A 72,089-nucleotide genomic window follows, 5' to 3' on the forward strand; every position below is an offset into this window, starting at 1 on the left:
ACAAGGTGAACAGCATGGGAGCCAGAATACAGCCCTGCAGCACCCCCCTTCCGGACTTAAAACTAGCCGTACATTTCCCCTCTTGCGTCATCCTTATAGAGGCATTCAGATCTTTATGTAACTCGGCCAGAAAATACACGAGGGGCCGGTCAAGGCCCATTTCCAGTAGCATAGTCCACAGCCTAGACCTATTAACTAGGTCAAAGGCCGTGGACAAATCCATAAAGCCCAAGAAAATGGAGTAATACAATATTAGTAGACAACATCAAGCCACAAAATCATGTACAAATGGCAGAGACTATGCAAAAGTGAAACACAAACAAGAAGGCCAGAGTCCATGGCAGGGGAGACAGCAAGTACATGAGAGGCTGCACAGGGGAGAGTACAGCACATTAGAGCAACAGGCCCATAGTCCATGGCAGGGGAGAGTGCAGCACATCAGAGCAACAGGCCCTGAGTCCATGGCAGGTGAGAGTACAGCACATCGGAGCAACAGGCCCAGAGTCCATGGCAGGGGAGACAGCAAGTACATGAGAGGCTGCACAGGGGAGAGTACAGCACATCAGAGCAACAGGCCCAGAGTCCATGGCAGGGGAGAATACATCACATCAGAGCAACTGGCCCAGAGTCCATGGCAGGTGAGAGTACAGCAAATCAGAGCAACAGGCCCAGAGTCCATGGCAGGGGAGACAGCAAGTACATGAGAGGCTGCACAAGGGAGAGTACAGCACATCAGAGCAACAGGCCCAGGGTCCATGGCAGGGGAGAGTACAGCACATCAGAGCAACAGGCCCAGAGTCCATGGCAGGGGAGAGTACAGCACATCAGAGCAACAGGCCCAGAGTCCATGGCAGGTGAGAGTACAGCACATCAGAGCAACAGGCCCAGAGTCCATGGCAGGGGAGACAGCAAGTACATGAGAGGCTGTACTTGGGAGAGTACAGCACATCAGAACAACAGGCCCAGAGTTCATGGCAGGGGAGAGTACAGCACATCATAGCAACAGGCCCAGAGTCTATGGCAGGTGAGAGTACAGCACATCAGAGCAACAGGGTCAGCAACTCACACAGGTCGCAAACAATGGTCTTCACTAGCACACTTGCACATGAGTGTGTTGACAACTCACTCCTGGCTGTCATGCGGACTGGGACCTGGCTGTGTTTTGTAGACAGCAGGCCCACTTGACTGGGCTGAAAGAGGCCCATGTGATGTGGTAATAACAGAGGGCCTGCAAGGTGGAGGGCTGTGTGGACCAGGTGGCACAGTGGCACGTGGAGGTGGAGTCATGCACACCCTGACACAGTGTGGGTGGGAGAGGTTGGAGGGGTGCCCTTCCACTTTTTTGGTACATGAAATGGCTTCCCTGTCTTGGGGTTGATAGGAAGTGGTGATGGCACAATAGGCACTCACACCAACTGTCCCACATCAGGGGCAAACACTGGCACTCCCTCTAGTGATGTGCTTGATCCTGCAGAACGCTTTGGCTGGCTACGCCTCCGGACCACCTTACCCTCTCCAGAAAGTGTACCCCCTATAGTGCCCACCTTCCCATTTCCCCCAGGGGTGGTGTCTACAGTGCCCTCCTGTCCCTTCTTGCCAGGGCTGGTCACAACACTGCCCTCCTTTCCATTGATCACTGACCTGGACCCAACACTGGCCTCCTTTCCCTTAATCACTGGGCTGGTCACAACAGGGCTCCCCTCTGCCTCAATGACTGGGCTGGTCACAACAGGGCTCTCCTCTGCCTCAATGACTGGACTGGTCACAACAGGGCTCTCCTCCACCTTCCTCGATGTACTGTGTTTTGGGGTTGATGTGGCGGGTGGTTGTGTCCCTCTGCTCCCCCCAGGTGTACTCATAACATGCCACACATCCTCTGTGGGCATAGGACAGTCAATTACTGTAAAGGCCTCTGCATCAAATGAGCCTGATGTCTGCCACAATGATCTTCTCTATTACTGGGGGGGGGTTTTGTCCAATGGTGTGGCCGGGTAGGACAAGCTTCAATTGAAAGAAAAAAGAGGAAGACCCGGTCACTCGTTTTTTTGTTCTGCTCACTTTTTATTTAGGGCAGAATCATACACTAAGGTATTTAATCCTTAAGTGTAACCATTATGTTTTAGAAATTAGGAAAAGAGAATTGCAACAATTTTTACAAATTATGTGACAGTCCGAAGAATTACTTACTGCCCTGCACAAGAACACATGTATTTACAATAACTACAAATGTACATTACTTAGAGAGACAAAAAGAATTACACATTCATACAATTCTACACAGAAAACATTTAAACATAAATAGCTCATTAAGGTTAAGAGTACCCTGTCCACGTTTTCTATGTCAGGCCACTGGGATGATTATTTTTCTCTTTCTTTTGGCCTGATTGCGCATGGGGCAACTAACACAATAAACATTCGATTTAATTGTAAAAAATCAAAGCCTTATGCGCAGTAAGAAGACATTCGGATTTAAGATGAATGAGGGGTCATAAGCCTGTAAACCGACGCGTTTCTGAGCCTGTCTATCTACTTGTTCAGGCTCGTCTTCAGGGCTTCGGGGCTGGGTACCTATATGAATACAAATAAAGGGCATGATAAGTTTTTGTCCCTCTTTTGTGTGTCACTAAGACGGTTCGGCTTGCATTATTGTTACCTTTTTGCTTTGCAGTGTAACTTATATCTGTTCATATGATCGATTTCTTTTGGGGGACTCCTTGGGTTCTGCAATGGAAACAGTGACAAGGTATATGTTTCCAGACAATCTTTTCTTGCGTTATTTATTTGCAATCATCGTGTGTTTCACTCACGTGTTTTGCAGACAGAACGTTTTCTAGCAGGTTGTAGATCTCCTTTTTAAAGGGTGATTATCGCTGGCGCTACAAAGTCAACAAGCATGTATTTAGCAATATGTGATTGTTTAAAAATAAGTGCATAAATTTAGCGGTGTTACACAGGCAGCTGATCCTATCGACACTTACTTTTAAATGTTCAGTGGGCGCGGTGCGCCTGGCTTGTCTAATGTGGGACGCCACCTCTTATTAGTTGGAAGTGGTCGGCGCTGAAAGTTTAAAAGGGTGTTGTGTTTTAGTAAATCGTATTTCAAAGGTCTACCACTATTTTAGACGTTTTTGTTAAAAAATGGATAAAACACCTACTTGCACGGTATTTCCGGGGGTGCCAGACGCCGAGCCTTTGTTACAAAAGGCGTTGCTCGCTTTCGGGTTTATTTTCAATGGGTGCCGGTAGTGCTGCAATCAATTAGCCGAGCAAAGGGTAGTTAGTATTTAGGTGCTTAGGAGTTGTTAAAGCGTTTGCTCATTTTAAGCGCGTATAGTCATTTACCTGTGAGTTACTCGCTAGACGCTGCTGTTTGCTTCAGAGTTCCTCGGATGAGTGAAATGCTGAAATCACGCGAGGGTTTGAAGCTATAACATGTGACTTGGTGCTTCTGGGACATGTAGTCCAAAAATTCCAGAGTGATTATTATAAGGTGGTCTGTACCACCTGCGGCCCAGTTATTGGTTTTGGCTTTCAGTATGTTCGTTCAGTCCAGCATTCACGCAGTCATATTTCAAAATTAAGTATGCCTCCCTTTTTGACAATAGTGTTTCTACACTACCTCCTCTTGCAGGGACTTTGATTTTTGATAGCACTGACCACTTCAGTTCTTTTTCCGTATGGCCTGAATCAATGCAATGTTGGACCATTGGGGCATTCAGGACTTTTTGTTTGATCCTAGATCTGTGCTGAGTCAGTCTTTGTGACACCGTTTGTGTAGTTTTCCCAATGTAAAGTTTGTCGCACGGACAAATGATTACATAGACTACATTTTTACTCTTACAGTTTGTGAATTCCACGTGGGTCCATCTAATGTTGTGGTGTTCAAATATAGTAGTTTCAATAGTATTTGTGCAAGAAATACAGTTACCACACTTATGATGTCCTTTAACCGGGTCTAATTTCCACAGTGTGGGTAAGTCGCTTTTAAATTGGCATTTGTTATCCAATTTGGACATACCATTTCCAAAACCTTTGTTCGCCCTGAAAAAGAATAAAAACATCGGGCAACAAATAATTCGAGCAGATCTAGGTACTCAGCGACCTAAAAGCGACTTACCCACACTGTGGAAATTAGACCCGGTTAAAGGACATCATAAGTGTGGTAACTGTATTTCTTGCACAAATACTATTGAAGGAACTATATTTGAACACCACAACATTAGATGGACCCACGTGGAATTCACAAACTGTAAGAGTAAAAATGTAGTCTATGTAATCATTTGTCCGTGCGACAAACTTTACATTGGGAAAACTACACAAACGGTGTCACAAAGACTGACTCAGCACAGATCTAGGATCAAACAAAAAGTCCTGAATGCCCCAATGGTCCAACATTGCATTGATTCAGGCCATACGGAAAAAGAACTGAAGTGGTCAGTGCTATCAAAAATCAAAGTCCCTGCAAGAGGAGGTAGTGTAGAAACACTATTGTCAAAAAGGTAGGCATACTTAATTTTGAAATATGACTGCGTGAATGCTGGACTGAACGAACATACTGAAAGCCAAAACCAATAACTGGGCCGCAGGTGGTACAGACCACCTTATAATAATCACTCTGGAATTTTTGGACTACATGTCCCAGAAGCACCAAGTCACATGTTATAGCTTCAAACCCTCGCGTGATTTCAGCATTTCACTCATCCGAGGAACTCTGAAGCAAACAGCAGCGTCTAGCGAGTAACTCACAGGTAAATGACTATACGCGCTTAAAATGAGCAAACGCTTTAACAACTCCTAAGCACCTAAATACTAACTACCCTTTGCTCGGCTAATTGATTGCAGCACTACCGGCACCCATTGAAAATAAACCCGAAAGCGAGCAACGCCTTTTGTAACAAAGGCTCGGCGTCTGGCACCCCCGGAAACACCGTGCAAGTAGGTGTTTTATCCATTTTTTAACAAAAACGTCTAAAATAGTGGTAGACCTTTGAAATACGATTTACTAAAACACAACACCCTTTTAAACTTTCAGCGCCGACCACTTCCAACTAATAAGAGGTGGCGTCCCACATTAGACAAGCCAGGCGCTCCGCGCCCACTGAACATTTAAAAGTAAGTGTCAATAGGATCAGCTGCCTGTGTAACACCGCTAAATTTATGCACTTATTTTTAAACAATCACATATTGCTAAATACATGCTTGTTGACTTTGTAGCGCCAGCGATAATCACCCTTTAAAAAGGAGATCTACAACCTGCTAGAAAACGTTCTGTCTGCAAAACACGTGAGTGAAACACACGATGATTGCAAATAAATAACGCAAGAAAAGATTGTCTGGAAACATATACCTTGTCACTGTTTCCATTGCAGAACCCAAGGAGTCCCCCAAAAGAAATCGATCATATGAACAGATATAAGTTACACTGCAAAGCAAAAAGGTAGCAATAATGCAAGCCGAACCGTCTTAGTGACACACAAAAGAGGGACAAAAACTTATCATGCCCTTTATTTGTATTCATATAGGTACCCAGCCCCGAAGCCCTGAAGACGAGCCTGAACAAGTAGATAGACAGGCTCAGAAACGCGTCGGCTTACAGGCTTATGACCCCTCATTCGTCTTAAATCCGAATGTCTTTTACTGCGCATAAGGCTTTGGTTTTTTACAATTAAATCGAATGTTTATTGTATTAGTTGCCCCATGCGCAATCAGGCCAAAAGAAAGAGAAAAATAATCATCCCAGTGGCCTGACATAGAAAACGTGGACAGGGTACTCTTAACCTTAATGAGCTATTTATGTTTAAATGTTTTCTGTGTAGAATTGTATGAATGTGTCATTCTTTTTGTCTCTCTAAGTAATGTACATTTGTAGTTATTGTAAATACATGTGTTCTTGTGCAGGGCAGTAAGTAATTCTTCGGACTGTCACAGAATTTGTAAAAATTGTTGCAATTCTCTTTTCCTAATTTCTAAAACATAATGGTTACACTTAAGGATTAAATACCTTAGTGTATGATTCTGCCCTAAATAAAAAGTGAGCAGAACAATGATCTTCTGGCATTGCTCTTCTGTGACTTTTCCTTGTCTGTGCATATTGGGGGGGCCCTGCTCTTCTTCGGGGATGGAGTCTGTGGACGTGATTGTTTTGTTTGGGACTGACTTGTGCTCCTAGTGTTGTATCTTGTAGGTGATGTAGTTGCCAAGTGGTGAATGTGATCTGATGTGGCCACTGAATGGCTGGTTGTCACAGGCACATGAGCTTCAATGGGAGCATGTGCCTGTTGGAGGGCTGACGTGACTGTGGCTGACAATTCCTGGTCTGTACGGTGCAGTCCACCCACGTCAGAGTGTATGCCCTCCATGAATGCAATCACCTGGCCTAATTTGTTATTGTGTGCACTGGAGGCATTGAGCAGGGCGGTCTGGCCCACGCAAAATTGGCGCAGGACCTCGACGCACTCTGCACTGAGGGCAGCTGGGGGGACAGGTGCAGGGGCAGCAGTGCCATGTGTGAATGTCACTCTTCCCCTCTTAGTAACACGGACACGGCCAGCATCAGAGGAAGTGGATGGGAGGCTGGGCACTGGCCGCAGGTTGTCAGCCGCAGCAGCAGACTCCCCATCCCCTGTGCCTGCTAACAGGGATGCATCACCGCTGGCATCAGATGAAGTGGTACTCCGTCTCTCAGCCACGGATTCCTCCTGCATACTCCTGTCACCCTCAGAAGCGCTGTTTTGCTCACTGTCACTTGGCTCAGTCTCACTAGGCTCCCCTGCCGCTGTCGTGCTGGTCTCGCCACCACTTGTCTCTGGATCATGTTCCGCCGTGATGTCTTGCGATTCGGTATTAGTGAGAGAAACAGGGTCGTGTAAGTGTCATCATCTGGTCACACAATTACAGATCAATGCAGCACTGTACAGGCCTTGGGCTACATGGTAATCATCACACCCTGCAATCACTATGCAGCTACACACCATATATTCCACAACAGTGCCTGTCATGCCAACAAACTGCCTGGAGTGAGGCAAGTCGATGCCAAACAGCACAACACCCTGCCAGTGGATGGAGTGCCCCCACCCCACATAGACCTGCCCCATTGACATGATGTTGCCACAACACTCATCACCACTGACAGCCATACATTGAACCAGATGGGACCACACACACCTGTACTCACTTCACATGCCATGATGCCAACCAGCCCACAGCAAGCACCATGTGCCAATCTGTGTTCACATTGTCGTCGGATGTGTGGTCCTCAAACATAATGGTGCATGCAAAGTAGACAGACATGGAGTCACACTCATGAAGTGGACACTGCAGTTCGGCACAATATGGACTCCCCACACCATCCCAATGAAGAGTGACCATGTGGCCACAATAAATCTGTCACGGATTGAGGACTGCAGGCAGGAGAAGCGCAGTGAGGCAATGGTGGGACAATGCCTCATACAGGCACACATCGCAGTCGCCACTTACATCACACATCACAGCATGGCAACACACGCACATCACATGTGTCACCGCTGCCACAGGCCCTATACACATGCATCCACTCCCAGACACACTATCCCTCCCCAGATACTCACCATCTCTGTCTTGCAGCTGATGCCCCTTCAGACGTGCAGCCAGGTCTGGATTGGTCACTGCCAGTATGCGTCCCATCTGCGGAGTCATGGTTCACCGTGCCAAATGCCCTGTGCGTGGTAGCATCCCCAAGGTCATCTCTGCCACTTGCTTAGCCAGCCGGCTGATGTCATCCCAACTCTTGTGACAGTGTGTGTGTCGTCTGTTTGATACCCCCAGGGCTTGCACCTTTGCTGCTATGGCCCTCCACACGGCCTTACATTGGTGAGCCTTGAGCTGCAGGTATGAGAGTTAAGAAGGGCAAAAGAAAATTTATGAAATGTGAAAAGTCAGCATCTATCAGTACAGCAGCCAGACACTGACTCAGGACTCACAGCAACCTCCCTCCCTCCATAACTGGGGGTACCCTCACGAAGGCACTCAGCTTGACATAAACATTAGTGATTGCATGCACACATTGTGGTTCCTAGTCTCAATGACATTCACACAAATGCATGATGCCTCAACACAAATGCATCGGCAGCAGTGTGTAAATCAGCAATTGTAGAGGGCACTGATGGGGCATATCTAATATTCAGTGTGCAGCTACTGTAGCAGGTGAGTCTGTTGATGTACATCATTTGGCAGTGCTGCCACTAAACCTACTCTGTGGGTCACACTGACTCTGACTACAGGGGCACCCACAAATGTCCTCACTGTCCTTCCATCTAAAAGGACAACAACCGTTGGTTCTGTATGGGCGACAGTGTAACACACCCCACTGACACATACAAGTACAGGGCTAGAAAAGAGTTACATAGCAACACACACACTCCCTCGAGGTGGATACAGCTTGTCTGTCAGTGTCTGTCATCACCCCATATCCCCAATCATATAATGCAGCATCACCACTACACGTCTCACACCACCCTGCCCTACAGCTCCCTTCATGGTGACTTACCACAACATTGGGCCCACCGAACAGCCGTGGGTACTGTGCCAGCACCTCGTCCACAAGGACATCAAGCTCCTCCCTCGTGAATGGACTGACACGTATCTTATCTGTTCTTGACATCCCTGTAGATATGGCAGACCTGTGGTGGAAGTGAGTTGTGATGGCTCCGCCTAGAAAACAGGCTCATGGGGCAGCAGCAGGACAGGGTCCCAGGCAGCAGGCTCTTGGTGCAGCAGCAGGACAGGGTCCCAGGCAGCAGGCTCTTGGTGCAGCAGCAGGACAGGGTCCCAGGCAGCAGGCTCTTGGTGCAGCAGCAGGACATGGTCCCAGGAAGCAGGCTCTGTGAGCAGTGGAAATGTGAGGCTCACACCCACAGATTTATAGCCCCCTGGGGTCGTTTGGAAGGTCAAAAGCTGCTACAATTGGTTGTCTGGGTCTGCATTGTTCAAAACCAACCAATGACCGCCTCCGGGGTAGCGGAGGACACCTTCCGCGATTTTCAAATATGCATCATGCCACCGCCATCATCGCTGCCATTGGCTGCATGCAATGCTCCAAGGCTGTGATGCACCGCGGGTGCCCGGGGTGCGCTACCGCGATGGTGCATCATTCAAAAGCATCCAATGACCGCCTCCGCGGTAACGGAGCACACCTTCCGAGATTTTCAAATATGCACCATGCCACCGCCATCATCGCTGCCATTGGCCGCATGCAATGCTCCAAGGCTGTGACGCACCGCGGGTGCCCGGGAAGCCGTACCGCGATGGTGCATCATTCAAAAGCATCCAATGACCGCCTCCGCGGTTGCGGAGCACACCTTCCGCGATTTTCAAATATGCATCATGCCACCGCCACCATCGCTGCCATTGGCTGCATGCAATGCCTCATGGCGGTGATGCACCACCGGGGCCTGGCAGTAGGTACCGTGACTCATGCTGCGGAGCATACCCACCGCCATATACACATGTCCTCATGCCAATGGCTACCTTGTCTGGGGAGATGGTGGTGCTGGGGTTACACCGCCGGGGCCCGGCGGTAGCTACTCCCATTTTCGTACCCATTGGTGTGTATGTCAATCAAGGACACTGTATCAGCACCCTGCCGCAACATGGAGAAGGGGACATCATTGTACACACGATGCCACACAGCCAGATCATCCACAGGTGGACGCACGTTCAGTGTGAGTCACTTTGGCCTGTGGTTCAGACATTTTAGTGACACATTTGATGGCTGATGATGATTGACAGACTTCAGCTGTTGTAAATCATGTCATTACGTAGAATGAGTTGATGGTCAATGCAGACCTTGACCTGGCTGGTGGCACCGCATTGTATCGGACCAGACTTCTGCTATCACAACTGCTCATGCACACAACCGGAAGTGTTCCTGCTACTGTGATCATTGTGTTGATGAATGTGTACTGACCTTACATGATGCCTTGAGGTGTGGCAGGTGCAGCAGATGTGTATGATAGACATTGTAAGTCACAATACCTTGGCAAGTCTTGCTGCACCTTGTCTGCACATGTGAATTGTGCATCCATTATATCCGCATTCACAGTCCCAGATGTGTGTGTGGCACTTGGGTATTGTCACTGGAGAGGCGTGCCATCTCTGTGTAGCTATTGGCCAGCCATGTAACCTGAAGTCTCATGCATCTCTCTGGCATTTCGTTGTTTTCCCATGACATCATTGGTGTTTTGTGCTATGCCCATCTCATGATGCTTTTCACTGACATTTTCATTTCACTCCTCAACTAGGAGGAGGCCAGATCTCCTACGTCAACTAACAGTGCTGGAAGACATGGAGAATGAGGCAATCATCAGGAAATTCATGCTGGACACACCAACATTGAAGATCTTGTGTGATCTATTGGAGCCCCACCTGCTGCCTCGCCGTCACTATCCTACGGCATTTACACCCACCTACAAGGTGATGGCAGCACTCCACTTTTTTGCAACTGATTCCTTCCAGGAGACCGTGGCTAACGCTGGGGGAATGTCGCAGCCCATGTTCAGCATGGTGCTGCGGGATGTTCTTGCGGCCATGATGCTATATCGCAATCGCTACATACATTTCCCCAGGGGACGTGAATTGGCTGCCTTGAAGGGTGACTTCTATCCCCTAGGGCGCATCCCACATGCAGTTGGTACAATCCGTTGCACCCATGTGAGTCTGTTGCCACCGATGGCGACGGAGCACATTTATTGGAACCGCAAACACTACCACTCCATGAATATGCAGGTGGTGTGCCTTGCGGACATGACCATATCACATGTGTGTGCAAAGTATCCAGGTTCGGCACATGATTCGTACATCATGAGGAACAACATGGTGCCACGGATGATAGAGAATCTGCATCCCAAACGTGCCTGGATTGTGGGTTAGTATCACTACTGCTATGGCGTGCTGTGTGTCACTTGCTGCACTTTGGTTGTACAACATTGCAATGTGTGATTGTCATTCACAGGTGACTCAGCATATCCCAGTCGCCCATGGCTGTTGAGCCCACTCCGGAATCCCCAGACACCAGCAGACATCCGCTACAATGAGGCACATGGCAGGACACGATGGGTGATCGAGCGGACTTTCGGCCTGCTGAAGTCAAGGTTCAGGTGCCTTGACAGGACCGGAGGCGCACTGGTATACTCGCCTGGGAAGGTGTGCAAGATCTTTGTGGCATGCTGTATGCTGCACAACCTGGCCATCCACAGGGGTGGCCCCCTGCTCCTGGACGATGGTGATGAACTAGGGCCACCACCTGCTCAGGGACCTCAATCCAGTGCTGAGGACAGTGGAGAGGAGGAAGGAGTTGACCTGCGCCAACAGCTCATTGAACGCTACTTCACTTGAAAGAGACTGACGAGGTACAACGTGTACATTGTCTGGTGTTGTTGCTCTTGTTATGAATGGCTATGCACGGATGTAACCGATAGGCACATGTTCTGTCACCCATGTGTGTTATTTGTGAAATTGACGTTCAGTGCCGAGATGTATATTGGACTGTATTTGTGCACATTTGCTAGACATTGTGTAATATGCCTGTGATGCCTTGGATATTTGTAGTGCTGTGATCTGTGTGTTGCCACAATGAGACCAGTGACTATTGTTCTGTTGTGTCTCCCTAGGTGCTACAGAGGGTTCCTGCCCTGCATACTGTACATCATTTGTACACATCATGGACATTATCAACAATGTAAATACTGGACTAGATAAATCACTACACAAAATCTTGTGCTTCAGGTATTTTATTTTGTGAGTGGACATGTGATTGGTGCGGTAATATTTACAAGAAGGTGTGGAATGAGCAGTGAGTTGACAGTTAAGCATGGGCGAATTTTGCGAATCTGGCGTTCGCGAATTTTGCGAATTTGCAAACTCGCAATCCGCAAAATCCGCGAATTCTCGCGAATTTGCGGTGTTTTTTTTTTTGTGTTCGCAAGGATTTCTGCCAGTTCGCAAGGATTTCTGCCAGTTCGCGAGGGTTTTGTACCAGTTCGCAATTGCGAACTTACATGTCGGCTCGCAACGGTCATGATTATGTTGTTTCTACGTCTGGTTCATCATCACAGGTTCCCAGAACCCTCTGTTTCACCCATGCCATCCTCTGGTACATCAATGCCACCCTCTGGTTCATCATCACTGTAGATTATGGGGGGAAAAAGCAAGCACACCTGCCTGCTTCAACTGACATGAATTAATTTGGGGTTGATTTATTAATGTGTCACTGTTTTAAAATTCCAGTCTGGCACCTGCTTCCTTATCTGTAAGTTGCTTTCTGTTGCAGTGCAATTTTTTTTCTCCAGGACCTTTGTGGCCTACTTGTAGCTATTCTATGAGCCTGCTGTGAGGGTCAGAGCTGGGTCATATAATTGTTGCAACTAGCAACTGAACTCTGGAGGGGCCCTTGTCAGGAAGCACTACAGGGAATGGTTACTAATGATGAGTTTGAACTTTTGAACCTGCTGAATGCTTTTTTTGTGTTTGCAAGGATTTCTGCCAGTTAGCAAGGATTTCTGCCAGTACGCGAGGGTTTTGTACCAGTTCGCAATTGCGAACTTACACCGCATGCAGCAAAATTGTATCACCAAGAAAAAAAATCCGCTGCGTGCGAATTTGCTGATTTTGCGGGAAATTCGCGGATCTCGCGGATTGCGAATTTATCGAAAATCTGCAAAATCCGCGAGCGTCACGGATTTTCCACCCATGCTTATTGACAGTCCTATTCAATGAGATGCTAGAGTAGACACCACATGGATGTGGTGACCCAGTCCAACAGAGAGGTGCCTTTGCCAGGGCAATGTGGGAAAAGATAGTCCAAACAGTGAATGCAGTTGGGAAGATGGTTGTCTTCACGGCTGGCTCCGTGACTGGCGTGTGGTAGGTGCTTTGCCTCCAGAGACTCCCAGGCTTTTCTTCGGACGCCCCCTAGATCTTTTAGGCGGTGGGGGGCCTGCTGAATGGCCAGCGGCGTCAGGGGACTAGTCCCTCTCTGTTGGCGCAGGGGAGGATGGTGCACTGTCATCCTGCGGTGCAACAGAAGGGGACGGAGGTGGTGGTTGGGACACAGGCCTGTCCCTCTGCAACGCCACTTGCTGGCCCATGAGGTCCAACATCTGTCCCAGGCGGTTATCGATGGACCTCATTAGCAGGATGAGCTCCCTCAAAAGTTCATCTGACCGGACACTTTGTCCCTGGACCTCTTGGTAGGCCTCCACAACTCTGGTGAAGTGGTCCAGGGATGGTGTCCACCCCTTCCGAGGTCTGGTGGTGACCCTGGCCCTCCCACATGCTCTGCTGCCACGGACCTCTTCACTCGCCACTGGGGGGCCACGCACTCTATCCCTGCCCTCCACAGCTGTTGGTGTGGGATGGTCATCCCTAGGGACAGGGAGGGTGCTGCTGGTGGTACTGGTGGTCCTGGTGATGTTGGTGGCAGTGGCGGTGGTGGCTGTGGTGTTTGCGGTGGTAGAGGCCGTGCCTGCAGGGGTCTGCTGCGTTGTAGTGGCAGCAGAGGTGGTGGTGGTGAGAATGGGGGCCTGGGACCTCTGGGTCTGTGGCACACCAGATGTGCCGGGCTGGAGCTCATCATCCAAACTGTCCTGGGAGTCCACATCTGAGAGTCCATGTGCCGGGGGTGGAGACTGGCTCTGCTGGTCGTTGGTGTTATCCTCAGCAGTGAGTTCTTCGTCACCTGTGGAGTAGATGGGGAGTGGTCAGTGTTTGTGTCATCTGCGTATCATCATCTGTCTGTACACTACTTACATATGCATTCATCAGTAGTACTAATCATGACAACACCGTGTAACATTTCATAGTGCTGAGGGACATCATGGAGTCACACATGTTGATTGTCAATGCTTTGGGTTCTATTGTTGTAGGTTTTCTGGATGCAGGTCACACACACACACTTCATGCGGATTTACTGTAGATACGTGCCTGTTAGTTGACTGTGCAGGATGCAATGGCTGAGACATGCTCCTGGGTGGGGGAGGCCTCCATGCTGCTGGGGTGTGGGACATGGGAATGGTAGGAGTAGTGATACAGGCCTCCCACCCCACAAAAAAGCTCCAATACAAGATGGCTACCAACCTGTAAATCTGTTTGTTAAACTGTGCAATGGCTGAGACATGCTCCTGGGTGGGTGAGGCCTCCATGCTGCTGGGGTGTGGGACAGGGAGAATGGTGGGAGTTGTAGTGCAGGCCTCCCTCCCTCCCGCCCTCCCTCCCACACCTTCTCAGTGAAGATGGCTACCAACCTGTAAGTCTGTTTGTTAAACTGTGCAATGGCTGAGACATGCTCCTGGGTGGGGGAGGCCTCCATGCTGCTGGGGTGGGGGACAGGGGGAATGGTGGGAGTAGTGGTACAGGCCTCCCACCCCACAAAAAAGCTCCAATACAAGATGGCTACCAACCTGTAAGTCTGTTTATTAAACTGTGCAATGGCTGACAAATGCTCCTGGGTGGGGGAGGCCTCCATGCTGCTGGGGTGTGGGACAGGGAGAAGGTGGGAGTTGTAGTGCAGGCCTCCCTCCCTCCCTCCCTCCCACAGCCTCTCAGTGAAGATGGCTACCAACCTGTAAGTCTGTTTGTTAAACTGTGCAATGGCTGAGACATGCTCCTAGGTGGGGGAGGCCTCCATGCTGCTAGGGTGTGGGACAGGGGGAATGGTGGGAGTAGTGATACAGGCCTCCCACCCCACAAAAAAGCTCCAATACAAAGATGGCTACCAACCTTTAAGTCTGTTTGTTAAACTGTGCAATGGCTGACACATGCTCCTGGGTGGGGGAGGCCTCCATGCTGCTGGGGTGTGGGACAGGGGCTATGGTGTGAGTTGTTGTACAGACCTCCCTCCCCCATACAGGACTCCTCAGCAGGATGGCTGGCTACATGTTGGGTGGGGATGGACAGTGTAAAGGTGCTTGTGTATTGCAATGTAGTAATTGGCATTGTGGTGGTTGTCATTTGTCTGTACTTACCAGCCTCCGCTCCCCCGGCTACTCCTGTGAGACTCTCAGGTAGCAGTATGGCAAGTACCTTCTCCTCCCATGGTGTGAAGGTCCTCGGTGGGATGGGAGGGCCACTGCCAGTCTGGTTAGCCAGCGTCCAGTTCTTGCTCCTCCTCTCCTTGACAACCCTCTTCAGACCATGCCACCACTTTTGGATCTCCTTCTTGGATCTTGCATTCACCCTTTGGACTATCCTTTCCCACATTTGTGTCGTGGTGGCTAATGGTGTCTGTTGGACCAGGCTACCAAATAGTTGTGGGTCTACTCTCACAATCTCGTTGACCATGACTGTCAACTCACTCTCGGTGAACTTGGGCACTTTCGGTGCTGTCATGGTGTGTGGGGGTTGAGGTGTTTGTGGGTGCAGGGGTGTGTGGGTGCAGGGGTGTGGTGGGGATGTTTGAGATGGGTTGTGTGATGGGGGTTTGTTTGTGATGGTGTGATGGTAGTGTTGATGGTGGTGGTGGGTGGGTGTGTGTGCTTTGCTCTATAGTCTCTCCTGTCAGGTGTGGTGTATGGCCTTCTCTTCTGGAGTGATGCAAAGGATTGTGGTCAGTGAAGGGGGTGGCTTTGTGCTCAGCTGTGTGGGTGTGTCCAATTGGATTTAGGTTGTCAGGTGTGTTGTGGGAGTGGTTCTGTGGTTTTGTCTTTGATTTTACTAATTTATATTTATGTGTGTTGTATATTTTGGGGGTAGTGCTACTTTGTTCATGGGATTTTGGCATCACTGAGGTGTTTTCACATCGACCGCCATATTTTTCATGTTTGTCCGCTGCGTGGCTTTACTGCTGCTTGAGCGCCATTTCTCCCTTTCACTCTTGGGTGCGACCGCGCCGGTCGGTGTCGGCGTTTCCGACCGCGACACCCTCGGGGATATCGTAATTTACCGTGCGGTGTGTCCGCTTTCCATGCAGTGGGATGTGCCTTTTCCGATGCTTATCCGTCCGCCACGGTCAATTTTTTGCCGTCTCCGCCCACGTCGGGCGGATTTGCTTGGCCCGCTACCGCCGCGGTCGGTCTTTTGTGGCGGTTTATCCTAATTTGGAGGACGGTATTTCCTCTGTCCTGTCGGGCGGCTGTTTTCCGCCTCCATGGCGGTCAGGGTGGTTTTCCGCCCGCTATCCTAATGGGCCCCTAAACATTCATATATTATAATTTACTATTCCCACTCCACCAATTACAAACTCAAAGAAGGTGCTGGACACAAAACCCATATAATTTACTATTCCCACACCACCAAGTATAAAGTCAGGGAAGGTGCTGGACACAAAACCCATATAATTTAATATTCCCACTCCACCAAGTACAAAGTAAGGAAAGGTGCTGGACACAAAACCCATATAATTTAATATTCCCACTCCACCAAGTACAAAGTAAGGAAAGGTGCTGGACACAAAACCCATATAATTTACTATTCCCAATCCACCAAGTAGAAAATCAGTGAAGGTGCTGGACACCAAACTCATATAATTTACTATTCCCACTCCACCAAGTACAACTCAAAGAAGGTGCTGGACACAAAACCCATATTATTTACTATTCCCACTCCACCAAGTACAAAGTCAGGGAAGGTGCTGGATACAAAACCCATATCACTTACTATTCCAACTCCACCAACTATAACCTCAGGGAAGGTGCTAGATAACAAACCGATATAATGTACTATTCCCAATCCACCAAGTACAAAGTCAGGGAAGGTGCTGGACACAAAACCCATATAATTTCCTATTCCCACACCACCAAGTACAAAGTCAGGGAAGGTGCTGGACAAAAATCCCATATCATTTACTATTCCCACTCCACCAAGTACAAACTCAGGGAAGGTGCTGGACCCAAAACCCATATAATTTACTATTCCAGCTCCACCAAGTACAAAGTCAGGGAAGATGCTGGACACAAAACCCATACAATTTACTATTCCCACTCCACCAAGTACAAAGTCAGGGAAGATGCTGGATACAAAACCCATATAACTTACTATTCCTACTCCACCAACTATAACCTCAGAGAAGGTGCTGGACACTCAAACAATGTAATTTACTATTCCCACTCCACCAAGTAGTAACTCAGCGAAGGTTCTGGATAACAAACCCATATAATTTACTATTCCCACTCCACCAAGTACAAAGTCAGGGAAGTTGCTGGATACAAAACCCATATAACTTACTATTCCAACTACACCAACTATAACCTCAGGGAAGGAGCTGGAGAGTCAAACAATGTAATTTACTATTCCCACTCCACCAAGTAGTAACTCAGAAAAGGTTATGGATAACAAACCCATATAATTTACTATTCCCACTCCACCAAGTACAAACTCAGGGAAGGTGCTGGACCCAAAACCCATATAATTTCCTATTCCCACACCACCAAGTACAAAGTCAGGGAAGGTGCTGGACAAAAATCACATATCATTTACTATTCCCACTCCACCAAGTACAAAGTCAGGGAAGGTGCTGGACACAAAACCCATATAATTTACCATTCCCACTCCACCAAGTACAAAGTCAGGGAAGGTGCTGGATACAAAATCCATATTACTTACGATTCCAACTACACCAACTATAACCTCAGGGAAGGAGCTGGAGACTCAAACAATGTAATTTACTATTCCCACTCCACCAAGTAGTAACTCAGAGAAGGTTCTGGATAACAAACCCATATAATTTACTATTCCCACTCCACCAAGTACAAAGTCAGGGAAGGTGCTGGACACAAAACCCATATGATTTACTATTCCCACTCCACCAAGTACAAAGTCAGGGAGGGTGCTGGACACTAAACCCATAAAATGTACTATTCCCACTCCACAAACTCAAATAAGGTGCTGGACACAAAACCCATATGATTTACTATTCCCACTCCACAAAGTACAAAGTCAGGGAAGGTGCTGGATACAAAACCCATATAACTTACTATTTCAACTCCACCAACTATAACCTCAGTGAAGGTGCTGGACACTAAAACAATGTAATTTACTATTTCACTCCAACAAGTAGTAACTCAGGGAAGGTGCTAGATAACAAACTCATATAATTTAATATTCACACTCCACCAAATACAAAGTCAGGAAAGGTGCTGGACACAAAACCCATATAATGTACTATTCCCACTACACCAAGTACAACGCCAGGGAAGTTGCTGGATACAAAACCCATATAACTTACTATTCCAACTACACCAACTATAACCTCGGGGAAGGAGCTGGAGACTCAAACAATGTAATTTACTATTCCCACTCCACCAAGTAGTAACTCAGAAAAGGTTATGGATAACAAACCCATATAATTTACTATTCCCACTCCACCAAGTACAAACTCAGGGAAGGTGCTGGACCCAAAACCCATATAATTTACTATTCCAGCTCCACCAAGTACAAAGTCAGGGAAGATGCTGGACACAAAACCCATACAATTTACTATTCCCACTCCACCAAGTACAAAGTCAGGGAAGATGCTGGATACAAAACCCATATAACTTACTATTCCTACTCCACCAACTATAATCTCAGAGAAGGTGCTGGACACTCAAACAATGTAATTTACTATTCCCACTCCACCAAGTAGTAACTCAGCGAAGGTTCTGGATAACAAACCCATATAATTTACTATTCCCACTCCACCAAGTACAAAGTCAGGGAAGTTGCTGGATACAAAACCCATATAACTTACTATTCCAACTACACCAACTATAACCTCAGGGAAGGAGCTGGAGAGTCAAACAATGTAATTTACTATTCCCACTCCACCAAGTAGTAACTCAGAAAAGGTTATGGATAACAAACCCATATAATTTACTATTCCCACTCCACCAAGTACAAACTCAGGGAAGGTGCTGGACCCAAAACCCATATAATTTACTATTCCAGCTCCACCAAGTACAAAGTCAGGGAAGATGCTGGACACAAAACCCATACAATTTACTATTCCCACTCCACCAAATACAAAGTCAGGGAAGATGCTGGATACAAAACCCATATAACTTACTATTCCTACTCCACCAACTATAACCTCAGAGAAGGTGCTGGACACTCAAACAATGTAATTTACTATCCCCACTCCACCAAGTAGTAACTCAGAGAAGGTTCTGGATAACAAAACCATATAATTTACTATTCCCACTCCATCAAGTACAAACTCAGGGAAGGTGCTGGACCCACAACTCATATAATTTACTATTCCCGCTCCACCAAGTACAAAGTCAGGGAAGGTGCTGGACACAAAACCCATATAATTTACTATTCCCACTCCACAAGTACAAAGTCAGGGAAGGTGCTGGATACAAAACCCATATAACTTACTATTCAAACTCCACCAACTATAACCTCCGAGAAGGTGCTGGACACTCAAACAATGTAATTTACAATTCCCACTCCACCAAGTACTAACTCAGAGAAGGTGCTGGATAACAAACCCATATAATTTACTATTCCCACTCCACCAAGTACAAAGTCAGGGAAGGTGCTGGACACAATACCCATATAATTTACTATTCCCACTCCACCAAGTACAAAGTCAGGGAAGGTCCTGGACACAAAAACCATATAATTTACTATTACCACTCCATCAGGGGGCCCCCAGAGTGAACACCGCCTGCCTTTTCGTGGCGGCATTGCCGCCACTGAAAGGCATGGCACTCGTGCCATTGTAATATGGCTGGCGGTGTCTCATAGACACCGCCACCATATTAATAATTTTCCACCCCGGCCGCAATGTGACCGGGGCGGAAGAGTGGCGGGCGGTGTTTCCCTACGTTGCTGTCCCCCGCCATTGTAATGTGGCGGGGAGGAAAAGGGTGGCGGGCGGGCATTACTGTAGGGCGGATCGCCACCGCCACCATGGCGGTGGCGATCCGCCCGACATCATAATGGAGCCCTTAGTTGGGGGATGCAGGGGGAGACCCATGCTGGGTCCTGGTGGAAGCTAGCACATTTCCTTTGCTTCTGCCTGGGCGGGAGCAGCATTTTTTTACTGCTCCAACGAGGCAGGAGCAAAATGCAATCCCCTGCCTGGAACAGTGCTACAGGGAAGGGAACCACAATTTCCCTGGGGTAGGCTCCCTGTGATAATGTGAAATACCACAGCGCAGGGGGACACCATCATGTGGAGGGGGTGCACGCGCCCTCCCCTTTTTGGAAAGTATTTGGCCCTGGGACATGCGGTCACCAGGGCCCAACGGAGGCTCAAGGGATGGGGGTCACGCACTCCCTCCCATTTTGTTATCACACATCGGCCTCAGGAGATGGTGTTCTTGGGTCCCATTAGTGACTGGGGGAGAGGATGATGGTGTAGGGCTCAGTAGTCTCTGATGCTGTTTGGATACATTCTGGGGACTCACAATCCTAACAAGTGAAGTAGGAGGAACAATGCTGGTTAGATGTGGGGTGGCCTTCAGTTTTTTTGGTTTTGGGTCCACAATGCCCTTCTCTTCAAACTTGGCCTCCTGCTCATCTTCATCTTCCTCTTGTTCTTGAGCAGTGCTGGCCATGGTTATTATTGATTAGAGGAGTATCAGATTCTCTCGTTGGACTGACTGCCGACTGACTGCCGCCTTCTGCTTGTAGATGGCTCCTACTACCTGAAAGAAGAAGAGTGTAGTAGATGAAGTATATAAAACAAGCATTGGAAATGCAATAGGTCTCGCATTAGAAAAGTTGGAGCTATTGGTCTTGTAAATGACAAATATTTTATTTATTTGTTGGTTTTTAAAATAGCTAAATTGATAGCTTTGTCATTTACAATGCCAATAGTTATAACTTTTGCGAATGTGACACCTATAGCATTTGGAATGCAACATTGCTAGCCATAAGTGAAGGACTCTAAAGGAGTGCAGGAGTAAGGGACCGTGAGAGAGGCTTACCGATGGAATGAAGCTGAGAGGAGTTCAGCGCTGTATGCAAAGTATAACAAGTGTCTAAGGGGAAAGGAATTAGACAGTTAATTACGGTCATATTGCCCAAAAAAGGGGCTGCCATTATTGCGGAAAAAACTTACCACGAGGTGGGGCCAAGGGGAGTATTGAAGACGTCTGTGGGGAGAGAGGGGAAAGTGAACTGGGGTATCAATTACCGAGTGTGCAGTGAAAAAAGGGTGCTCTAATAAACAAGCTTACCAGCGGGAACAGTGCCCTTGATGGATAATCTGCGGGAAGGGAAAGTGCACATAAACAATTGACACATAAAAATTGAAGGCGGGTTCAAATAAATAAAGCATGTCTGGAGCCTCGAATATGTCGCGCATCTATAAGGGCTTACCCCACAGGAAGAATTGGAGGTCCGCAATGGGGGTCCTTGCTAGGCGTGAGAGATCTTCACGATACGCCCTCAGCAATGTGTTGTCATAATAAGAAAGCCGCTCGCGGTCACATGGAAGCAAATGACCAATGGGCGCGCGGCAGAAAGTGTCGGCCATTTTGGGTTGGGAGTGTAGTGAAACAATATATGGACAGACCAAAGGTGCATGCAGAGCGTCTGCGGCGGCCCTCTTGAGGGAACTGGAGCCAAGGGGTCCACAATATGGATTGAGGGCATACGAGGTCCAGTCTTCGGTACAATTCAGGCCAGTGTGCAGGGGGCGGAGCGGGGAGAGGGGAGAGGTGCGACACGGCAGGCAGAGTAGGAGGAGGAGGGGGGAGGAGAGTAGGGGAGGCACGGCCTAGCGGCCGTGCAATCAAGAAGTGAGGGGGCGGAGCTGGGGAGGGGAGCTGGGGAGGAGAAATGCGACGTGCGGATGAGGGAACTGATGTGCACGCGCTTTTAAGCTCAATGCACATGCGCATTGAGCTTAAAAGTCACGGGCACTGCAAGGAATCGCCACGATTCCTTGCAAGTTGGTTCAAGAGTGGATAAGCCCCCATAGTCTCGCAAGCTCGATGCGCATGCGCATCGACAGGCGAGACCTAATAAAAATGTAAAGGGTAAAATACAACAGATAAATGGAATTCATCTTCAGCTGTGTTTGAAGTTAAATTTAATATTGGATTCGTGAAAATCAACAAATGACAGCTGAGAGATTAGCAGAGATGAGATAAAAAACATGTGAAATGCAAACTCAAACTCACCAACTCCAGTCACACATCTGTGTGGTATGGATATTCCTGTGAGATCGACTGCTGAACCCGGGTCCTTGATGTTGGAATGGGCAAAGACTTCAATGCTCCAACAGCTACAAAATCAATCAAGTTGAAGGTTTATTATGTTTCTGAATTATTCATAAGTCAACATGAAAACAAAAGTAGAGACATATCACAAGTATTGATGGAAATTACACACCACCTTACCATGCTTCGAAACATTTGCATGCACTTGAAAGTATTTCTACAAGAGTTATTTATTTATTTAAATATTTCTATTAAAGCAAACATTATTCCCCCATAATTTAATCCAGACCCTGAGCCCTCCCCCAAACCCACCCTTCCCCACACTTAAATACATCACAAGAAATTCATAGGATATAAAGATAATCAACAATAAATCACTGTGAGTTCGTCTTACATAGCAACAAAAAGAAGCTTACAGAAAAAGCACCTCTGAAAAATCCATTTGTCGTTTAGCAGCAGATTCAAAATACAATACTGCAAAATGCAGCAGATGTAATGCAAACAAGACTGAAACCCGCACCAACTCAATCTTCCGGTTTTCTACTCCAATTGAATAGCAGCAAATTAATCCCATAAAATGCTAGTGCATTTAGCTAACTGATTGTTTAACCCAAATAGCTAAGCATTTCCAAATTCTTATCCCCTTCTTCCTGACCCTGTGTCCCTTTCAAGTGTTATAGCATTCTCAAGTTTATATGTCACTAATAATCGGGCCAGCCACTGTTGAAACGAGGGAGGGACTGGATCCAGCCAAGCTGAGGCGATGCACAATCTATACACAGCCAATGCTATGCTTAACAAGGCACCTCCATCTTCTACCCCCAGATTGGATATACCCAATAACATTAACGGAGGGTTAAATCAATATACAGCTGCAGTTTGCTTCTTAAAAATTCATTAATTTACTTAATTAGTGACCCACGAATATTAAGTGTAGAAAGCATATGAACCTAGCCTGCTTTGTGCAGAGCACAGAGTGGCCTCCCCCCTTTTGACTAATCGATATGGGGTGTAATATAGCTTGAAGCAGGTCTTATAATAATGTGTTTGAAGGTTGGCAGGCATTAGAACCAATTGGGAGCTTATAAAATCACTTTCAAATGCTGTGTCAGTTATGTCTAGCTAAGCTTGCCACTTATTAGAAAACTTATCAAAATTGTCTTTCATGTGTTCATTAAGCAACTGTACATACTCCCAATACGTGCGTAGTGGGGTAGGCTGCATTAGTTTGTCCACATATTCGCTCTTCCCATATGTCTCTCCAACCCCCCCCCCCCCTCTTCTGTACATATTCTCTAATCTGAATATATTTAAAAGTCTCTCTATGGGTAAAACAAAATTTAAATCTTAATTCATCGTATGATATACCACAAATTGGGTAAAAACAGCCTATTTTGTTTTATTCCAGCGTTTAACCAATTCTTAAAATAAAGGTCATTTGGGGGCGTGGCTTGCGCCCGACGAGGATGGCGGCTCTCGTGTGAGCGCTCCAGGTCGCCGAGGGGGTTCGCTGCTTTCTACCTTCTCCCGACGCCTGCAGATATCATACTCCCTCATTGGAAGCTGGGGACAACATCGCGCTTGCAAATGCGCTGACAATTCAGTGGCGGAACGTCCGCTTTTCTTCATTTCTCGGCGGACGCGGTCTCCTGTCAGCCGCGCCCGCCATTTTGAATGCCGGTGACGAGCGCTACGGAGCAGCTGACTGAACGACGTGACTCTCAAGCGCAGAGCTTTCCCTCATGGCGATTATTTATAATGAGCATCTCTCATCAGGTCAGCAACCTAATTGAAAGTGTTTGAGAAACGCTGCTATTTTACCATATTTCATCGCATTTTTCTCTGCACAATTCAGCTTCTCTTACACAACTCAAGTATGAGCGCAATTTTGGCACACTCTCCACTCTCAGCGCTGTAATTTCCTCCAATTCCCTGCCTTTATTTATCTACAATTGTTGGCGCTCCCATACAACAAGCTGGCGCATTCAACTCTATGCCTGCTGCTTTCGCCTGAAGAAACTTTTATGCTTCTTGCTGTCTCAATTATCAACATCTCACTTTCATGTTGATTTTTTGCCCCATCCATTTATGGGATATTCCTTCCAATTAAATACTTGAAGGCTGCTCTATGTATCTTCTGGCTCTCTGGCTCTTCTGAATTCCTCAAGGCAGTATCTCCTCCTTTCCCTTTTTATTTTTCTTGGAGCCTGTATACCTTGCCTCATTCGAGTATTCCGGATCAGTCTTTGAGACATCCACAGCTGCGCAGTGAGTACTACTGGACTTTCTTCCCTGTCAACAATATTTCTTCTGTATGGAAAAAAAGGTCACCCCTCGAACTCTCAAGACTCCACGTCGTGTTTTTATTAAAAACTCGAAAGTCTTTTCAGCGTTGGCGCACCTTGAGGCCTCTCAAGCGCTCGCTACCCAGATGTCACAGTCTAGCACAGAGCAACCCACCCAACCTTCAGGGAAAGTGACCACAAAACGCCAAAAACAAGACCCCCCATCACCAACTGGGTCCACTTCGGCTGTCTCCATGGAGCTATTACTAGAAGAGATCCGCGCTCTCAAGCCATTTATGGAAGAGACTAATTCCAAACTGCAAGTTCTTACTGATAATTGGTCTCAGATGGAGGCTAGAGTGACCAATGTAGAACATTCTCTCACATCTCTCCAGGAGTCGTCATCCAAAGTGACACACATGCAATCTCAGATTTCCTCCCTCCAAAAGCAAGTTGAAGAATTGGAGAACCGGAACAGACGCAATAACCTTCGACTCTACGGCCTGGCGGAGAATTGTGAAGGGACTGATCCCATTGCCTTTTTCAAATCATTTCTACCCAAGCTTCTTCATTTGCCTGAAGGCACAACGCTCAACATCCAGCGTGCACACAGGCTGGGTCGTCTACCATCTACTCCCTCCTCCTCTTCACGGCCAAGAGGTGTCATCATGTACTTTTTAGAATATACTGACCTCCTCAAAGTCATCTCAGCGGCCCGTGCCTCACCTCGTCTACAATGGTCAGGTTCCAATCTCTTCTTCGCGCAGGATTACGCCAAAGCCACAGCCAGTCGCCGCAAGGCCTTCCTGGATATGCGACCAGAACTTCGTGCCATTGGAGCCAGATATGGCCTCTTCCATCCTTGTCTGTTTCGAGTAACTTACAACAACAAGACGACGACTTACGAGGATCCTGTTCGTCTCCGAAGCTTCTTAAATACAACACAAGCATCTGATATGGACTTCTCCAGTTCCTCTTCGGCATTTCCTCCATGATTTATGCCTGATCTAGCTTTGATGCTTTATTTCATCTATGTGTTATCTGCTTGTTGTAGACTGCGTTCATGTTTCTCTTCGTTGCGTTCCTAGCACCTTCAATTTCTATGTTCCTTTCTTCGCTCTTCCCTTTCTCTCATGCATCCTGTTTGGATGATTACGCCATGATTCTTGCGTGGCGCACTATTGCAGTTTCCATTAATTTGCATGCTTCCCGTGCATAGTTCAATGTATCACTGTTTGTTTTCCCCATGTTTTTACTGATTCTAGTTTTCCTGGTCTCCCCTTTATTCTTCGTCATTTTTATGGTACTCTTGTTCGTTACGTGATATTGCTCGCTACTATTTCTTTACACACCTTTTTTGTTAGTTACCATTGTTCTGTTGTCACTTTCTTTCCTTCCTTTCATTCATTAATGTCCTCCCTCCCTTTTCCTTGCAGGTTTCACAATATGTACGGCGTCCTCCCCCCGACCTGTTGGCTCGCTTGCATTGGACGCCTGCTTCCTCTGCTGGCGCTCCCCCCTCATCCACTTCCTCACGTATCCTCCCCCTGGTGATCGACCCTCCCCACCTTTACCCCTCGTAAGTATGTTTTCCCTCTCTTCCCAATTGTACGTCTCCCAATTTTCTCTGTTTTACAGGTGTCTCTTCTTCTTGGTTCCCGAATACTCTTCTGTTGCTGTCTTCTATCTATTATTATGCCTACTTCTTGGACTACCTTATCCTCTCCTCTACACAACTCGCTTCTACTTTTCTTTTCCTTACCCTATTTCTTCTTCCCTCATCCTTTTCCTCTCTATTATACTGCACTGCTTTTTATTGACTCTCTTATTCTTCCTGGCTCTTCAATTCTTTTGGTCTCCTTTGCACCCCTTTCTCTCTCTTTGGTTTTCTTCTCTTTCTTCGACACGATATGTCCCTGGACTACCTTCTCATTTTTTCCGCATCTTCTTTTTTCAGTACTTTTTTATTATCTTCTTCTGTTTTTCTTTTTTTTTCTTCTTCTTTGATATGATATGTCTCTTAAAATAATCACTTGGAATGTTAAGGGCGTCAACTTACCCATCAAACGCCAAAGAATCTTGTCTCATCTTTCGAGTTTAAATGTGGACATTGCTTTTTTACAAGAAACCCATTTGTCTGCTGAAGAATCTGTTAAGCTGAAAAGAAGCTGGGTGGGTGATGTTTATTTTTCCCCTGGAGATGGTAAACGCAATGGAGTTGCTATTCTTTGTCACAAAGCTCTTTCTCCTTCTATGATTGCACAAGAGTCGGATACTGAGGGCCGTTGTACCTATGTTAAACTCTCTATTAAGAATGTTCCAATTTCTCTCCTAAATGTATATGCCCCTACCACTGGTGATCCCACTTTCTGGCATTCCTTTTCCCAACATGTCACCAGATTCATTGATGATAATTTTATTTTAGCGGGAGACTGCAATCAGCCCTTAGATCCCTTTTTAGACAGGAACTCCAACGCACATTTCATTCCTAACAAACCTCACAAATCCTTCTCCCACACCATCTCCCAACACAAACTCACCGATGCTTGGCGTCTTTGTAATCCGAATCTGCGAGAATTTACGTTCTACTCCCCATGTCATCATTCCCAATCTCGAATCGATTACATTTTTGTTACCCACAATATTGCCCAAACTCTCTCTTATGCAGAAATAGGTCCAATTTTACTTTCTGACCATGCCCCTACATTAGTTCAATTGGATCTCTTACCCAAATCAACAGGCCCTAAACGTTGGCGTTTCAATAATTCTCTTCTTCTAGACCCCAAATTTACTAACGCCTTCACCTCCTTTTCCCATGAATTCTTTGCCCTAAACGATAATTCTCCTGTTCCCAAACATACTATTTGGGATGCTTTTAAAGCGGCTGCGAGGGACTTTATCAATAGCTTTGTTGCTAAAAAACGTAGAGCTGCTCGAGAAGCTACTAAAACCATCCTTCTAGATATTAAGAAATTGGAGCATTCTTATTTTACCTCCCACTCACAGCAAACTCTAACCGCCCTTATCAGCGCTAAGATGAAATTTAACAAAAAATCTACTGATGATGCATCATTATATTTATTAAAATCTAGTGCCAAGTTCTATGGGGGCAAAAATAAGGCTGGCAAGATCTTAGCCAATTATTTAAAGGTGATACATAACAAACTAAACATTGAATCTATCTACGACACTGACATGAACCTTAAACACACAGATGCAGACATTCTCACTGCATTCTCTACTTTCTACAAGACCTTATATTCCTCTGAAACTCAACCATCTTCCCATTTACTAGACACATTTTTCTCCACCATACAAAAACCATCACATTTTCCACTTGACCTTTCTCAATTAGAACAAGATATATCCCAACAGGAACTACTCAAAGCACTTCAAACCCTCCAAAAAGACAAAGCCCCTGGGCCCGACGGCTTCACAGTGGAATTCTTTCTCCACTTTTCAAAGCTTCTTATACCCAGACTCCATTCCCTTATTGGCACCTTCCTTTCCTTGGGTTCCTCCTCCGGCTCTTTTTCAGACGCTCATATCTGCCTCATACCCAAGGAGGGGAAGGATCCTCAATACTGCAAAAATTACAGGCCGATTTCTTTGGTCAATATCGATTACAAAATTTTTGCAAAATCCCTTGCAGCTCGACTCGACCTTCTTCTTCCAGACTTGTTGGGTGAAGAACAGTCCGGCTTTGTCAAAGGCCGATTTATTACTGATAACACCAGACTTCTATTTAACATTCTTTCTAAATCCCGCCCTTTACCTCACCCTCTTGCGGCCATTGCTTTGGACGCTGAAAAAGCGTTTGATAGAGTTGAGTGGATTTATTTGTTTCATACCCTCCAATGGTTCGGTTTTGGCCCTATTTTTATGTCTTTAATTTCACTGCTTTATTCTAACCCACGCGCAGCGGTTTGTGCCAATGGTCAAATTTCTTCATTTTTTGATTTAAAAAGGGGTGTTCGTCAAGGTTGTCCCCTTTCCCCCTTTCTTTTCAACTTGGCTTTAGAACCCTTCCTCTCCAAGCTTCGTCAAAACTCCTCCATTCATGGTTACCAACTATCAGATTCCCACATCAAGCTAGCTGCTTATGCGGATGACATTCTATTATTTGTCTCCAACCCCTCTGTTTCCATTCCTGCTTTTCTTACCGAAGTCCATGCTTATTCCCAAATCTCTGGTTACAAACTTAATAATGACAAATGCGAGATCCTTCCTTTAACCAAATTTACATTCAAGCCAGATTTTGCTGCTTCCAACTTCACATGGAACCCTTCCCATATCAAGTACCTTGGAATGCATGTTGCCCCCACCATCCCAGATACTGTTTCCTTGTGTATGTCCAAATGTGTTCAAAAATTGACAGATCTCACGTCCAAATGGCACCCTCTTTACCTCTCCTGGTGGGGCCGTCTAGACACGATAAAAATGATGCTCTCTCCCATTGTTTTATACACACTCTCTAATATTCCGGTCTCTATACCATCCAAATTTTTCAAACAGATCAACTCCATTCTAACCTCCTTTCTCTGGAACAAAAAGAAACCACGAATGTCCTTGGCACGCTTGATTCGTCCTAAATCTGAGGGTGGGGTTAACTTCCCTGATTTCCCAGCCTATCACAAGGCATTCCAACTGAGACAAGCCTCTTTTTGGCTCCAAGATCCAGACACCCCATGTCCATTATGGGCCAAACTTGAACGCCTTTTTCTATCTCCCTTCTCTTTTTCCGAATACCTCTCCTTCTCTCGCAAACCTGCATCTGTTTCTACCCCGATTCATAAGTTTACCACAAAAATACTCCTCTCCTTCTCCCATTCACCCCCTACCACTATTGCCGATTTCCTATCCTCCCCCATATGGCATAACACCTCCTTACTCATCCGAGACAGACCCCTTTTCTGGAAATCTTGGCACACTAGGGGTCTCCAATGGATTTCCCAACTTTTCTCCGACTCCTCTTTTTTACCTTTTCATGAACTCCGCATCCTTTATGATTTACGCACCTCCTTCGCACGCAAATATCACTCGCTTAAAAATGCAGTTTTATTGAAATATGATCTCCTCACTCAGCCCAACCCTTCTCCTTCCTCATCCACACCCACTATCTCGCTCCACTCCTTCTTGCGCACTGCACCAAAGGCAACTGCTATTTATAAATACCTTCACGCTACTGAGTCTCCAAGACCTAAATCCAAAGTCGAGGAATCCTGGGAGCACGACTTGTCTGTCTCTTGGTCAGTTCCCCTCTGGGACAAAATCTGGACCAAACTCCGCAAATCTTCAAGAGCAGCAACACTCACTCAGACTTTATTCTTTATTTACAACAGACTCCTCTTCACACCCTCTGACCTACACAAACGCTTCCCTAACACGCCTCACACCTGCTGGTCTTGCTCATCTCCACAAGCTGACTTATTCCACATGCTATTTTTATGTACTCATGTTCGTAGTTTTTGGTTACAGGTATGGGCTCAACTTAATGTGATTTTTCATACTTCTATCCCTTTCTCCCACACGCATATTTTTCTGGGTAGCCTTTCCTCTTGCTGGGATGTTGTTGACTTAAAACCCCAGATTGTTGACCTTTTACTTGCTGCCGCCTTCCAACAAATAACAGTTAACTGGAAGGATTTCTCCAAAACCTCTTTCACAGCATGGTGGTTTAATGTCTGCCATAACCACAGGCTCGATACCACTCATGTTTTCCCGGCATGTTTGGCTGTCAAGCGCATGGACTTATGGACTCCAGTTACACTTTATTTGGACTCTTGCAGTAAACGTTTGTTTCATCCACTACCCCCACAACAAGAAGTTCCCAAACCCCCCTAAACGCTCGATACATTCCATTTATCCTTCACTGTATCACTCTCTTAAATTTTCCCAATGTTTTTATGATTGCCATATTTTACGCTCATGCATTTTTCCTGTCTTCCTTCCTTATTTTTCGCTTTGTACCCAAATTTCTTTTTTATTGCAAACGCATTTGTACATTTATGCCCTTTTAAGAGTCTTTAACTTTGTATTCCATTGTATTCTGTTTTGACACCTGTCTTTATCTTTTTATTATTATCAAATAAAATTCTTTTGAACTTAAAAAAAATAAAGGTCATTTAAAATCTCTGGCAAGTTCTTAATACATCATAAGGTGGTATAATAGTTCAACCTCCAGAGCCCTAGTAGGTAACGTACCGGGGTCCATACATTAAAAGCAGTGAGCAGTGTCTTCAAAACGCACCCTTTTATAGAAACTAGGTATGGGCGGAAAATCCGTTTCGCTCGCGGATTTTGCGGATTTTCGGGAAATTCGCAATCCGCGAGATTCGCGAATCTCCCGCAAAATCCGCAAATCCGCGAGCAGCGGATTTTGCTCGCACTGCTCGCACTGTTCGCGTGAGTTCGCGGCTTCCCAGTACAACTTCGCGCCCCGCGAATAAGTGCTAAATTGCAGAAATACGATCTTAGCAAAACTGAAACTACTTACCAGGTTCAAAAGTTCAGGCTCATCATTAGTAGCCATTTCCTGTAGTGCTTCCTGAGGGGCCCCTCCAGAGTTCAGTTGGCAGTTGCAACTATTATGTGACCCTGCTCTGAACCTCAGAATAGTTACACATATGCCACAAAGGTCCTGAATTACAGCTAAGGGAGACAAGCAGGAGCCAGGCTGGAAGTTAAAATCCATTAATCAGCCCCTAATTCATTATTGTCAGTTGGGGCAGGGCAGGTGTTGTAACTAATTTTGCAACAATGAAAGCACTTAGCAAGTGCAAAAGATCACTAATCAGGGCGCACTAAGGAAGCAGGTGCCAGCTAAAAAAATATTCTGTGACACATTAATCAGCCCCAAATTAATTCAGGTCACTTGAGGCAGGGAAGGTGTGCTTTGCTTTGCCGAAAATAATGTACACTGGACAACCAGAGGGTGTGGTGATGAAACAGAGGGTGGCATGGGTGGGCCAGAGGGTGGCATGAGTAGTCAGAGAGTGACAGTGGTGACAGAGAGTGGCAGTGATGAAGAAGAGTGTCCCAAACAGGCTGGACACGTAGAAACAACAAGTTCGCAAAACTTGCGACCCGACAGGTAAGTTCGCAAATTGCGAAATTGTAAAAACCCTCGCGAACTGGCAGAAACACGGGCGAACACAAAAAAAATAAATCCGCAAATTCGCGGGAATTCGCGGATTTTGCGGATTGCGAGTTCACAAATCCGCAAAATTCGCGAACGCGAGATTCGCAAAATTCGCCCATGCTTAATAGAAACCATAATCCAGCTGGTGCCATAAACATCCCTAGGCTTCAGTGCCAATCAGTAATTTAAACGGGGAGGGATACCTTGAACTCCTGCCGTTAGTGACAACCCTCTAAAGTGCTCTATAGTGTACCAATGAAGCCACCCACCAATATATCTTAAGGTTAGGAAGGGCCAATCCACCACGTTCCCTGGGTAGTGATAGAAATTTGTACGATCTTATTGGTCTCGAGTATGCCCAGATAAATTGTGTAAATATGCTTTTAAGTTTCTTCAACCAGCAGTTCAGAAAGGCGAGGGGATTGCTCTAAACAATACAGTAATTTAGGAAAAAATACCATCTTAATTAAGTTACTTCCACCAATTATTGTTAAATGTAAATTATCAGCCCTTTTCAATGCCTTGCTGGTTTCTTCTGTGCACGGCCCGGCCCAGGTTCTCATTTACCACCTCATCTAGATCAGAACGTATCATTAAAGGATGTAAATTCATTAGTGACAATCTGTCTTTATCCGTTTTCAGGGCATATCCTGATAAAATATCATATCTCCAGGCTTCTTCTTCTATTGCCCCAGTAGCCTTTTCGGGATGTGAGGTGACTAAAGCTATATCATTGGCAAAAGCCAACACCTCACTCTCATGCTCACACATAACTATAGGGGGAATATCCAGAGCTAATTCCAGGTGCTTGAAAAAAGGGCTGATGTACAATGCAAAAAAGAACGGTGAGCAGGCACCCCTTTGTCGGGTCCCTCTTATGATTTTGAAGGGCTCCATCATCTCCCCAGTTATAAAAATACTAGCCACAGAGTCCTTATATAAAGCTTTAACTGCTGCAATAAATTTCATCCCTATCCCTTTCCTTCACATCACAGTCCAGAGAAACTGCTAGGAAACCCTATTGAATGCTTTTTCAGCATCAAAAAGAATTGCCGCCATAGGGTCTACTGACACTTGTTTCACATCAAACAAGGTAATGATCCTTCTAATATGCTCTATTGTTTCCCTGCAGGGATGAAACCATCCTGCCCCATGGATACAAGCCTATGAATCAGCTGTGATAAATGTGAAGCTAATATTTTTTAATATATTTTAATATTTAAATATCCCCAATAATTGATGTTATTGGACGGTAGGAGCCAGGCTCCTCTACAGGTTTATTTTTCTTCAGGAAAACAATAATCTTTGCAATAGCCCAGGAGTTCGGCGGGGTAGCTCCTTCAAAACTCTGTAAAAAGAGTTTTCATGACTTCTTTTAAGGGTCAAATCTTTTTTTATTTCACCCCCGAAACCGGGAGTAAGCAAGAAACTGACTGTTACACAGCGTTAAGCCTACAACCCACTCGGGGCCAGCCGCGTCAGAAAGTAATGCAATAAATAACATTTATAGTTCTCGCACTCAACAACATTATACACAGCGTTTCGCCTACAACCCAACAGGGCCGGCCGCAACATATGTTACCCAATGTATACCGGGCAGTCATTGCCTGAGAAGGCCCGGCCTCTAGGACCGAATGTAACCAGTAAACCAAGAAGGTTAGAACAATTAGACCACTGGGGTCCGAACGTTAACAGAGTATCAAATAAGGTGAAAGCAGATCAGACTAGACTGTAGGAATAAGTAAAGAGATGAGATCAGAGAAGAAAGAGAGCGCAGAGAGTGTCAAGGAGGGTGGGGGGGAGAGGGGATCAGCGCGCGGGACAGCGGACCGTCTTGTAGCGCCTGCATTGCTCTAGGCATTGCGTGCTGGAGCTTCTATGGTAGCAGCCTGCCCGGTTCTGGGGGGGCCACAGCGTCTTCTACAAGCTGTAGCGTCCGAAGCTTGAGAGGCATGTGTTGCGCTTGTTCTACTGCGCATAAATATTTCACCAAGGTTTGCCATATCGCCTTAAAGCGTGTGTCGCGAGCCTACAAGCTAGCTGTGAAAAGCTCCATTGTTATGACATGCCACAGTCGCACAAACCAAGCAGAAATGGGCGGCGCTTCCGTCTTTTTCCAATATTAAGCAATGAGCTGCTTAGCTGCCCCTAGCATTTGAAGCACCAGTGTCAAGTCGCTCCGAGTCAGAGCCTTCAGGCCAGCAGGTTTGACACCGAATAGTAGCGTGCTAGAGACTTCAGGCAGAGGAAATCCCAGTACCCCTCTGATGTGGCTTAAGACCTCCTTCCAGAAGAGGGTCAGTGAGGAACAGGTTCACCATATGTGAAGGAAGTCTCCAGTTGCAGACCAACACCTCCAGCACTCAGGGGAAGAGGCAGGGAACATTTTATGTAGACGCTGGGGCGTGTAGTACCACTGGGTCATTATTTTATATGCATTCTCCTGCTGTGAAATGCTATGATATATTTTGGGAATGTCTCGCCACAGACGGCACCACTGCGCCTGGGTGATGTCTGTGTCTGAGGTGGCTTGCCATCGCTGCTGGTACGGATGGGAGGGCAGCGTGTGTGGGTGCTGTAGGATCTGATAGATTTTTGAGATCAGGCCCTTCGAGTCAGTAAAGGAGCGGGCTAGAATCTCGAACGGAGTGAAAGCACAGGTGGCCGCCTGATATGTGTCGTCTGCCAACACCCAATGCCTCAGCTGGGCATATTGCATCCCAGCCTCAAGCGGTACCTTGAATTCCTCCCTGCATTGGGCGAAGGTCTTGAGAGAGCCCCCATCAAACAAATCCGTAAGCACTCTACAGTTGCCCTGTGTCCACTTATGGAAGGCCCTAGTGTGATGGGCTGGCGGGAAGCACGGATTCCCCTCAATTGGGGTGTGTGGCGAGGGGAAGATCGTGAGGCCCCTACGTACTGCTACCTTGTCCCAGATCTCCAGCACCGTTTTCGTGGGCACCGCCAGGTATGCACTCGGGGAACGCCTTAGATTTCCACGCCATATCCCAGATGGTGCGCCCAGTCACTGCTCTGTCCATGTGCAACCATCCCTTCTCGCTCTCAGTGACACCCCATTCCACTATAAAACGAAGGTGCGCTGCCCAATAGTACTCCACCAGGTTAGGACAGGCCAGTCCCCCCCCTGTCTCGTGGCGCCAGCAGAAGAGCCTGGGAGAAGCGGGGCCTCCTCCCCCCCCAGATGAAGTTAGTAAGGTCACGCTGCAAACCTCTTATGTTTTGCAGCGGTATGGGAGTGGACCCTGGACAGTGGAATAAATATAAGACTTTGGGGAGAATAGACATCTTAATGGCATTGATCCTGCCTAGCCAAGACGGCACCAGCGGCTTCCACCGCCGCAGATCTTCAAGGACCGATCGCCAACATTCCCTCCAGTTGACTTGCGTCCAGTCGTCCAGCGAGGGGGTCAGCTGGAGGCCAAGATATCAGATATGCTGAGTGTCATCCGGTAGGGGGCATTCTGCTCCAGATGGGGGATTTCCGCCTTTGGAATGGTAAGGTTGAGGGCCCAAGACTTATTGTGGTTCATTCTCAGGCCAGATACTCGCTCCAAAGGCACAGCACTGAGTGCACTGCCGGCGGGATTCTCGGGGCTTCGTGAGCGTAAGGATAAGGTCATCCGCAAAGAGCGCTACTTTGTTGTCTTGACCGCCTAGGGGAATACCATGGATGCCAGATCCGCTAGAGGCTCTATTGCCAGGGCAAATAATAGAGGCGAGAGCGGGCAGCCCTGTCTGGTTCCCCTACCGATGTCAAACGGCTCCGTGAGCTGCCCGTTAACTCAGATCCTGGTCCGTGGTGCAAGGTACGGCGCCATGATCCCAGTGATCATCTTCTGGCCTAGCCCTATCTTGTGTAGCACCGCTTTTAGGAAGAACCAGTCTACCCGATCGAATGCCTTTTAGGCCACGAAAGGAGGCAGGCTGGGATCTCCCAGTGGTGTGCCTTCCTCACAAGGTGTGCAACCCTGCGCACGTTGTCTGCCCCCTGTCAGTTGCGGATGGAACCCACCTGGTCTGGGTCTATCAAGCCCGGCATATGATGGTCCAATCGCTTCGCCAGCAACTTGGTGTATATTTTGAAGTCGGTGTTTAGTAAAGCAATCGGGCGGTACGACGCGCACATTGTAGGGTCTTTCCCAGGCTTCAAGAGTAAAGCGATTTCCGCCAACCCCATATCAGGGGACGGTCCCTCCTCATCCGTAAAGGAGTTATAGAGCCGGAGAAGGTAGGGTCCGAGCTGCACCTGGAACATGCGATGGAAGGATAGAGGGAGCCCATCTGGCCCCAGAGTTTTCCCCAAAGGGAGCTCTGGGATGGCTGTTGCTATCTCCTCCTGTGTTATCGGTTCCTCCATTTGCCTCACATAATGAGGATGTAGTGTGGTCCCCTCATACTGCCCTAGTACTTCCTCCACCAAATCCGGGGGCGGTTTCTCCTCCCTATACAGTGCCGCATAATAGTCCCTACAAGCCTTACATTTGTCCTTCTCTGTCATGACTCTAGTCTAATCCGGCAGTTGGATATTGGCTATATGCGTTTTAGAGGCACGGACTCTCAGCCTCCTCGCCAGTAGTCTTCCCGCCGTGTCCCCTCCCTCAAAGTACCTCTGCTTCAATGTCAAGAGGGATTTCTCTGCTCTATTTGTGCGCAACATCCGGAGCTGTCCTCTAAGATTAGCCAGCTGTCGTCTTGACCGTAGGGTGGAGCAGCCCTGATCCTGCAACTCCGCCTCCTTTATGTCTCCCGTCAGTTTATCCTCTAGCGCTCGTGCCTCGCGTGCCCACGCAATCGAGAGGGAGGTAATGTGCCCCCGTATCGTGGCCTTGAAGACATCCCAGACTAATGGAAAGGGCGTCTCCGGCAAGTCATTACACTTGAAGTAGGAAACAATGGCCCCCCTGATGTCTTCCACGTCCGCCGCATCCCGAAGGATACCCGGCGGCAGACGCCACTTCCGTTCCCGGGCAGGGCAAGCGGCTGGGTCCTGCAGGAGCAGCTCAACATGGGCGTGGTCGGAGAGTGAGATATCAGACATAGTGACCCCGAGGACATCACGGGAGAGTTCATGGGAAATGAATTAATAATCGATGCGGGAATAGGAACGGTGTGCATGTGAATAAAACGAGTACTCCCTCCGGTCTGGGGAGAAGTAACGCCACGCATCAAACAGCACTAAGTCCGTTATCTGCTTGCGCAGCGCCGAGGACATTTCTCCCGCACCACTGAAGGAGCCTTCACGGCGGTCCATCTCGGGGCTCCAGACCAAGTTGAGGTCCCCCCTAAGATGAGTGAGGGGCCTCCCTGCGGTATCTGCTCCCTTAAAAGATCCCGAAGGTAGCGGTCTTGCGCCTGGTTAGGGGCATAAATATTACACAAAGTGAAGCGGCGGGTCCGACCTCCATGCCCACTCCAAGGAAGTGCCCATCCCCACCTCTAAAGGGCCTGTCGCCTCCCCGCCTGATGCCAGCCCTGCACAGTATTGCCACTCCTGCTGTCTTTGTGTACGCTGCAGCCCAGAACTGGAGAGAGTACCTAAGGTGTGCCATGCGCTTGGTGTCAGCTTGCAAGAGGTGTGTCTCTTGTAGGAATATGATGTCTGGGTTCTGTCGAAGGAGATAGTGCCACGCCTGCTGGCGCTTATTGGGTGAGTTAAGGCCCTTCACGTTGAACGTTAAGACCTTCAGAGGGCTAGGTGCGTTTGTTGTCATGCTGGGGTCTTGTCGTGAATCATCCGCGCCCCCTTAACAGTCATCCCGCACACTCCACACTCACAGTAAGCATATACCCGCACAGCCCCACACCACTCCATCCCCCGGAGCCCCCTCCACGCACTCCCGTGAGAAGAAAAGGGAGAAGGAAAGTAGAGTAGCAGGAAACAAGAAAAGGAGGAAAAGGGCAGAGAGAGAAAGGGCGGCCAACAAGGCCACCCATCTTTGCACAACAAAAGCGGCCACCAGGGCCATAGTACACTGTCCCCTGTACAGGGCATCCTACACCCGCAGGTTTGGACGCACTCTGGGATGTCACACCCTTAGGGGCAGTCCGAAGAGGGTTTGTGGCGGTCCTAAAGATCTAACAACTGGGGGCTCCCGCTACCCCCCTCCCGCAATCCGGGAGCCAGGGTAGTGTGTGAGGAACCGCATTGCATCCCTTCCCTCAAGGACATGTGTGCGTGGGGGTGAAGCCTCTCCTCCAGGAGGTAATAAGCATACGCCCCGCGTTTCATGGTGTTGGGGAGCGCCCGCCGGACTCTTCTCTATCCCCTTCAAGGGATCGGATATGAGCTATAATGTCCTGCTTAGTCTGAGAGGGTGAACGCTCAGTCTTGGGGGATACACGATGCTGCTGATGTACTGTGGTCCAAGACGGTCCAGCCGGTATCCTTTCCTGCCTACGGGGCTGAGATGGGCTCGCCGGCGGTGTTGTCGGTAGGCGGATGAGTTGCGCCGCTTCCGTATAGGAGCTTATGATTCTGTGCTTGGATTCCCACTGAAATATGAGCGCAAACAGATGCCCGGATTGGTAGGTGATGCCCATACTGCGCAATGTTTCGGTCACCGGCCGAAATGCTCGTCTCCTCTTCAGGGTGTTGGGTGCCAGATCTTGAAAAATCTGAATCTTGTGACCCTTGTATCGCAGATCTGGTTTGTCCCGCGCTATTTTCCAGATTGCCTCCTTTTCGGTGAAGAAGTGGACCCTAGTCAGAATGACCGGTAGGAGCCCCGGCCTCCCCGCAGGCCCGGATACGCGATGGGCGCGATCCAAAGCCGGCGGGGAGGCCTTCTCGTCACCCCAGATCTCATGTAAGAGCTGTGGCATATATCCCATGAGGTCCTCCCCTTCTTCTCCAAGAGGAACCGCCCGGATGCGGAGGTTGTTACGGCGGCTTCTGTTCTCTAAGTCCTCCTGGTTTACTTGAAGCTCGATTATCTGCTCCTCAAGGGCCGCCAGACGCTGCCATAGGTGTTCCTGGTCCTCCGTGCCCGTGTCCATCGTCCTCTCCAGCCCGTCCAAGCGGTCGCCAAGATCCGTGACCTCCTTCCGCAGTTCCTTCACACATGTGTGCACCTCAGTCCGCAGGGATCCTATTTCCATTTTCAGTTCCGACATGAAGGTGGTCATAAAGGCCTGGGTGACCAGCGGGGAGTCTCCAGCGGTCAGGGACAAGCCTTCACCGGTGGCAGGCGCCCCCGCCTTTCACCACATTGCCACGACAGTGTTGTCCCTGGGGGTTGCAGTCAGGTCTGCTTTGTTCCCTTTATTGGAGCGTGTCATTGCCAGCTTCACTTACTCCCAGCCGAGAGTTACGAGTGGTCTTCGCGACACCCCGGGTAGGGGGCCAGGGCATGAGGCGCCAGCAAAGAGCCAAGCAAAGGCCCACACTCACTCACTAACTTCTCTACGCTATAGTACCCTAACAGACCCTCCCCGCCACCCGCGGGGTTCAAGGTTACGTGCGGGGGTCACCAGGCCCACCGTCGGGAGCCTGGGCTACCAACTCTGTGAGGGCAGGGGCTAGGGCACAGCACAGAACACCCTGAGAGCTCCCACGACCCGGGGCGGTGAAGGCAAGAATCACAACAGAGCAACAGGGTCCCCCCTACTTCAGATCACTGAGAGTAAATGCCTGCCCTGGAGCATAAGACTACACCCCTCCCCTGTCGCAGTCGAACCCAGGGGCACTCAAGGGTAAATGGCTGCAAGCTTTGACCAGCCACTACACAGCTACAGGAGGCCTCTGCTGCCTCACCAGCAATTTCCTCTGCAAAGGCACCCAGTCAACAGCTTGCGCACCCCTACTTCCAAGCAGCAGAACAGGCCGCTATTTCTCCTGGCCTTCGCACCAAGTTCCACTGTTGGCGCGCAGGTCTCAAATCGCAGGGTGAGCGGAGTTTCCCGCCTAGGTATTTAGGGCCCCTGCAGCAAGTCCCACGCCGCGCCAAGCACCCCACTGTCCAGCTAGCCACCAAAAGCGTATGGGGTCCATATTAGGGTTGAAAGGCTGCACGTACACTCCCCAACCAAAGGTCCAATGCTCACAGTGCTGGGCCTGGCAATGCAATCCCCACACCCAAAAATGGCGGGCCGCACTGTCCACTGCCGCCCTGCTCCCTGGACCAGTTCCGCTCACCTTGGTACCTGGTTCTGTCCCAAGCCAGCTCCCCGCTTCAATGTCCCACCGGAAAGCAGGGCCTCACCCGCAGCCGATGTCTGCTGCCTCAAGGCTCGGGTCCAGTCTTGCCGAGGGTCGCTTTGTTAGTCGCGCTGAAGAGTTCCTTCACTGCTTAGGCCCACCGCACTCCAGACCTCGAGGTATCCGGGGGTGGCGACTGCCCAGCCACCAATCGCTCTCAGGGCCTCTCCGCAGGGCCACAAGCCGGCCTTCCGCCAGGCCGTCCTCGGCCCGTAGAGTGCCCACACAGGGGCAAGCCAGCAACCCCCAGACACGCGTACACCTCACCCGTTCACCCCTCAAAATGGTGGATTGCATCTGTCTTTAGCTCCCAGGCCCCTGGGACGGGGCTGTCATCTCCGGAGCCCTGGGTCTCTCCCTCGGTTCAACCCCCCCCATCACCCCACTGCTGTAGTGGGGGAGATCCTATATGCGCTATGAGCTCTGTTGGTGATTGAGTGCAGGTCGCGGGCCCCGCACTGCTCTGTACCTCACAGAAGGCTGCAGGTCACTGCAATGAGCTTGCCACTGGTCTCTCCACAGGCGGTTCACGGCCACACAGTCCGGAGCTGCTTCCTCCGCCCAGGCTCCGCTCTCCGCCTCGCCATGCCACAAAGGGATTCGCCGCTCCCGCTACAAGAGGGCTCTGGCGCCCTGCCTCCAGACGCAGGCCTCACTTCTCCGAGGCGGACAAAATGGCGGGTTACCTCCTAAGGCCCGCAGCCGGGCTTCTCCAATCCCGTTCACCAGTGGCTTCCCGGGGGTCCAGGGTCGGCCGCAGTCACCCGGCGGTCAGCTCCTCGCAATGCGCCCCAGGGGTCGCACTAGCTACTCTCTCCCCTAGGGCTCGCCGTCCGGTCACCAAACGCGGGTCCAGCTCTGTCAGGGGCTCTCAAGATGGCGGGCCGCCGCACCAGGCCTGTCACCCAGCTCCGCTGATCCTCATGCATCAGCTGCCTCCCAGGAGATTTGCAGATCGTCCGCCGCCTCCTGTTGCACAGGCAACCTCAATGCAACCTGGGGGGCGATTTCAGGGTCCCCCAGCTCCGCTTAAATTGCTTCTGATGGCGGGTGACAGCGGGAGCCCTTCCAGAGCACGTCTGCTCACACGTCTGCTAAGCTACGCCCCTCATGACTTCTTTTAACTGATCCCTAAAAATATTAACAAATTCTGTGGGGATTAAATCGGGACCAGCCGCTTCCCATCTGGGTAGTTTTGACATTGCTTCTGAGATCTCGTCCTAAATCAATGGATTATCTAATTGCTCCCTCTCGCCCTGCGTCCATACCTCTGTTACAGCGGAATCCAGATATTCATGTATTGGGTCCTCAACGACCCCCAGATCTTCAGAGTCTTCTGTGTATAACACCTGATAAAAAGTATTAAAGGCTACTCAGATTTGACAAGATTCGGATACCAGCCCAAGTACAGGATCTCTCATCATATTAATTTCACTTCGTGTAAGTTCCTACCCAGTACTTACTGCTAACAGGTGACCCACTTTTTCACTGCATTCATACATCTTCTCTCGGTAAACTGCTGATTTATTTTTTGCCTTCTTCAATAGCTTTCCCTTAATTGTTGCTTTAGCACAGGCCACTTCAGCCTGGGCTTCCTCCACCCCTTTTCTCTGTTTACAAGGCGGTGAACAGATTTCCTTCTGCTCAAGCCAAATTTTGTTGGTTGAGCTTTACACAATCGCTTTCCCTTCTCCTCTTTTTTATTGAGAATTGGGATGTTTCTCCCCGGAAGCCTACTTTTAGGGTGTCCCAAACTACTCCCAGTGGCTCTGTGCCTTGGTTCCTCTGCAGAAATTCTGGTATCCACTCCTTAATATCTCTTACATAGGCCTCGTCCAATAATAATAATGCCGTCTTGAACATCCAGGAAGAAGCCCTTACAAGAGGGCCTGCCCAACCAATTCAAAAAATAATTGATTATGGTCCAATAAAAATCTTGGAAAACATTAAATTCTGCTCTCATGAATTAAAGTAGCTAAAACAAAAAAATAATCCAACCTAACATGTTTTTGATGTGGGCCAGAGTAAAAGGTAAACCCATGTTCCAGCGGTCTTGTTTGGACCATACATCGCACAGACCTATTGTCTGGCATTGGTTAAGTAGTTCTTGAAATACTTTAGCCTTCCTTCCCGTGTACTTGTGCCCTGGCACTCAGTCACATGGCAGATTGGTGTTTAAATCTCCACCTAAAATAATAGGAAGCGGTCAGTGTGTTAAATATTTGACATCTAATCAAATAAAGAAGGATCATTTGCGTTACTCCTGTACACAGAGCATAAGGTAAATGTGGAAATCCCTGGGGCTCTGCAGCCAACAATAACTCATCGTCCTAGTGCATCAACCCGGACTTGATTAAATTATATTGATTTGTTACAGGTTAACGTTGCAACCCCACGTGTGCAAGTCCTTTGGGTCATTGACCCCACTATGTTATAACCAAGATTCTTTAAAACACGTTTCTGTGTATCCTCTAGGTGGGTTTCAACAGTTGTAGCCCTTGAGACACCAACTGCCTATTTTTAGCATCATTTAAACCACAGATATTTACCTTAGTTACCGTACTCTTCCCATCTTTGAGGTCTCCTTAACCCATGACATGAATAGATTTTCCACTGCATAGGTAAGCATACCAAAACAAAGCAAAACATGAACCCCATAAAAACCAGTGCCTTTCTTTGTCCCTCCACACGCCCCTTTGTGTAATCCACCCTCCCTGCCTCCCCAAACAACCAGGCAATCAGGCATACCCTTAGCATGAGCATTTAACCTACTGCCCCACCGTCCCTCTCTTCCTATTACTGATAAGCAATCTGCATCCGATTGCCCAATATATTAATAGTCACTGCACCCAAAGGAACATAACCATCCATTCACTTGGGAGGGGCTCTCCCTTCTTCCTATCTCTTGAATTCCACTAGATACTCCTGTGCTTGGACCTCTGAGGTGAAGCTCTGTATGGTTCCTTTAAACTTGATCTTAAGTCTGGCAGGATTCTGGGGAAAGACTTCAGCATCTATATTTCGAAAAAGGGGAAACAGTTGTCGTAGGCGCCATCATCTTTCTAGTGTTGCATGAGCAAAGTCTGGCTTGATGAAGAATGATACACCATCACAGGAATCCACCAATAGACATGCAAACATTGAAGCCAACATAGATTGTAAACACCCCCTTCTACCTGCGGCATGGACTTAGTTGCTGTCTTTCTCGCTCCAGTCTCTCGCTTTACTTTGCCCGGTCCACTACGCTGCCTCAGGTCAGGGGTCGCTCTATTAACATCGGTGGGCTGGCTGCTTGCCACGAATATCGGGCCACCACTGGGAGTTCCAACAGTGTGCACCGTCCCCATTTTGCCACCTCTGGATACCATGAACCAGCTTGACAGTTGTCCTTGGAGCCACAATAGCAGTTGACCACAGTCGCCTGAAAGTGTGTGCCACATAGATGCGCCTGTCGTAGTCTGTTGTAGCACCTCCCAGAACAAAGCACACAGTACGGAATTCGAGTTAGTTATTTTGTAAAGCATGCAATGTTTTAGTAAAATACAAAATATACCTCACCTGACAGCGGATGGCAGAGGACCTCATTGCTCCTGTCAGCATTGCTCCTGATTGCATAGATGTACATCTGTCTACAGGTTTGATCAAGGGCTTGTTCCTGACAGAGGCTGAAAATAAGGTGACATATGCATATTTGAGCAACAAAGTGTAAGTGTTAATAGAAGACGCTGTGAAAATGTTTGAGAAAATCCTCTTTTAAAACACATTACTTAATTTGAAAAAGGAAGTGAACAGTTAAGTCATGCATTCACATTGAAGAACATGCGACAAGGGGCTCACATATTTTAAACAGTTATCTTGAATACTTTTAGTGTCAACAGGGATGTGTCTCAAAGCACATACTGCTAACATGTCAAACTCTAAATCAGGAGATTAATCAGTTGGTGAAGTAAAAATTGAGCCAACTCACCAGTTTCTACCTTCCACCAGCTATATGGTGCCTGACCAGGTATAATCTCATGGCATGGAGAATACTTCACTCTGCTTGAGTTGGTGAGTGAATTCAATTTAAAAACAACATTTCACATGTAAAATACTTATAGACAAGTATGTGTTTTGTTCAAAACCAAGTTATGAAAAAGAGAAAACATAAATAATCAATGAATAAAATTTCGGCATGACATGAAGAATACTTCTTGTTAGCATACGTATTTACCAGTTCTTTCGGGTTGTTGGTGGTGAACTGGCCTTTAATGCCAAGCCCCTGCTGGTACCTGTGCGTCTGCCACAGTGGAAAGATTCACTTTACCTGTATGTGGAAAATTGAAATAGAAAGTAAAAAATGTTACTATAAAATATGCTTGATTTTATAAATGAACATATCTATGGTGTCCGCTAAACAATGCAGGTATGATGGAAAAACAAACAAGGATACATTCATGAACCTGTAGTTCTCGATAAATCATGTTACAAGTAGAACATTGACAAATTTCACACATGATGAGCAAGAAACTTAGCTTTTTCTTTACAAAGATTTTGGGGACTTGTAGTGTGATAAAGAAAAGAGAAAACATTGGAAAACTATTCACAATATGGTAACAATACAATATGGAGTGATCTCCATAGTCACATATGCTACAAATAATTTATTTTTTACACGTAGCATGGACGATATTGCTTAGTCTATTATCTGGAAGCACATTAGAGTTGTCTGTAACAAGCAGCCCATTTAGCAGGAAAGGGTACATAGTGGAGAAGATGGCTTTCTCGGTCGGGGTGAGATTGAGATTGGATCCAGCTGGTCCACCAGGAAGAGCTCTAACCATCTCTATCCCAGTGTACTTCTCCTTCATCCATCTCATGTCATCTTGCCACTTTTCTTTATATCACCCACAGTCCAGACATCTACCCCCAATGCATTTACCCCATCAGCCAACTGTTGTCATAAGGCTGTTTTCTGTGTGTCACTATGACAATATGGGGCAGTCCATGAAGCTTTTTGTAGTTCGCCACTACAAATGAGACAATCAGTGTCTTCTTTGAGAAAGTTCTCTTCCTACTCAGTATGAGCAGTATAGTCGCAGTGCAGTCACAAGAGAGCAGGCAGGTAGCAGTATGGAGAAGAAAAGGTGTGAGGAAAGATAAGCTTGGTTGTAGCCACCTTTATGTGGTTAAACAATAATGATTTTTAGGTGAAACTAATTGATTTCGGCTGTATGTACCCAGTAGGTAGTTGCTATCTGCGGTTCTCACTTTCTTTGTCATGCAGCGTTCTCCACCCCGACCTGGGAAGATCTGCTCTATGAGCAGACTCTCAGCCCCTAGAGTGGAGACTCTGCCATAAGTGCTGAGACTCAGCCATGACTTTGGAGTCTCCCCATTCACAAAAATACTACTCATACAATTATTAACGAAGTTTGGTAAACTTAGACAAAAGTTTAGGTTTACTTTTGTGAATCAGACCCTTAGTGTCTAGGGTGGGTCTTCTGATGCCATTGAGATGGGGGTACTGTGGTGGGTGGACCTCTGCAATGGAGTTTCCAATAAGAATGATTCTCTGCCTTCAAATAGCAGAATAGACATCAGTCAGTTTTTTGATGGATTTCCAAATACTGGCATCCTCTAAATGACCCCCTTAAATAGCAGTACACTGTCTCAGGCCACATGGTTCTCGGTACAGGCTGAAGCTTAAGGCAGAAAAGCTACCTCTCAAGTTTCACATTGCTATAGGCTCCAGAAGGAAAACCTCTGTCCTAGGTCCAGGTCTCTTGACTTCCTCTGGGAAAATATTGACTATGCAAGATCACATTTAGAAAGCTGGACTATCCTACATGTTACACAGATCTGACAGGCTCAGACATCAGACAACAGAACTACTAAACATCAAACAGCTCTCTCGGCTTATAGAGCAAATCTGTTGCTCAGATATAAAAACCATAACGTCTAGCAATGAATACCTATGAAGTAAGTTATAAAGATTTTCCAGGCTATGTCTTTGGGCATCAAACAGATACCCCAGGTTAAAGATGTGTTGCAGGGTCATGGTTATAACAACACAAATATCACTCAAGCTACACCGATCCAACAGGGTTAGGCTTCTAACAACATACATGCCATTCTCTTTATACATTCTGCTGATGCAGTCAGGAATCCTACAGTTACCAGAGGTCTTATAGGCTCCTGACTCAGACCTGCCACTCCTGAACAGACAGCGCACACACTCAGACGTTAGACAGCAGAGCTATACTATATTTTACATAGAAAAAAGCTCAATTTGCATAGATCTTACAGCAAGGCTACTTCCCCAATCACACAAATAAGACATTACCGGCAGCCCTATGACAACTGATCTAACAGTCTAGTTACAAATATCCTACAGGATTAATGTAGACATTTGACAGCAAGGCTATGCTTCAGTTTTAGACCTACTATGGCCTTAGTGTGAAAAATTGGGTTGTTCGTTGACTGGGGTGCCCCCTGATCAAGCAGCACCCACAATCCTTGTAAGGAGGAGGCACAAGCCAAACCTATATTAACCTGTGCTCAATCCCCTGGTAGCTTGGCACAGAGCAGCTAGTCTTAACTTAGAAGGCAAAGTGTAAAGTATTTGTGCAACACTTCAAACAGTAATAAAGTGAAAAACACCACACAAAAAGAATCTCACACTATGGGGGTCATTAGGATCGCGGACGGACTTGAGTCCGTCCGCGACCCCTGAGTAGGAGGGAACGTCCGCATGGGCTGCGGCGTTCCCTCTGTGCAGATTAGGATGTGACCGCCAGGGTGGCGGTCACATCCTCTATTTCTAACATTGCGGCGGGTGGAGCTTCAAGCGGCACCCGCAGCAATGTTAAAAATGCACGCATTGCATTTGAATGTAGAAAGTGGCAGGCACCGCGCGGTGCCTGCCGCTTACTGCATACAAATGCAGGGGGGTACCATAGGTACCCCCCATGTGCATCCCCCACCCCCCTTCACCTAGGGGGCCCGCAACGGGCCCCCGCAGTGAAGTTACACATGCTTTTCCACGGCGGAAAAGCCGCCTCGGAAAAGCATGTTTCCAAGCACATCCTAATCTGGCTGACGGTGTCTGAGAGACACCGTCACCATATTAGTGCTTTTCCGCCGAGGTTGTAAGCCAACCGCGGAGGAAAAGCTGCGGACGGAAACCAGGACCCACCAGCCATCCTAATGTGGCGGTGGGTCTTGGTGGGTCCGCAGAGGATTTTCCGCATCCTCCAGGCCGGCGGTGGCTTCCGCCGGCCCGGAGGATGCGGAAAATCCTCCATCCTAATCAGCTCCTAAGAAAAATAGACATAATTGTAATAAATAAACCAAGAGGAAAATGGCACAAACCTAATCAGTGGATCCAGAGATATATAATTTTAAAGGGTTAATGAGAATAGAGCCAAAAAGTGCAAAGTGCCAACTGAGGATATCTGGTTGCCCCAAGTCTGGGTCAAAATCACAACGCATTTTGGCCTGCTAAATAAAGTACCTTAAATCCTGATTTGCAGAGCGTTGCAAGGGTCCACATCGGAGATGCGTTGCATAGCGGAAGTTATGAGCCACTTCCGAAATGTGGCAAGGCTGAGATTCGACCTCTCACATCATCATCAAGGATCCTGTCAATGAGGGCTTGTGACTGGAAGTTTGGAGTTGAGAATGAATCGCACAGTCAAGGCAATGTGTTGGTTCAGAGAAGCTGCAAGGTCACTATGTAGAGTCCAGCGTTGTCATCAAGGTTGCCCTCAACAAGGGATGTGAGGGCATGCGCCGAGGATGTGTCAGGCAGTTATGGTTACGATGAGGCAATGGATTGTGATGCACTGAGGGGCTTTGCAACAAGGTGAGCCATGCGGGGCAGAGATGCATCGGTTTTACACGGGCCGCACAGCAGACGAGAAAGGTCGGTTCCACTGGATCCACAGAGGCTAGCAGAGCACTTTAGACCCACTTTCAATAATCTAGGACTGGGGTGGCAGCAATTGGCAGGGTAGACTCACAGATTGCAGTGTCTAGGTGCTGGGCTCAAGGTTGTTGGAGCCTTCTCTCCGTGAGGCTCAAGTCAGGAGGCCAGCCAATTAGCCCTTGGAGTCACTATGGGGTCCTGGGTTCAGCAGACGCCGGTCCAGTCCTTCTCACCCAGGCAAGAGGGCAGGCGGCACAAGTCAGCACAGCAGGGCAGCATTCCTTCAGAGCAGCAGTCCATCAGAGTAGCAGTCCTTGTATCAGCACAGCTGTCCTTCTTCCTGGTGGAGTATCCACAGGTCCGTCCAGAAGCTTACTTAAGAGTTGGTTTCTGAGATCCCATATTTATACCTGGTCCCCTTCCTCTAGAATGAGGAGGAAGCTTCAAAAATTCAATTTGAAGTCCCCAGGTATGCTGCCGTCCCAGTCCCAGCTCCATACTAACTACAGGGGGTATACAGTCCTTTGTGTGGAGGCAGGACACAGCCTATTCAGATGTAAGTAGGGCTGTGCTGAGCACCACAATCCAATTCTGCTAGTGATGGCTCATCCAGGCACACCTAAGCTCTCTATTGTGTGTGGCTGTCTAGGAGGTATACACAAAGCCCAACTGTCAGCTACACCCAGTCATGTGTCCCAGAGACAGGCTTCAGCACCAAATGACTAAGGCAGGAACATGTCAACTTTCTAAAAGTGCCCTTTTCAAAATTACAATTCAAAATCTGACTTCACCATGAGAGAGGATGGGTCTTTACAATTGCAAAGACACAAAACATGAACTGGTCACCTGCTCCCATTTGGAAATTACAGCTTATATAATGTAACATGGTAACTGCAATGTTATCCTATGGGAGAGGTAGGTATTGCAATAGTGAAAAACAAATTTAAGAGTTTTCTAAAACTAAAAAGTACATGTGCCATTTTTTAACTATATTGCACCCTGCCCTCTGGGCTATCCAGGGCCTACCGTAGGAGTAGCTTAAATGTATTCAAAAGGGAGGTGTGGGCCTGGCAAAAAGGTGTACCTTTCCAGGCCGACATTGCAGTTTAAAACTGCACATACAGGCCGCAATGGCAGACCTTAGAAATGTTTACATTTGTACTTAAGTGGGTGTCACAATCAGTGCTGAAGGCCCACTAATATCTCATTAGAATCAATGGGGTAATCCAGAGTCCCTCAGAGCCCATGTATTAACAAGAACTAGTAACATTTACTTTACAGGTCCTGGGCACCAGTTTTGCCACTTTACTAGAGACTTGCAAGTAAACTAAATATGCTAATTGGGTATAAGCCATTTCTACTATGTTTTAAGGAGGGAGCACAAGTACTTTAGCGCTGGTTAGCAGTGGCAAAGTTTGCAGATTTGCAACACTAGCAAAAACAAAGTCAGCAAATAGGAGGGATGAAGGCAAAACATTGTGGGGGAAACCATCCCAAGGATGTCAGGTCTACCACTTAGGCTTCTAACATAAATTATATTCCTCAGATTGCATAGTCCTAGTTAAGGTCAATGAAAGCATAGGTACCCTTTTGTTTAAGTGCTTAAATCCCCTTGAGCTCTGTGAGGCCTTGTTCACAGCAACAGCTGTGAAAGGAAAACATTGGAATGTTGATGCTCTGGGCTTCTACCAGCCAGTAGAAGCCAGGAGCACTCCATTTTATGGCAAGACAGGAGGCTAGCATTATGCATAATACTTTAATTCACCACTTCTGAGCATTAAACACTTCAAAGAATCTCAGCACAGAACCAAAACACCAGACATTAGAAATACAACTTTAAGGTCTCATATAATCCAGTCATCTGCCGTCTTCTCACTCTTTTGTTTGCTGCTTCTGAGCAGATAATTAATACATGTATTTGGTTTATTACTTGATGGATTTTGATATGAAGACTGTGTTGTTTGCTTGTGAAGGCTCCAATTTATGGGCCATGTATGTTTAATATCTGCTTAATGTTTGGAGTGGAAAGTACTGTGATTTATTTTGTTGAAGTGTACTTTGTTTATTATACTCAATTGAAGAAAATGGGTTACTTCTGGGGAGGTCCATTTAACTGGGTTGCAGTGATAAATTCAGTAAGTATTAGGATTTGATTTTAAGAGTACCAGAGCAACAGGCAGACTCGCTTACCATTAGTGCAGGAGGCTTCTATGAAGCGAGGAGCACTAGACGCTTCTGCTGTAGTCCGTCAGTCATTTCATGTTGAAGTGTCATGCGTGTTACGGAGTGACGCGCAATGAGAGAAGCTTCTCTAATGAGAGGCAGACAAATTCAATACAGAAATGTGCTTATATTGCTCGAGCTCCCTTTCCTCCTCAAAGTCTGTAGCATCTACAATATTAAAGCGGGAGAGGCATGGAGCTCAGTCTTGGGATGGCTACGGAGTACCACGCCTCCGTGTAGCCACAGGTGACCTGCGACCCAATGGCGGCAATGGCAGCAATGGGGGCAGTGGCGGAAATGGCGGCGCGCACCTGGTGCTGAACTCGGCATACTGCTCCGGGCGAGGGTGAAGCCGGCGATTTACTTTTGGCGGTGCGGCGATACGGAGTGTTGAGAATGCGGGGAGCACCGAGGTTCGGGACGTTTCCCGTGCGAAGAAGGGACTGCATCGCCCTGACTTGAAGGGGTTTAGCTGCAGCAGAGGTAGCAGTAAGGAATTCGGCACGCATGCAGCCTGTGGGGCACGGTAGACATGCAGCTTTTCTGAGTGACTTGGTTCAGGCTTTTCCCCCCCGGTGGCCGTTCACATGCCAGCAGCTGGAGGATGCGTGAGGCAGTCATACGCTGGGAAAAAAGCAGAATTAAGAAGACAGGAAAAGAGGTGAGGAGGCTGTGGGAGGACGCTCGCGATTCAGCAAGAATTTTGGTAAAAATCCCAGGCAATTTAATGGCAATCTAGAACCAGAGTTAAGTGAAAAGAGGCCCAGGGGCAGCGGCCAGCGGCAGAAGTATAGAATACTCACAACATATTGAAGGCGAAGGTGTGGAGGGGGAAAAATGGGCAAGCCCCAGAAGGATGGAAATGTTGCTAGTAAGCCTAGCAAAGCAGATGTTGCAGCTCGCCCCAAAGCGAAAGCACGCCAAGCTTTGGCAAAAAAAGCTGAACTTTGGGCAGCCAAGGATAAAGGCAAGTAAAACAACTCCACCTCCTCTGGTCTTGACAGCACCCTTGAGAGTTCAGAGGATGAGCCCTCCCCCACCTCTGCCTCTTCACAGCATGAGGGGCCGGGCAGCCAGAGTCAGTGGAACTAGTGGCTGACCAGGAGAGCGATACATCCGAGCAGATAGAAGCGATTGCTCTATCAACTAGCCCAGATCAAGGAATCCTGAAGAAAGGCACAAAAGAAGTTAAGAAATGTTCACTGTTTATAAAGAAAACCACCTCACAACCTCTACAACTTCCACAGCCACAATCCTCCTCCCTATCCTCGTCACTGACCTCGGACTCAGCTTTAATACCGCCCAATACTTTATTGTTGGAGACAAGACCGGTCTTACCAGGATCATCAGCTCCTAAAGATCAGGCAGCGACGCAGCAAAATCTTGATGCCGAGCATTTAGGAGTTTAACAGCAACAGCAGGATCTAATTCAAGTGCAAGCTACGGCAGCGCCCTGGATGCTTTCAGCCTCCTTGAATGCAGTGGAAAAGACTTTGTCTAGGCTAAATCCCTCTCAGGCCCAAAATTCGGCAGTTACAGCTAGAAAAAACTTCATGGAAACCTCTGTGAACTCGATGTAACAACAGCCCCATCGACAATCCCAACTCCAACTTCAATTAGGACCTCAAGGGCAAGTATTGCCAGAAGCTGCATTATTACAGGTAGATCCTAAGGTGGGCAGCATGAGGATTGGCACTGATGATTTGCTAAGTAACTCCAGCCAAAACATGGAGACTACGGGGGTGTATCAGCTAGACGTCAGAGACATGTTGAATCTAATCTTGGAAGAGGTACACAAAATGAAAAAAGCGCAGAAAATTGAAAATTCTGCCCTGCATCAAAGATTGGGGAAAATTGAAGAAGTAATGTCTGGTTTTCCCATTCGATTGCAGGAGGCAGAAGCCAGAACTTCCATATTGGAGGATCAAATGCGGCCATGGGAGAGGTAAAAAAAGGCGGCAACAAAGAAAAGTTACCTTGAGAATTAACTGGAGGAACTTGAGAATCATTCTCGGAGGTCCAACCTCTGTATTGTCAGGGTTCCAGAAGGGATAGAAGGCTCTTAACCCCTCCAATGGGTGAATTCATTTATTAAACAGAATGTTCTGCCTGAGTTTGAGGGTGACCTTACTATCACACGAGCTCACCGAGTTCCAGCGCAACTGTTTCTTAATTCTACAATGCCTAGAACTATTTTGCTGAATTTCACGGACTTTTCGTATCAAGGAGAGAATTCTGACAAGAGTGATTCAGCAGAAACAGTTTTCCGCGAATGAGAATAATAAGTGTTGCATATTCTCTGACATGACTGCCGCCGCTGCACGCAGGAGAAAAAGATTTGTTAAAATCTTGCATTTGTTTAAAGCCCATGGTGCACAAGCAACAATCGCTCAGCAAACAAAACTAAGAGTTCTAGTCAAAGGAAATGTTTTTAATGTTTTCAAACCTTGAAGAAGCCCAGACTTTGCTAAAAGAGATCTCAGCAGGGTCTAGCGCTTGAATATTGATATATATATAGAGTCAGTAGCAATGGCAATATCAAGGGTGCCCTTTCCAGAGATACAAGCTGGGCTGGCTAGGAAACGTATTTATTGATAGGCGCTGTCGATTGTAATTAAGAGTATTGTTGCCTTTGGTCCTTATTTAGATCAGCCTTTCGGTAAATTAAAAAGGGGCCCCTTAAATTTAGCGGATTGACTCTGGCACACACTTAGATTGACTTTTCTGTTTCAAGATTGTTGGGGGGCCAGGGGTTAGCGGGGTCACTGAGGGTGTAATTTCATGACACCCAGGAAGTCTGATAGGAGGGGTGAAATGTGGGCAGCGTGGGTGGTGGGGTTTTTTCCACATTTGATGGGGTAGGTATTTTATTTCCGGGGTGGGAAGCGGGGCATAGAAGAAGGTTCTGAAAGTATAGGAAATGCACAAGTAAGGGCTAAATATGGAAACCAGTAAACGTAAGATCCTATCAGTCTAAAATAATGGATTACTAAACAAAAGGAAATATGGCACTCTTATTAGATGGTTATCTTCATTAAATCCCCAAGTTTTGTTTTTACAGGAGACACACTTGAAATCTAATTCTCCTAATCCTTTTATACGTAAGATTTTTTCATACTTTTTTTGCATCTTCAGGTTTTGCGGTTGGAGGGGTAGCAATCTACTTTTCTAGTAAACTTCCCTGGGAAGTCATACTAGTACATAGGGATATACATGGGAGGTGGTGTAACGACCGGATTTTTGGACCAGATGGAATCAGCTCCTAGGAGCCCCTCTAACCCAGTCGGAACGTAATCACCTCCCTCCTTAGAACCTATTTACAATGGGTATAGATATATGTATATACATTTCGTACCTAAGGATGGGGCAAATAGCAATAAACATGCATAGATTTTCTACAACATCCTATTCATACCAATCAGTCTCGCGGCCACTTAGGCCCAGACTAATCTACCCTGGGGCAGGTCTGATTATGTACCCTTACACACTGATCACCATCAGTGCTCACTCGACACGCAATCCGGCGTGCCTACACACGGGCCTGCAGTCCCAGTGCTCTCATTCATTCATCCGGTCCACAATCCGGCGGGCCTACACACCGTGTCCCCCCCGGTGCTCTCATTCATTCATTCATACGATCCACAATCCGGTGGACCTACCCAACGTGTCCTCCCGGTGCTCTCATTAACGCCGCGTACCAACGACGATCACTTTCCTATGAACACCTATGGAAAAAATCTCTCATTGCCTACTCAGGATAAAACTACGATAATAGAATTTAGTACGGCTCTCCAAATTGAAATATGTACCTTCTGCTCTTGGCATCAAACGTTCCCTCTCTCCCTCATTGCTCAGTCATTTCTTACCTGATCGGGATTCGCATCCGTTCATGCAAACAATGTCTGACTAGAAGACCAGGTTACCCTGATTGAACAAGAATACAAGGCACATGTCGGTTCACTAAGAACTGGGGTATTTTTATTACAATAATTATAAACACAATACTACACGATAGCATATATATTCTGCAAAGAAAAGTAAAAGGTTAGAATGTGCACTCTATAAGGGAAAGGGCGGAGGTCACCTGATTAATGTGAAGTCGGGGTTCGGCAGTCATCTACGTTCCCTTCTCGTCTGTGTCTTGGCTCGTCTCGGAATCACACCTTAGCAGTCACGAGTACACGTCTGCACCGCTATGCTCGATCTCCTCTGCTTCCCTCCAAGTCACTGGAACCTCTCTCATTATTAGCTGCTGTCTCTCTCTCTCTCTGTCTCTGATCTCTCTGCGCTACTTCTCCTTCTCCTTCAGTCTTTCTCAGAGAGTCTCAGTTTCATGATCTTTCTCGGACTTCAAAAATGGTGACTGTCTGCCTGGAAATAATTAATAGCATAGATGCTAACGGCTAGTAGCCGCCTACAGACTGACTGACTCATTGCCTAACACTTTCGCTAATATCGAAGCCTGTCCCTTCATGGAAAGTTACGGCCAGTAACCTGCCGCCCACCAAATTCTTGTACCTCCCCGTACCAAGGACACGTTCCCAGCCGGCCGCCCTGAAGTTGTGTCTTCGGAGTGGAGAAAAATACAGTCTTTCGATAAGGGCCAGCCTGAGCCGGTTCTCTCCAAGCGAACAACACCTCAAAACTAAAACATTACACTTGACCTAGAAAGCCTCTCGAACTGCCGGGCAGAGAGCAAAAATGGAGTCTGTCCCGTTTGAGGCCTACAAGGCCCGAAATAAGCATAACTCCATAGAAGGTATACTAACACTCTTGCAAAAGGACGGATCATCACTAATACTAATGAATCTATCCCCTAACTTAAATTTATAAGCCCTGATCTAAAGAAAAGGGTACGAAAATACACTACTGTGCCTCATGGATAAGTCCTGTTTATAGTCCTAATCCCTGTACTGAAAGGTTAATAGGCTGGAGTCATCTTCCATCATTCTCCCTCCAAAGAGGGCCGAAAAAGTCGGTCATTACACTTCACCCTTGACTCCAGTCTATTAACCATGTTCTATATGGAACTAACATCAGTGGAAGAATAATAAGAAACAAAATTAACCGATCTATTTCTCTTGCCAAATCTACAATATTGGAGTAGAGAAGGAATACACTGAATAAAGCAACAGATGGCTACTAAAATACAAATAGAAATCACAATACCCCCTAATATCTGTCGTAGAGAATGTAAGTCAGGTAACCAATTGAAGAGCCAGTCAAACCAGCCCTGATCAATATGTTTTCTAACTTCTGCAGTCAAGTCGTGAAGTTGGTCAATATGGGTTTGGATCGACTTAGAGTGGTCGGACAGGTTAAAGCAGCAAAGACCTTCAAAGTCAGAACAATCATGTCCATGTTTTAACAGGAGATAGTCAATTGCTGCGCGGTTTTGCAGAATTGCTCTGCGTTCACCCTGGGCATCTAATAACATGTCAGATAGAATGGTAGAGGTTTGGTTAATCGATTTTACCATCCAGCAGGCCATTTTTCCAATTGATTTCGCGTTGTAAACTGCCAACGCTGGGACACCAATAATTGAAATAGCTAAGCTAAGGTATTCAAATTTGGAATAGAGATGTAAGGAAGAATCACAGTCCTCATGTAACATCATAGAATTACGGACCACTCGGGAATGGGAATTGGGATGTGAAGAAAACATTAATAAACTCAATCTGATGATGGCACATGGACCGCCGGAAATATTTGCAGGAATATAGGGCCAGGAGGAATTCCCGCAGGAAAATAACCAACCAGAGGGCAACAACATTGTACGGTAATAGCTAGGAGCAACTAATATACGTTTGCATGTCATATTATTTTTAACAGAAACACATGAATTCGGGAGTCTTAGTAAACATAACAAACATTGATGAGCTGAAAAAGAAGTGGCAGCATTTAACTTCAGTTTGACACATTCAGTAATTGCTTTGGGATCACAGGTCAAAATAAAGCATTAATCACCCTGCGTGATATTGTAGGTAGTAATTTGAGAATGAATCGGGGGAATGGAGTCCGAAAGAACAGTACACAAGGGGCAAAATTCGTGGGCCGCGAAATCGCCCAGAATAATATTGGGTCGGGCACTCGAAATATTGAAAATGTGCCGCAACGTTTCAGTGGAGGCAGGGACGGCAACCAAGCAGGTCGCTAAGATGTCAGTCACAGAACGCATAGGGGTGAGGCAGAAATGCGGGGTATGAAATGAAATGAAATGAAATGAATGAAACTTATATAGCGCACGACTTACCCTGGGGCATCTCAGCGCTTGCTTAGGGAACCCGTCTTGGTATTCCCCTGTGAGATAACCCTGGCAGGGTATCCACAAGGTGAAAGCCAGGCATCCCACCGCGAGGGGGCGTTGTGGAGATTAAGCAAGCTATTGCCCAGAGTCGCAGAGTGTGAACCCGTGAGTCGAGAAGGCACCGGAGCGAGAATTAACGAGTCCGTGGAATTTTTGAGCCCAAGACCCGCCGAGGCGGGGAAATGAACCCTGGTCCAGGGCCGAACTCAAGCTCCAGGTCTGTTGCCTCTAACCCCTGAGCCACACTTCTCCAACCGGGTATTAGTAACCCGCTTAGCAAGGGTGATCCAAAAGTTCGATGAGGAATCCCACGCAGCGAAGGAACGCGGAACTCGGGTTCTCCAATCAACCGAAGTCTGTGGGTTCTCTCCTCTCCCGGCGTAGCAGACCAAAAGGAGTCCAACGCCGGCACATCCTGCAGCAGCAGTCCAGAGAATGATCTGAAAGAAAACCAAATACAGGCATTATTCATTCACGTAAATACCATTTGTCAGCCGGGACAGCTTCCCAGCTATCTTTCCCTGGTCTCATTGCCAAAATAGTATTATCATGACCGGTCGCAATGACTTCAGCCTGTTCAGGGGGATGTTTAGGTGATTGCACCCATATTTTCGCTCCCGGGTTATAGGAAGACCCGAAGCCTTTTTGGCCTCGTACTGTTAGCAAAGTCGGGGCAACGCCTTTCTTAATCTCACCACTGAAAACAGGCATAATTAGCAACTGAGCAACACGGTCAGATTGTTGAATCGATAGATCAATCTCACTGCTATTCAGCAGGAGAACCTTAATCTCTCCCTGATAATCACTGTCAATCACTCCTCCGAGTACTTGAACACCTTTTAAAGCAAGGCCCGATCTAGGGGCAATCAGTCCAAAACTTCCAGCTGGTATACAGACACCAACGCCTGTTTCAACAATTATTCGGTCTCTGCTCCTAAGGACAGCATCATTCATAGCATGCAGGTCCAAGCCTGCGGAACCTGGGGTTGCTCTGCATGGAGCCAAAGCTCTGGGGGTAATTTCCCAATACATAACAGTATTAGCAATGGTGTTGGGCTTTGCATCAACATTTGGAGGAAACAAACGCATTAAAGGAGATTCAGCATGCAACAAGGGACGATTATTCAGAATCAGCAATGCCTGGAGTAAAAAGTCCCTCCAGTTCTTATAGTGTTCGTCCGTTAACTTTCGTAATTGTTCCTTTAGCAAACCATTCATTCTCTCAATGAGGCCCGAGGCCTGCGGATAATATGGAATGTGAAACACCCATTCAATGTTATTCTCCACACAGAATTCCTGCACCAATCTTCCACGGAAATGGGATGCATTATCAGATTGAATTTGAAATGGAACACCGTAATATAATATGAGTAATTCCAATGTTTTAATGGTATTGATTTGGGTAGCATGTTTGCAAGGGAAAGCAACCAAAAGGCCACTATAGGTATCAACAGCGGTACAAATATACTGACAATTTTTGCTCATAGGGAGCGGGCCAATATAATCAATTTGCCAAATTTGAGCGGGCAATTTTCCTCGATGTAAATGGCCTTTAACAATATGAGGCACTTTTCTCTTTCTAGAATGTTGACAGATAGGACAATGCAGAATGATATCTTTAATGTAATTTAAAGGAATAGGAATTCCCTGATCGGCAGCCCACCTGCTAGTGGCTCTCTCTCCAAAATGTCCTGCTTTCTGGTGGGCCCACTTCGCCAATCCCGCCAAATCAGAATCTTGCATGTCCACCACTGCCTCAGCAATTTTAGACTTTTCATCTGCAATGTTATGAAAGAATTTGTCAAGGGAGTGTATCGGGGTATGAGCATCCACATGAAAGATTGTCACAGTACTCTGTGGGAGCATTTCCCAAATTTCTTGCCATAGTTCTTTTCCCCACAATTCTTTTGAATGCAATTCCCAATTATGAGAATGCCAAGTTGGTAACCATACCGCCAGTCCATTAGCAGTGGACCAGGAATCAGTGAAAATATGACATGTGCCAGGTAGTTCCTGTTTCAAAACTTGGTAAACTGCATACAATTCAGCATATTGACTACTCTTTCCGTCACCAGTTGTACTCAGTAATTTCTGCGTGATCGGGTTATAGGACACTGCTTTCCAATGCCGTTTCTCACCAATGAACCTTGCTGAACCATCCGTAAACCACACATGTTTTCTGTCCTCCACGGACAAATCATCAAATGGCTTACCCCACTTGACAGGAGATTCCCGCACTACAGGTGCAGAGCAATCACTTCCAGTATCGTTCGATGGCGCCTGCGCCACTCGCTCATGTAACACTGCCACACCTTTCGGACCCACACGTGCCCTGTCCTGAATGTACCATTTCCATTTAATCACGCTCGCCTCTTGAGCATGTCCAATTCGATGTGATTTCGGCGAACTCAAAACCCACTGCATGATAGGAATTTCAGGTCTTAAAATTACAGCATGACCTAAAGTCAATTGCTCGGTATCCACCAGAGCCCAATAACATGCAAGCAACTGTTTCTCAAAAGGTGTATAACGCTCACCAGCCTCAGGCAACTTTTTAGTCCAAAAACCTAATGGCGCTGTTTGTCTGCCCTGTTTTTGCCATAAACTCCAATTGGCATACAGACCATCCACAGACACATTCAAATCCACATCACCCTCGCCCACAGGCCACAGATCCAAGGCGTACTGAATTGCTTCTTTCGCCAAATTAAAAGCATTTTGTTGTGGTTCACCCCATTCAAACGCATTCTTTTTACGAGTGACTTGATATAAGGGAGCCAAAATCTGACTCAAATGGGGAATATGTTGATGCCAAAAACCAAACAAGCCAATGAAACTCTGAGCTTCCTTCCTATTCCTCGGAACTGCAAAATCCAAAATTTTTCGTTTTACTTGTGGAATCACTTCTCTGTGACCTTCATGCCAATTGATGCCTACAAATTTAACATTTTGGGATGGACCTTGTAACTTATCAGGATTAATTTCCCAACCTTTTGCACGTAAGCAGTCAAGGATCTGATCTAAATGGGTCTGAACCTGATCTTGTGTCACACCTTGAATCAAAATGTCATCAATATAATGACATACCTGAATTTGCGGATGTACAGTCACTTCAGACAAATGTTCCGCCACCAGCCGGTGACAGATCGTAGGACTATGTACATAACCTTGAGGAAGACTTCTAAACGTCATTTGACGTCCATTCCAGGTAAAACTGAATTGTTCCTGACACTCGGGGGCAATCGGAATCGAAAAGAAAGCATTAGCAATATCAATGGACGCATACCATGTGCCTGGATGCTTCTGAATTCTTTGAATTAAAGTAACAATGTCTGGTACTGCAACAGTCAAACGAGGTGTGTGTTTGTTCAGCTCTCGATAATCAACAGTCATGCGCCAAGAATTATCACTCTTGCGCACAGGCCAAACGGGATTATTCCAAGCAGAAGTAACCGGAGTTATAACTCCTGCGTCAACCAAATCCTGAATCGTGGCACTAATTTCCTCATGACCACCTGGAATACGAAATTGTTTCTGAGAAACCACTTTCGTAGCTTGGGGAATTTTAATGGGGGGCATCCGTAAACGGCCAACCCGTACGGGTCTGGACGAAATGTAATGCTTGGTTCCAAATTGATAACAACCATCATCCAAATGCAAAGTTATTCCTTTCAAAATATCAATTCCAATTATATACTCCAAAAGCGGTACAACTAACACAGAATATTCTTTACGGGGAATCCTACCAATTTTCATCTCAAGTGTAGTTTGCACTGCGGGGGTCTCTTTTCCACCTAAACCAGTAATCGTGAAAAATTGTCCTTTAAATTTCTTTGATTAACCATGAATTAAAGTGACCTCCGCTCCTGTGTCTACCAATGCTCGGGCCCTTTGGATATTACGATGTTTCCAAAAAATCTCAATATCTACATAGGGTCTGTTGTCTCTGTGAGCCCACCTGCGTACTGGAGCTTGACCTATTTCCGAGTCATTTTTACTGCGTTCTGTCAACCAAGACAAATCAGGATAAATGCTCTCAGGTTTCTTGGGTATCAGAATGTCCTGTTCATATCCATCTCCATTACGAAATGGATTTTTGTCATTTTCATAGTACTGTGAATTACGATCAGAAAGCCTGTGACGATCCTCCCTTCTCCTCAACTCAGGGGAATAATCCCTTTCATCTCTATATCTGTTGGAAACATGATCATCTCTCCCCCTTTCTTTTTCCCCCTCTCTCGCTCTCACTTTTTCACGACGAGGGGACACATCACGTTCATAGCGCCGGTCATCTCGGCGATCAGAATCCACACGACGTCTCTCATCACCACTGTCATCAGAACCACGGTCACAATCATTCTTTCGCACACGACGGGCACCCTCCTTCCGATCCAAACCACGCTTACGAAATATCTCCCATAAGCGATTATTAGGTTCGCCGTCAATGTCCTCCCTTTTCACACCATCAGCCAATAGTGCCAGAAACATATCACGTCTAGAGAATTTAAACTCACCAGGAGTACGAGCTTCGGGTCTGGACTGTCTCTCAGGTTTAAACCATTCACCCAACTCACCGAGCTGATGAACAGATTCAAGCACCGTAGATAAAGGATTGCCAGTCTGATTAATTAACAAAGTCATCATAACTTGCTTATAAGCAACAGGGGAAAACGGATAATGCGATTGTGTACAGAAGATGTTAAAAGACCGTCCAACAATCTGTCAGAAGTACTGAGAAAAATCGCAGTCTTCATCACTTCCTCTTTCAAACGTTGCGACGCATCGCGCAAAGTGTACCACGGCTTGTCATTGACAGGCCAATCAGATTCAGTAGGGTATTTATGATTACAGCCATCATTCGCAAGCTGGAGCAAACTAATTTGGCCAGCACCATTATAATTCCGAAAATGATCTTGTACAGTAGAATCGGAACTCAAAGAGCAAAATCGTAAACAATCACCAGCATCAAGCATGATACCAGCAGCACCCAGTTCATAAAGGCGCACCATCCATGTAAGCAAAGCTTCACCGGGCCGTTGTCGAAATCGTTGTAAAATGTCACTAACCTCCTGTTGAGTAAAATCTTCAATACTATCCATAGGAATACCATTAGGATTACCAGGAGCCTGTTGTAATTTGCGACGAAATACAGGGTGAGCAGAAACCTCCGGAAGAGCCTTCGAAGAAGCCCGGTCCTTAGATTTAGAAGAACAATCAGGGCGAGATACGTCATCAGAACGGGAAGAGCGACCACGGTCGCTAGAAATGTCGTCTTTGTCACAAGAAGCAGATTTACAATCACGTCCGGAGCGAGAAGACTCGCGCTTGTCACCCTCCTCAGCCGAGGAGCCAGAATCATTAGAATCCCAGATATTACCATCCCACTCGTCGGGGTTCCAATACAGTCCGGCTTTCGCCACGACCAGACGCACTTTCCGTGTAGAGACACGACCACGACGGTGTCTGTATTTATATTTCGCAATGCACACTGCAGCCCTTTCGGCTATAGTTTGATAAGTCTCAAGTTTGTCGGCAAGCAATTTATTCTGACATCGCAAAAGAGTATGCGCATTCTGAACTTCAACAAACTTTTCTTCCATATCCACAAACCGCTTCTGCAATTTAAGCAACTTCTCATGAAGCATTCTGTATGCAGTTAGCACAATCCAACCTCTGCGTCCTAAAATAGGAAGCTCATCACCCTTCACTACTGGAGCTTTTTGCAAGCAAGAAACCACATCAGCGGGCTCCGCCAGTTCTAAACAAGAAGTCCAATTCTCACTCAAACCAGTAGAATCGGCCCACTCACGGGCCAAGGCCTCGTAAGGCGTGGATTCCCAGCCGGGATTTTTAACAGGCAATTTGAAAGTAGATTTCGATTTTTTCAAAAACATTTTGACACACAAAAAATATATACACAATTATAAACAAAGAAAATACGTACGAGCCGAGCGCAAACCAACAAGATCAAAACAATACAGCGCACACAGGCTTCGTAAACAGTTCGTGACGCCAGATGTAACGACCGGATTTTTGGACCAGATGGAATCAGCTCCTAGGAGCCCCTCTAACCCAGTCGGAACGTAATCACCTCCCTCCTTGAACCTATTTACAATGGGTATAGATATATCTATATACATTTCGTACCTAAGGATGGGGCAAATAGCAATAAACATGCATAGATTTTCTACAATATCCTATTCATACCAATCAGTCTCGCGGCTACTTAGGCCCAGACTAATCTACCCTGGGGCAGGTCTGATTATGTACCCTTACACATTGATCACCATCAGTGCTTACTCGACACGCAATCCGGCGTGCCTACACACGGGCCTGCAGTCCCAGTGCTCTCATTCATTCATCCGGTCCACAATCCGGCGGACCTACACACCGTGTCCTCCCGGTGCTCTCATTAACGCCGCGTACCAACGACGATCACTTTCCTATGAACACCTATGGAAAAAATCTCTCATTGTCTACTCAGGATAAAACTACAATAATAGAATTTAGTACAGCTCTCCAAATTGAAATATGTACCTTCTGCTCTTGGCATCAAACGTTCCCTCTCTCCCTCATTGCTCAGTCATTTCTTACCTGATCGGGATTCGCATCCGTTCATGCAAACAATGTCTGACTAGAAGACCAGGTTACCCTGATTGAACAAGAATACAAGGCACATGTCGGTTCACTAAGAACTGGGGTATTTTTATTACAATAATTATAAACACAATACTACACGATAGCATATATATTCTGCAAAGAAAAGTAAAAGGTTAGAATGTGCACTCTATAAGGGAAAGGGCGGAGGTCACCTGATTAATGTGAAGTCGGGGTTCGGCAGTCATCTAGGTTCCCTTCTCGTCTGTGTCTTGGCTCGTCTCGGAATCACACCTTAGCAGTCACGAGTACACGTCTGCACCGCTATGCTCGATCTCCTCTGCTTCCCTCCAAGTCACTGGAACCTCTCTTGTTATTAGCTGCTGTCTCTCTCTCTCTCTGTCTCTGATCTCTCTGCGCTACTCCTCCTTCTCCTTCAGTCTTTCTCAGAGAGTCTCAGTTTCATGATCTTTCTCGGACTTCAAAAATGGCGACTGTCTGCCTGGAAATAATTAATAGCATAGATGCTCACGGCTAGTAGCCGCCTACAGACTGACTGACTCATTGCCTAACACTTTCGCTAATATCGAAGCCTGTCCCTTCATGGAAAGTTACGGCCAGTAACCTGCCGCCCACCAAATTCTTGTACCTCCCCGTACCAAGGACACGTTCCCAGCCGGCCGGCCTGAAGTTGTGTCTTCGGAGTGGAGAAAAATACAGTCTTTCGATAAGGGCCAGCCTGAGCCGGTTCTCTCCAAGCGAACAACACCTCGAAACTAAAACATTACACTTGACCTAGAAAGCCTCTCGAACTGCCGGGCAGAGAGCAAAAATGGAGTCTGTCCCGTTTGAGGCCTACAAGGCCCGAAATAAGCATAACTCTATAGAAGGTATACTAACACTCTTGCAAAAGGACGGATCATCACTAATACTAATGAATCTATCCCCTAACTTAAATTTATAAGCCCTGATCTAAAGAAAAGGGTACGAAAATGCACTACTGTGCCTCATGGATAAGTCCTGTTTATAGTCCTAATCCCTGTACTAAAAGGGTAATAGGCTGGAGTCATCTTCCATCATTCTCCCTCCAAAGAGGGCCGAAAAAGTCGGTCATTACAGGTGGTTATGGGTAGTAGCCAAGTTACAGAGGAAAAATTTAAATTTTATAAATTATTATGGTCCAGTCTCAGATGATATCGCACCCCTGACTCAGACTAATGATTTATTGATAGGATCTCCCGGGCAGGTGGTATTTGGTGTAGACTTTAATTATATGCAGGATATTAGGAAAGATACCTCGAATAAAAATAAAAAACAACTAAAACCAAATAAAAAAAATAATGGGAACCATTATACAAGAATATCCATCGGTGGACCCATGGCGAAAAGTCAATCTAGATAAAGAATTCTACGCCTGCTACTAGCATCATTTTCGGACGGCATTTCAAATTGATTATTTTCTCACCTCCAGATCCCTTCGGATTCAAGATGCCGTCATAGGCTGTAACCCTTTTTCAGACCATGCCTAAGTTGGGATAGGTATGGTGCTTGGGGGAAGAGGTAAGGAATGTCCCAGGGGGCAACTGGATCGTCTCCTATTGCAAAATGAAGATTGGGTTCAGAGATTTACAAAGTGGATTCTAGAATGTTTCCTGATTAATGAGAGTACGGCTGCCCCGTTTTCAGTGTAGGGGGGGTTTAAGGCAGCAGCCCGTGGACAGATAATAACTTACACGGCCACCCAGTCCAGTACCTGGAGGACTAAGATAGCTCAATTGCAAACCGAAGTGGATCGAGAATACGCTCTCCAACTTCAGCTTCTTCCAAACCTATATGAGCAGGCAAGAACAGCGCTGAGGGACTTTTTTATTTTAGTAGAGGTTTGCAACTCACAGATCTTTCAAAAGAGTGTCTATGAAGAAAGCTAGTTAATTGGTAAGTTTTTGGCAAATTCCACAAGGAAAAAACAAGAATCAGCTACAATACCTAAAATTATGGATCCTCGGACTGGTCAAGAAATAGCCGATAGCAACAATATTTCACAGATTTTTGTGGACCATTTCTGCCAGGTATACTCTACTGAGTATTTAGTGGAGGAGGAGCAAATTCAGGAATATCTTATAAATATGAATGTTCCCAAACTATCAGATAAGCGGATTGACGAATTGGGAAGAGAAGTAGAGGCTTCCGCGATTTTAGTAGCCATTAAATCAACAGCCGGGGCAAAAGCTTGTGGGCAGGACGGCTTTCCTATCGAGTTTTATAAAGTATTTTTAAAAGAACTTGCTACCCAGTTGAAAAACGTATTTAACTTTGTTAAAAAAGGTGGTGAAGTCCCAGATTCTTTTAAAGAAGTAATAATTGTTTCTTTCGTTAAAAAAAGATAAAAACCTGGAAGATGTGAATTCATATAGGCCCATTAGTCTGTTGAATTCTGATTATAAAATTTTGATGAAGGTATGGGCAGAAAATATTTTACTTGCCGCCCAAGAAATAATTCATAGAGATCAAACCGGCCTTTATATCCGGGAGATCAATGGCGGCTAACACCCAGTTTTTAATACATGCACTGGATTATTTTAACACAAATTCCATCCCGGCTAGTATTGTAATGGTTGATACGGAGAAAGCCTTCGATCTTGTGAATTGGAAAACTTTGTTTTTTACCTTGGGCCGGTTCAGGTTTCCTGCACAGGTAGTTATTAAGCTACGTAATATTTACCAGGGGGCCACTTCCCAAGTTATAATTAACTCAAACCATGCAGGAGCCATAAACATAAACCATGGAACAAGGCAGGGCTGTCCGCTTTTGCCATTACTTTTTACTTTTTTTTATAGAACCTCTGGTTTTAAAGATACAAAATAATGCTGCTATTTAACCCCTGATACATGGTATGGCTAAATTAAAACTTTTCGCTGATGATATTATTTTATACCTGATTCCCAACAGGGAGAATCTTGAAACAGCTCTGAGGAAATTCTCGGAGTTTGAGCAAATTGGCGGATATAAAATAAATGCCAATAAAACCGATGTTCTAGCCCTTACTGCTGATTTGAGTTCTTTTCCATCTTGTCTAAGGGCACAAGCAACAAAAACTGATCCCATAAGATATCTCAGGATATATGTATCTAATCAGTATCATCAGTTATTTGAGTTGAACTATCTAAAAATGAAGGGCAAGATTAAGAAGTTGCTAGAACAATGGAAATTACTCCCCCTTTCGATTGTCTGTACTCCCTCTGCTTATATTTTTATTTTCTAACGTCCTGATTAAAATAAATCAGTCATACTTTAATGAAATTGATACTCTACTCAGGGAATTCATTTGGGGTAGGAAAGCTTTGAGGGTTAAATTAAATGTGGTCCAATTATCCATTGTAGAAGGGGGCTTAGTGCTACCTCATTTGAGGACTTATGAGGCTGCATTTTTAGATTTAGTGTCTGGCTTGATAGGATCTCATTTTACTAGTTACAGCTTTATTATAGATAAAATGACATAAGAAATCGGATCTCTAACCCGACTGTTTTTAAAAACTTCTAAACTTCCAAAAAAGACACGCTATTCGACTTTAAAAGATTATTTTTTTATACTCCAATCCTTTTTTAAGAAGATGGGCTCATCTGGTCTCCAGTACTTAAAATTAAGAGAATGTACGAGTCTCGGCCTCCAGGTGCAATCGAGACATATAAGTATTTGGGAAGGCTGTGGATTCACTGAGTTAAGGCATTTTATAGTCCAAAATAGGTCGATCTCCTGGCAAGAAATAACGGCAAGGGCGGAAGACCATCGGAAGCCGACTTTTCTTGAATATCTACGCGTTGTTCATCTGAAAACGAATACCAGTGGTATTTTGGACACCCCTAGTCAATTCATGATAGCTCTTTAAGGGGCCAATATTAAAGGGGTGGGAAATTGGTATAGGCTGTTACATAAGCAGGGGCAGGCTTCCTTGACACTCATCTGGACAAAATAACTCGGGAGACCGGATGTAGGTTGAATATGAAGAAGTGGGAATCTATGTGCCTCCTAGGAAGTAAATCCCTGTGCGCTGCAAATTTTAAAAGGATGACCTTCCTATCGCGATGGCTATCTTATTTAACGCCGGCCGCTTAAAATAAAAGATTTCCAGACGTAGAAAATAGGTGCTTTTGTTGCCAAATAGATGGGGAGGGGGTGGCACTATACTTTTTTTGCATGTTCAGGACTCAGGCTTCTTTGGGAGGAGGTTTTCTCGGATATTGGGCATGGAATCGGTAAGAGTATTTCGCTCGAGGCCGAAGCCATCTTGTTTGGTATCAGTAGAGATGAAAAGATACTATCCAAACCCAAAAAGGCTGTCCTATTCATTTCATGTATGGTCGCTCGCTCCCTAATTTTACAGAATTGGAAATCTAGAGAAATACCTTCTCATCTGAAATGGTTCAATAAAATGAAAAGTACTCAAAAATGTGAGGAAACTTACGCTAGGAGGGAGGGAGCTACCCAAAAATTCGAAAGAAATTGGACGTTTTTGAATGAACTAGAAGAGTTTAAAGAGAGATCCTAACACCAGGGCTGGCAAATTAATGTAGCAGCTTTTTATTAAATTGCACTAGCACTTTTTTCTTATTGCACTTTAACAGCACCAGCACTTTTTCTGGCACTTTATAGAATGCATTTTGCACTTTGGTCAAGGATGTGAAAAACTGCTACAGTCACAAAAAAATAATATATATATATATATATATATATATATATATATATATATATATATATATATATATATATATATATATATATATATATATATGTATATACGTATTGTATTTACGTTTGTTTTAGTTGACAAGATGGCACTAGCACTTTATTGCATTGCAATTTAGATGTATTAGGATTTTTTCTTATTGCTACTGTGTTCTAGGATAAATGTGCACTGGTTTTATGAATGAGAACATAAGTAGCTGCTTTAGTTTTAGCTCTTTGTCATTTTCTATCATGTATTGTGAGGCTGTCATTTTGATTTTTGAAACTTGTTTTAATGTTAGTGAAAATGTTTTTTAGTACACCATGTTTTTCATGAACCATTTGCTCTGCTCAATAAAAAATTCTTAAATAAAAAAAAAGAAATGTGCTTGTATAGTGCATGGCAAACATTAAAAGATAATAAAGGAATAAGCGGGCAGATTGTACTATAATTTAGGTTTAAGAGCTTTCCTGTTTTGGAAGTGCCATTTTGGATTGGGATCCAATGGAATTGTTCCCCTTTTCTTCTCTAGACTTTGTCTGGCACGTTGCAGAGTTCTGTGATATCTCATTAGGCAACGGTTGATGCTGTGTAACAGCAGGTAATATCGGAGTGTGTGTATTAACAGTGTTTTTTAGGCTTTAGGCCCAGTTGAGTGTAGTGTAGCAGTTTATTTCCATTGCAATGTGCTGAATAAAGAATTTCTATAGAATAATATGTACAAAAATTCTCAGTTATGTCTGACAAGGAGAATGGTACTGATGTACATTAGGATATGATTAAAAAATTACTCACTGAGTAACTTAAGGCTGTAGTGCAGGAATCTGTTAGGTCCGCCATGACTAGTAGGAAGAGAAGTCATGGTGATGAGGAGGATAAATATCTTTCAATATCTGATGTTGAAGAGAGAGCTCACAGAGGACCAGGAGGCAAATGCACTGAGAAGAGGAAACATCTGGAGTACCGTTTTTAAGGAAGAGGAGTCCAAAGAGACTTACAAAGAGAGAATGTATGTGGCAGGACTTCTGTTGGGCAATATATCCCCGCAGATGAATTAAGGAATGATGATTTTGATGTATATATTCTTGATTTAAATTATAAAGAAAGATGTGGATGAAGAGTTTGGTGGTAGTGAAAGTAACAAGAGCAATAAGCATTGCAATGCAATAAGTCTTGCCTTTTTGAGACAGATATTGGAGATTAAATGACAATATTTTTTACCAATGTGTTTTGTTTTGGCATGTGCTTGAAGCGAAATGGATGGAAGATGAGAAGGAAAGAAGAAAAATGGACAGGGAGGTGGTAGTGAAAGAATCTACAGGGACATGATGCAATTAAAAGTTAAAATGTGTACATTAAATCATATTAACATTAGCCAGAAAAGGTCAGCAAACAACATTAAATTATTGCTATTAGTGAGGTGACAGTTGGGGCTAGGACTCCACCCCTTCCGAAAATTGTTCCATCGCCACTTCACTGCTTCATCACTTCATGAAAGCAGTCAGGGTTCTATCTTCCACTGGTGCAGCAGCACAGGAGCCAGCGACCTGAGGTGGCCACTGTTACCTGATTATTAATGTATTTTATAGTTCGAACAGCAGTCAGGGTGCCTATTTCCTTCCTTTCACTAAGGCCCATGACACATTACACTACTGAAAGCAATTAGAATCATGCAACATAAAAAAGGATTTACATGTTGCACTAGAGGGCTTAACGGCTAGGGTGGTCGACTTTGAAGCTAGGAAACCAGGGTCAAGTCTGGAGGGAGGCTCAAACATCCTATGATTCTGGGCAAATCACTTAATCTCCCCATGCCTAAAAAAAATTAATGTGTCCATTTGTAATGCGATTGGTGCATATGTAAAGCACTCTGATTCCTTTGAGTTGAGTTTGCGCTGTGTAAAACTGCGAGAAAAAAAACAATGTATTTGGAATATATGTTCCAGTAAAAAAGATGGCGTCTCCCATGGTAGAAATCAGTGCCCTAACCCAGCAGACTTCGCCGTCCATGGCTGCTGCCTGCTGTGGAGAAAGGAGGAAGGGCTTAGCAGGTAGCGCAGGAAGCAGGCGGTGCTTGTGCTGCTACAGCAGCACTTCTGGAGCCACCTGGGTTCAGTGGAATTGTATTTATGTAGAGCATCAAAGCGCTTTTTCGGCGAGTAGCACGCTACTCCGGAACCCAAAAAGGATAGGTAGTGCATTGGTATAGGAAGATATGAAATTAATTTGAGCGGTGGACCTGTGAGTTTGTTGTTTGGATTGAAAATGATAGTGGAGGGATAGAAGAGTGAAGGTTTTGCATTTATGTAGCACTTGCTACCTCTGATGAGGTTTTGTGGTGCTTTTCGTTGGTAGCACGCTACTCCGGAACCCAAACAGGATTAGTGGGAATTAGTATAGGGAAATATGAAATTATGAAAGTAAACGCCCTGCCCCCCCCAAGCCCCGCCCCCACCCCCACACCCCCCCCCCCGGCCCCCCAAATATTGGGTGACAACACACACAGAGAACATTAATCTGTGATGTATATCTTGCCAGTAGCTCATCCATCAGCATTTTATAGATAATATTTAAACTGATGGATAGTATATAAACAGGGAGGGTGTTGGGGGCCGCCCACCCGGCTCTTTCTGTGGAGAAGGCTCTTGAGTTGCCCACTTTATACACACACCACAATTGTAAACAAAAAAACTCTTGCTGTTTAACAAAATGGCTGTGACCGTGCCGCAGACATCGCACTGAGGAAAGGGCGGGGGCAGAGAAAGTGCTGCAGCCATAAAACCGATGCTGTGAAGGAAACAGGCTGTAGGCTATGGACACACCTAAAAAAATGCAGCATTGATGGAAGGGGCACTGTGCTAAGCTATGCTAAAAGTGCACAAACACAAAGGGAACAAAGAGAAACAAGCAGCAATGAGTGGGTGGTATTGGGAGGAGCGAAACAGATGGGTACCAAAGCTGCGCACTCACTACTATGAGCATAAAGCAAAGTAAATAAAAAAACAAGTTCCCTCAAACACCACATAAGCAATCACACCATAATAAAACAGTACTTGGCCGGTGCTCCTGTGCACAAAAATGGAAAATGACATATCACTGTCTAAACTAGTTACAAGGCAATCAAAAAGAGCAACACTGCAGTAACCTATGCGTCCTTTACTAAATACAACAGGTCTTGCAGACAGGGCATGCCCACTGCCTAGGCTCAACTTAAAAATAACAGGGCAGTGATAGACCCACTCGGGCAGAAACTGTTTGATCCAAAAGAGATACGTTATCCTTGAGGCTCCCAATGGTGGCCTATGAGTCATGTTGCAGACTACATTAGGCACTGGATTCTGAGACCCTTAGACAAAGATGAGCGTAATATTATGAAATCAGAATGCTCTCACCCTGTGATTGGAGATAAGGATTCGATGACTCAGAACCTTGAGCTGGAGTTAATAACGTATATGTTTAAGTTAGGTAGGGATCCTTGTATGGGTCTTAAAAGATCTCTTGAGCAGTGTGAAGACAAGCTCTTGGACACCTTAGGGCCTGTTGCAAGAATGTTTGACATGACAGAAGAGGCATCTCTAAATGGAACGGATCTAGATATTAATTTGCTCAGAGGCTAGTGCCAGAGGGTGCTTTGTTTCTTGGGCAATGCAAATGCTGGGCTGCTCGCAGATAGGAGTAAGACAGTTTTGCTCCGTATAACTCCTAAGTTTATGGATTTTGCTCACAATGAATCTAGTGAGGACCCAAAAAGGCATGCTTCTTTGAGAAGGTTTGGTCAAAGCCTGGGGTAAATATGTCCATACATTTACAGCATTGAACAAGGCCCAGTTTAATATGCACAGAGTATTTGGAGGCGCTAGTAGTGTTTATGGCAGGGCCAGGTGGGAGGACAATCTACCAGCCATAGCTAATATGTGTCCCAAGGATATAATAAGGACTCCGTCGGAGGGTCCCAGAGTCAATATGGATTTTATCCCCAAGAAAAAGGAGTTCCATATCGAGGGCAGCGAGGTGTCATGGACAATAATCTGCTACAAGTACAGGTGGGCAGGAGTATGAGGACTTCTGGTTTCACCCAAGGAAAAGTGGGTGGAAGGTTGAGACATTTTGTGGAAGCATGAAAAGGGATTACAAGTGATCCATGGCTGTTAGAGCCAGCAGCGGGTTATGCTATAGAGTTCAATACTGTGCCCAGACAAGTACAGGAGCCAAAGGAACTTTGTTTTGGAGCACAATAGGAATGCCTAGTTATGGAGGAGATAGAAAGGATGTTGCACAAAAGGGCAATAGTAGAGGTAAATAAAGCCCTGGTAGGTTTTATGAGTATGATATTTCTATTGAAAAAGGAGGACAAGGGATGGGGACCTGTGATCAATTTAGGAGATCTCAATTATTGTGTGATATACAGACATTTCAAGATGAAGGGTATTCATCTGTTAAGAGATGTGTTACAGGATTCAGATTGGTTGGTAAAGGTGGCTCTAAAGGATGCATACTTTACAATTCCAATATCAGTATGTATCTTAAATTCAGATGGAAAAGGCATCTATATCATTTGTT

This window comes from Lissotriton vulgaris, chromosome 10, assembly GCF_964263255.1.
Source record: "Lissotriton vulgaris chromosome 10, aLisVul1.2, whole genome shotgun sequence".
Lineage (NCBI taxonomy): Eukaryota > Metazoa > Chordata > Amphibia > Caudata > Salamandridae > Lissotriton > Lissotriton vulgaris.